The 72089-nt window shown below is 43.4% G+C and overlaps 1 protein-coding gene and 1 long non-coding RNA gene across 4 annotated transcripts; one reads left to right on the top strand and one right to left on the bottom strand.

Moving 5' to 3' along the window:
• Positions 1–12054: 12054 nt before the first annotated feature.
• On the bottom strand, positions 12055–66935 carry LOC131466600 (axin-2-like). 3 transcript variants are annotated; one of them, XM_058639958.1, is made up of 12 exons: positions 66875–66935; positions 45045–45082; positions 27921–28869; positions 25356–25496; positions 22566–22668; positions 20624–20764; positions 19330–19748; positions 19089–19238; positions 18745–18978; positions 18459–18563; positions 17794–17919; positions 12055–14423 (listed from the first exon to the last, which is right to left on the bottom strand). In XM_058639958.1, the coding sequence occupies exons 3-12, from the start codon at positions 28754–28756 to the stop codon at positions 14297–14299; spliced, it is 2382 nt and encodes a 793-aa protein (XP_058495941.1). In that variant the 5' UTR covers positions 28757–28869; positions 45045–45082; positions 66875–66935; the 3' UTR covers positions 12055–14296. The 3 variants fall into 3 exon arrangements, with proteins under 3 accessions (XP_058495941.1, XP_058495940.1, XP_058495939.1); XM_058639957.1 differs by lacking the exons at positions 45045–45082; positions 66875–66935 and adding an exon at positions 30845–31126; XM_058639956.1 differs by lacking the exons at positions 45045–45082; positions 66875–66935 and adding an exon at positions 29690–29917.
• Positions 31277–34762, top strand: LOC131466602 (uncharacterized). The gene is made up of 2 exons (XR_009241440.1): positions 31277–31415; positions 33869–34762. It is a non-coding gene; the product is annotated as an uncharacterized LOC131466602 (long non-coding RNA).
• Positions 66936–72089: the final 5154 nt, after the last annotated feature.

Below are 72089 nucleotides of genomic sequence, written 5' to 3'. Positions count from 1 at the left end.
AGTATATTAATGTGAAGATCTGATTTCAAGGAAAAGCCTCACCACTGCCTGGAGAGGAGTCCAAATTTGAAGATGATTACAAGAACGCATTTCCCTCAGCTCGTCACAGGAAACAAACAGTCCGGCTCTGAATTTAACTCAACAAACAAGAACCATATGCATGTCTTTCTTCTCCCGTCATCCTCCTTCACCGCCCTCTTTTCCATGAGAAACATGTAAATACAAAGACCCAGAAACACATGTGGTTAGTCATAAAGCTGCTAATGTGCCCCCCCCCCCTCCATTCCCTCGTTTTTCTTCTTCCCTCTGTTCCGCCCCCAGCATCGACCTCCTCACCCGAGAAACAAACCCACAAGACACAGAGAGAGAGAGAACGAGAGAGACACAGAGAGAGAGAGCGAGAGAGAGAACCTAAGGAACAGGAAAACAACAAAAAACACAAGAACAAAGAATGTTGGAGGGGATTACACAGTATTGGGAAACTGACTTAATTGCTTGTGTGTGAAAAGCGAAGGAGAAGAGGGACAAGCTGGCGACTGGGAGTCAGTAGAAACAGAAGTGCCAGGGGCTCCTTCAGGCTGCACAGTCATTTCCTCACAATGGCCTCTTATCATGTCAGGGGGGCACGTTGGCCTTCAGTTCAGCCGTGTTTCCATTGAGTGGAATGGTTCAGTTTGGTTCAGTACGGTATGCATTTGTTAGCATTTCCATGAGGAATAGTAACAGTATAACCCGGCCCTACCGACACCACCCACTCAGCCGACTGTCATTGGTGGAGCTGGTACTCTGGTACCCCAAGGGAAGGGTGCCAAAATGACCATTCCACTCTGTGGAAACATGGCTTTAGTGAAACGATTATTCAACCGAACAGAATGACCAAGAATTTAACAAACTGTCCAGGAGAGGGTGCTGTGAGCGCTGTCTGGCTTGAACCAACGGCTTCTTTGATCATCAGAAGAAGATAATACGAAGGTTCTGTTGCTTTGCTGACAGTGGAGGACGCAAACAATCATGACAACAAAGCATTTATTCTATATTTAAATATTTATTCTACACCAGAGATGGCAAAATAAAGGAATTCAGCAGACTGACTTGTTAGCTAACAGCTAACGATGTTGGCGGAGGCCTGATAGCTAGGACTGTTGCAGGAAAGCAGGAAATCTTTTTTTTCAGTGTGTTTTATAATTTATTTATAAAGATATATAATGATGTAACTGACAATTGAATTTTGTCATAGATTACGTTGACAGCGTCCACTAATAACTGCACCCGTGGTGCAGGGGGTCCACTTTCTGCTTGTTGGAGACAAACACATTTCCTTTAGTGGCTGCCATTTTGTGCCCACAACTTTCTGTCATCTCATTCTACTTAGTCCATTTCCCATCATCATGGACGATTAGCCAAATGGTTTGTGCTACAGGAAGAGTTCTCTTCTTGGGGGTTGGATGAAAATGGCTTGCAGCTGCGTTGTGTACAGCTCAATCTCAAACAGGTGCTGAGCTCTGTGGGTAAACAATGGTGGCTAAGCCCAGAGCTTTGCCGAGCAGAGCCTCTTCGATGGGAAACACTCGTATATGTACACACACACAACCCAGACATGTGTAAACTCTTGGTGTGGTTTAACTTGTTTTGGATGGTGAACATCAGTGTTGATGGGTTGGATCATCTTAGCCACTAAATGGTTATGGAAACTGATCTGGTTTCCATTTTAATTCACAAGACAAAAGGACAGGAGAAAAAAAAAGAACTGATATAAATCACATGCATACTAAAATGTCCATTATATCATTATTTAATATTAAGTTGATGATTCCCTCATTTGTCTCATCTCTTCTCTTCCCTGTGTTCTGTTAGAGTCACATGACAGAGCCTAGTTTTTATCCCTGTGGTTCCTGGGAGGCCTCCAAACCCAGAGTGGCCTCACCACTTTCCCCGCAGCCGTCTGGGGAATGGACTGTGGACCTGAAGGTATGTGTGAGGCACAACACTGAACCAGCAGAGCTGTCTCAGGATAAAAGCGCAGAGAAATTCCCCCGTTTCTAAAAAAGAGCTCAGTTCAGTATTGTCAGCGGCAGCCACACCCAAGCAAGACATGCATTGTTGACCGTGTCTGGTTGCTGCAGCAGGTTCTTTGTGGTTTATGTCAGGATCTTGGAACACAGCTTGTATATCGTTTCGTACTGTGCCACCTATTGATGCTGAAACAAAACCACAATTTGCATTACCACTTCACGTGGGTCAGATGAAACTGAAGCAATCTCATTGTGCACTTTTGGATCAGAGTAACAGGGGAGGTGTGGTGGGACGGTTATATGAACAAACACTTTATTAGATACACAGGACACTCAGTGTGGTCTTCTGCTGATGGAGCCCATCTTCTCCATGTTTCCACATGTGTGTTCAAAGACGATCTTCTGCATATATAACCCGTGGTTATTCGGGTTACTGCTGCAAGTCACTGTTGCCTTTCTATCATTTCGATCCAGTTTGGCCATTTACCTCTGACCACAACAATATCTTTTTAGATGGTCCGACCATTGTCTGTAAATCCACAAGATGTTATGCATGAAAGTGTCAATCAGCAGTTTCTGAAATACTCAGACCAGCCCATCAGGCACCAACAACCAAGTCTTTTAACTTAACTTCCACAGGAGGAAATGCATTGGAGTTGCTGCAATGTGATTGGCTGTTCAGCTATTTATGAAGAAATGTTGACGATTGTTGTTAATATCGTGGCTCTGACTACGTATGCTCACTGAAAGGTCTAAAAATACTGTGGAACTGCAGACAATGTCAGCTAAGGGGGCGGTCTCTAATGCGTCCTGAGGACAGATTGCACCCATGCATGCTCAGGAATGTGACCACATGCGTCCTCAAACCACCTCAGAATGTGGTTTTTGTGATTGGATTCTGAGGATGCATTCGGTGCATTCAGACCTGTACTTAACTCTGTCCGCATGTGATCTGATCACTCAGGACGGATGTTAATACCAGGTCTGAACTGCTTGTCCAGAACCACCAACTCATGAGCCGACGTCCAGCGCCTCAGTGTGGAGCTGCTTCACTGGATTGATCTGTCTCAGATATAACTTCATGACAGAAATGATATCTGAGTAAAGTCCTTTCAAACCTCAAACCATATTTTCGTTTGTATACCGCGATGAAGCAAAGTAATGTGCGCCAACGCGTTAACAAGACTGTTGGTTGCAATTTCTCGAAGGGAGTTTGGTCAAAGCATTCATGTGAAATGTGAAAAAAAGAACACAACGCCATAAGAACTGTATTTTTAGAAATGCCGCTCCCAATATTCAGGATGGTACAAGAAAAGACAAGAGTCTGATGGATTGAAAATACACCACACACCCTCCGAGCTGAGGCCACAGGCGAAGCCTTTCGAGGGACTGCATTCCGATGGGTCACTGAGGAATGTGGACAAAGTTGCGTGCCACGACAAACTTGTGTTATCGAATCATTTGGCCTTTCTGAAGTTCTGAACAATGGCGGTTCGAGTAGTGGTCAGCATAGACCAACTTTGGGCCACATGGCATTACCCTATCTCTGTCTCTCCTCTTGAGATCTGAGAACGATTCGGTCCTGTGGTGTTTACTGACGAAAGAAGACTGCTAAATAGAGCTGTGGTTCACCAATCTGTAAATATGGCCCTTGCCAGCCAAATTGTTCCCCTTGTTGACAGTGGTTTGGACCTAGAAGCTCTATCTTGCCCAAAGAACACAGGCTTCCCTTGGGGGTGGTTTGAGACCCAACAGGGGGTAGTTAGACAAAATAGACAATGCCTATCCACTCTTGACACAGAGCTGGCAGAGGTAGAGAGAAAGGGTAAGAGACGCATGGATGCTCCCAAAATAAATGAACAAAAGTTGACCAAAAAGACTGCTCTTTAAATCCAGGGCCAGGAATCTACTATATCCCTTTTCTCCCTTGAACACTGGGCAGATTGTAGGCACAGAACTGCCAGTCATGAGATAATAAATCAGCGTTATCCACAGTTTCTCACACACATAAAAAAACAGTCCCTCATCCCAATCACAAAATGAGTTTGAACAAATTCTATTTCCTTACTTCAAAAAAAAAAGCCCTATGAGTTGTTGGCTCACTTATCATGAGCCAAATAATCGACTATTTATTCAAATAAATATCATGTTATTTAAAGATTTTGAAAAAAAAAGCGTGAAGTATTATTGTGTGAGGAAGAGGAGGATGATGAGTATTGTGAGCAAATCTGCCTCCTGTGAAAAGTCCGTAGCTGAATTAGCTGAACGATGGAGTTACTGAGAGAGCTCGATGTTTAACTACGTGAGAGTATAAGATTTCTTTTGGGTAAAGTCAGAAGCAGAAGGAGCAGAGATCTGCACTCATGCTCAACAGGCATTTAGGTTTTGTTGAATGTAGATATTCCCTCCAGATAACAGACACCCCCGAAACACCCACATACACACCACCCTCACACCACAACGACAGACTAACCAGATAGTTCAGGGAAGCTGAAAAGATAAGTAAACTTGACTACACAAGGGGGGGGGGGCTGGGGGCAGACAGTCAGACTGAAGGAAGGTAGGGAGGGGAGAGAGAGAGAGAGAGAGAGAGAGAGAGAGAGAGAGAGAGAGAGAGAGAGAGAGAGAGATCTCCAGCAGAGCCAGCCGAATGAAGGCTCCAGGTGGTTTTGGATGAGTTTCAGAGGTCAGCTGCAGTTAAAGCCTCGAGCTCGGACTGTTCACACGTGCACGCACACACACACACACACACACACGAGGGTGAGCGTTTGGTGACAGCAGACACGTTTGACTGCAGCATCACGGTGTATCCTCTATCATCCTCATTATTGTGTGTGTGTGTTCCATGAACGCTCGTCGTCACATCATCATGTTGCTTTGACACTAACGATGGTGACACTGAATACACTCCCCATACGTGTGTGTGTGTGTGTGTGTGTGTGTGTGTGTGTGTGTGTGTAATCGCTTTACAAAGAAAATCATTGGCCTTAAGATAAGCCTTTACTTACAGTAAGGGGTTTCCTTTGTGGAGGCTGCCATGTTTCTTCAGCAGCCTGAATAGACTTAGATTTTCCATGTTGAAACATAAGCTTGACTTTACTAATGATGGTGAACATCTTTACCCACAAATCCTGCTAATCTGCATAATACAAACACACACAGGTCATTCAAGGAATCTCTGCTCCTTCAATGTGATGGAAACTGTCAAGATGTCAGAGAGAGGCAATGTTCTTTCAACTAACTTTATTTAAAAAAAGATTTGGACAAAACCAAACGTCAGGTGTTTTCTTTTGATAGATTTACACTTTCTGAGAAATGATGCTTTCATTTAGACGGGACATTTAACTATCACTCAAGAGACAACAACAACAATAAACTATTTATATCACACTTTTCTGAACAAACGTTAGAATCCAATCAAGTCTAATCAAGTGTTTTCCTGATAAGTTAAGGAAGGAAAGAACAACAGAACAGAGAAAGACAAACACAACAACACAAAGGAAAACAGGAAAGAAAAGACACAACAAATAATAAACTGATTCAAATAGAAACACACACACACACATATACTGGATATATATATATATATATATATATTACAGAAAACAAGACAAAAGTGCTGCACTGTGTGTCTGTGTGAAGGTAGCCTGAGCCAGCATGTTTGGTTGGAAATGTCAAACTATGGAAACACTCTTGTTGTCAGCTGAGATTGAGCCTGAGAGGCTAAACTGTGGAGCTAATGGATGGTTTTCTGTGGCACGGTCGTCCTAAACTGCACCAGACTCACATTCAGTCCAGTTCACCAAACCTCTGCTCACGTCTTCATCTTTTCACCAGGTTCCAGTGTTTATGCATTTACTGAGATTGCTGTCGGGATTGTCAGAGAGAAAGGAGGGTTTATTTTTCTTTCTTTTCTCTCTTTCTTTTTTTTCCCTGTGCAATCTCTTGCCTTCAGAAACCATTAATGCCCATTCAACATCAACATCAAGGCACCGCTTTGATGTTTATTCTGGCAACAGACCTCTTTCTTTCTCCGCTGCCTGCTGCTCTCTCTCTCTCCGTCTCTCACTCTCTCTGTCTCTGTCTCTCTCTCTCTCCCTCCCTTATCCCTTCCTCTTCCCTTCGCTCACACTTTACGGTGACTGTACGATCAAATAATTAAAGGGATTGTCGTGGAAATGATTTTTACCTGGCAATTAAATATGTAAAGTCGAGCAGGCAGCGTATGAGAAGGCGATTAAAGGGCCCACTGCAAATCTACAAAGGCTCCAGCAGCACAATAGGCAGCAGCAGCAGCAGCCTCAGCCTGCCTCACACACTAGCTTAGCCTGGGGAGTGAGCGGTGCCTCTTTATACCAGACTCTCACAGCCATGTTTACAATAACCTCAACCATGCTATGCCAATTACCACCATGTGAGGAGAAATGTATGCCATTTCCTTGAGAAAAGACGGGGATGAAGGTAGCAGAGTGTGGGACATGTGGGACATGTGGGACATGTGGGCACCGGGGCGGTGGGAACACAAAGAGAACGCTGGCAGTAAAATACAAGTTCCTCCTCTAATGCAAAGACACTGAGAGAATTGTGCACTTCAGATAAAACCCACGTCCAGTCTCATACGTTCTCATTTTAAAGCTGTTTTAGGAGAGAGTTTCAGCTCCATATCAGACACAGTTCATCAGACCATTCAGCTGCACTGCAGGTGTGCTGAAGCAAAATGTGCGTTTCATTTGTAGTCGGAACACGGAACTTCCGGGTTCCACAGGAACGCCGCTGAACTCGGGTTTCCAACTGGGATACTCCACTCCTCCTACACGGCCGTGGTTTCCTTCACAGTAAAACGAGGGTCTGCATCAATCTAACGTTCTGTGCATGCACACTCCATTTGTGTGTTCTTATATTCTTTGATCTGGGATGAGTTGGACAGGTTTGGGTATGAGCGGCCCTCGTAGTATCCATGGTAACCATCTTCTTTGTTGTCTCTTTTCTCACCAAATCCTAAACGCGCCACAGCAGCTGCACTGGAGGGAGCGTGCACACTCAGCACAGGGTCAAAGGTCAAAGAACTCGCACACATCCACAAAGTGTCCACACGCACGCAGGTAGACGAGAAGAGCCATCGCAGACCTCTATGATCAGAGTGTATGATCCAGGCCTGACGAGTCAAACCCAGAGCAGGGGAAACTGAAATGAAGCGTTAATGGAGCTTTTCATTCACAGCTGGTTGTCAAGTTCAGACCTAAATCAGGGCAAAGTGGACGAGGGATGAGCAGAAACTATCAATGTCAACTTCACGGCATGTTTTCAAGCAACTAGGTTTGACCAACGTACTTTACAAGGCAACAATACAAGTCAAATACGAACATGTTAAAGTCGTAAAGAGGTCAAATCCATAAGATCTGTTCTGATCAAATGTTCTCATCTCTAGGGAAAGGCCACAGAGAAGAAATGAGACATTAAAGGTGATTTAAGATGTTTAACAGCAGATTTATTCACATGAGCACAGATACTGGTCAAAACTATCACTGGATTGAATTTTGGAAATACAAAACTGTGTCAGATTAATATTTCACTAAACACAAACTTGTAAATAAAATGTAAATAAAAAGCATGATTTCTCCTTTATGTGAGCAGATTATTGCTTTATAACGGTTGATTATGATTAAGTGATAAATGCATCAGTACAAATCTGTTGGTCGTTTAAAACAACTCACTGAGATCAGCGTCAGTGGATACTCGAGGTTGTTGAGAGAGAGTTTTTTTTAATGCAATCAAGCTTCCGTAAAAACTGGGTCTTCAGTCTACGTTAGCCTACGTGAAACCTGCGATGCTCCACAACAAAGCATCTATTCGGACTGGAATGCCACAGAAAGGCTGACACAAGACAGGAGGAGGAGGAGGAGGAGGAGGAGGAGCGGTGGTGGTGGTGGGGGCCGAGCTCCTGATGTGCAGGAGAGGGAATGCGACAGTCAATGTCCATCTATCAACACTTTGGTGGGGAAAAATGCAAGCAATTTTCCTGGATAGGTTTCCCTTCAAAGCCACAGCCCCAAGAGGCTGTAAAAATAGAGTTGGGGGGAGGCGGGGGAGACGGGGGAGGCAGGGGAGGTGGAAGGGTGGAGGGTTACACCTGCCCTGTTCTACACAGTTGAACAGAAACGAGCTGTTCAGCCTGATTAAAGCCTCGTCATTGTGGAGTTAAGACCATGAAGGGCTTGATTTGAAGGTTTAAGGGGAGAATGTAACGCATTGATTATGTGTTGGACGTTTGGCCGCTCGGCGCCTTTGATGGAAACAGTGGTGTGAGAAATATGAAATCAGAAATGTGCTTTAAAGTTCCAGTGTGTAAGAATTCCATCCCACTGGTGATGCACACAGGCTCAGTGCATCAGTGCACACTCATCCTCTGGCTGTTATTAGCTTAGCCGTCATTAATTCATCATTTTTAATGATTATATATATTAAACTTGAGACAGACTGTAACATTCAGTGTGTTTACATGCTTGTTAAAAGTCTGACTTTAGTCGGACTAAGACAATTATTTTTGGTTTTCTTTATGTCATGTAAACACTTAAGTGGAGCTAGTCTTAGTCGGACTAACATGCCTGGATAATGTGAGTCATAGTCCAATTACTCCTGCATGTATGTGCTTAGTCAGACTGGAGATAGACTTCTGCACCAAAATGTCCTCACCGTCTTTGACCTGGACGTAGAAGGACGTCTTTCTTTGGACAACACAGCAACCACAAGAGCCGTCCTCCATCTCATTTGTATCACTGTATCATCTTAGTCGGACTACGGCCTTAGCTGGATTAAACTGTGCATGTGACACTGAGCTAACCCCGATCCACTTGTTGCTTCCTTGTTTTGTTTCCAGAGCTTTTGTAATTTTGCCATTTCAAGCTACGTTGATGACAGAAACATCACAGGCCGTGAAAACAGGGTTCATGTTGTGCTTTCACTAATCCCACGTGTCGCTACAAAGATGCTTGAAAGAAGCTTTAGTGAACATTTTTAAACACTTAAAACAACAACTTCCTCCACTCGTCCATTGTCTCTGGTACATTTATTAGATTAATGTGGTCATTTTCATCGTGAGGTCATTTACATCGAGAACACAGGCAGCCCTCTGGAAAGCCAACCCTTTGCCTAAAGTACAAATATTCTATAATGCTTATTCTAAGGCTACAAAAACCAAGCAGGTTTTATTTTTAATACAGTTATACTCTTGTACACACACATTAATAAGTAGTATATTCAATGTCTGCCACTAAACTGTCCTAAATATCACATAGTGGAGCTTTAAGAAGTATCTCATAGATGAGAACTGGTGGTTTTTCTGTGTGAGGAACAACAGTCAGACGAGAGAGAGAGAGAGAGAGAATCATTTAGTGGTAAAAGAGAACGTGTCAGTAACGACTTTCGTTATCTCCTCTCTTGTGCGGCGACATCTGCTTTTTCTCTTTTTTCATGTCCACAGTTTGAATTGAGGGACTGAACGCAGACCATCGCTCTCACACAATGATTTTCACCCCCACTGCTGAAATAAAGCCAGATAATTGAGGCAAACATGGCATCGGGGATGCAGGGTGCTTCATTACCGTGTTGACTGTCAGAGAGTATAGCGCTGGTCCTTGTTGTTCTTTAAAAAGACCAATTAGCCCATGCCCCTATTTCCATGCCTAATGTCTCCCATTAAGTGCTGAATACAGAGCCCCGCATGTTTAACCACAGAGGGACTGTAATGCATGAAAAGGTTACAAGCATTTAGTAATTACTGTTTACGCTGGGAATTAACTGCTCACACTGAATCTAAACTCAACCTTTTTAACCATTAATTAGTGATGTCTTTATTTTGTTGTTTTTGTGCCAGCTGCTTTTGAAACTCCTGACATTTGTTCTTGTGTGAAGTGAAAATCCTTCTTCTGTCTGCACTGGGATGTTGTTTCTTCATTACTGAGGAGGACATTTAAGTTAACTGTGAGGAATAATTCATGGTTTTTAACAACGGGTTCCATACGTCACAGATTCATAGGATACAGACTTGCAGTGGAAGGTAAGGTGAGAGTCACTCAGCTATAACAGGCAACTTCACACACTGAACCGTGAGCACTACAGCTGGGCCTTCACCTCAGCCATCACTGCCGAGTAAATAAATCATCGCGGAAAAATGCAACAGTATGATGAATTGAAAGCGTTAAACAACTGTAATTCTGTAACTAACGACGACAAGGATGTAAACAAATAGACCATAACATCAATCACATTCTCAACATTAACTTCATAAAACTGGAGACCATTATGGCTACATAGTTGAAATTAAATAAACATACTCAGTGCAAACATAGCCAACATCTGGAAATATAAAAGGATGTCACCCCGTGACACCGAGGCTCATTTCATCACCATGGACAGCGCTGTGAAATCACGGCGCACAACAAACCAGACATAAACAAATAAATTCATGATCATCCTCAAACTACAAGACAATTTCAAATGCACAAGCTGGTAATACAAAGACTATTTTTTAAGATACAATGAAGTGCGGTGCGCCCCGCCCCCCGCGCGGCGACTCACAGCCGGCGCGTGTCGGCCGTGACTCACGTTCGCCGCGCGGCACAGTCCACCGGCGGCCGGGGAGAGGACCCGCGAGTGGATCCTTCCACACATTGTCAGTTTTTAGTATGTGTATGTGTGTTTTTTGAGCTTTTCCCTAATAGGAGTGTCAGAGCCACTCAATACACTGTAATGCAGAGCATATTGTCATGAAAAGCCAGCACTTTTCAAAGCACACTTAAGCTCTGGTTATTGTCCGTGCACTTTTCTAAACACAGTGACGCCCTTGATGCGGATTACAACATAGACCTACCTTACATGAAAACCACATCCATTCTCGGTCTTTCCTTGTGAAGTGGGCGATGGCAGCGTCGTCAAGTTTGTCCTTTGACTTGAGCTCCAAAAGAAGTCCTTTCTCTATGGACATCAGTACCAAAGCTCCCAGGCGATCCTGTCCAGTACTGGTTCTGGCGTTCAGAGCCGAGTAAGAGCGCTCCACGGGGGAGGTGGACACGGGGCTGGTCAGCAGCAGGTGAGGGGACACAGCTGCGGCATGCTCTCAGTCAGCTCGTTAAGTGTCACAAAGTGCAGCAGGTCTGATGGCTCCTGGACTCAAAGTTGGACAAACTTTGAGTCCAGGACTGTCACTTCAATGTTGAGCCGGCGGAAGTCAAAGTGCAGCTTCCGGTACGCTGTGCGCGCGTCAACAACGAATAACAATGTTTTTCCACTTTCAGAACCTTGTCTTTTAAATCCACTTCTGGAGTTGGACTAACATTTTTTATGACTTGAAGTTTTTCTGTGAAAGGCCGCCTTGACAAAGCTATCCATGCTATCAAGCTAGCCACAACACCGCGCTCTCAACCTCGCGCAGCACTCTGGGGGGCGTGGTCTGCAGTTAGACGTGCGAAGGACGAGGAGCTTTGTTTTTGACCCGCCCACTTCAAATCAAACCGTGATTGGTCAATGTGCCCATCACTCTCCAAACTAAAACACAGGACAGTAACCCTTTCATTGCTGATGGGAACTTGACAGTAAACTTAACTTTAGAACATAGATGAGAGAAAATGTGTTAAATGTATTGTATTAAATTCAATGACAGATTTTTTAATCTTATATATATATATATATATATATGTATATATATATATAATTATGCATTAAATGCATTAAAGGTCTCTCATTAACATTTCATATTATACATACGATTCTAAAAGCCACCAGGACACTGTGAGGCTTGATATATGATCGGCTAAATAAAACTCATACTCAGCTTTGTATTTATAGATTTGTTAAACTCTATGAACCCTCATACATGTTTATATGAAACCTTTATGGTTTCCTTAAGTGGACTTAACTCTCTAATCTTCCTTTACTGAGGGTTGTTTCAGTATGAACTGGCTGTAACGTGCAATCATGTTAACACAAGACACGCATGTTTTTGTACCTTCATACAGACAATTCCACACACACACACACAGCAGTGTTCATTTGAAAAATATAAAACTTTAATAAAGGCTACATCTCTCAATAATTACAATAATTATAGGTCCATGTAAATCTTTAAATGAAACTCTTTATATAATGTATAATTTACAGTTTAGATAGAATGAAACAAAACAAAAACAAACAAAAAAAAGAGGCCATGGTGTAAAAACAAAAAAACATGATTACAGGATATTATTAAAAGCATAAAAATATCTTTTCAACATAAAACCCTTCTGAGAATCAAGGGATATATATTAAAACCCTGAAACAGGGTAGCACATGGTATGGCATCCATGTAGGCACAGGTGCTGAACTCATTAAACACCAGCGATAGTGTTTGATGTGTGTTTTGTTTCTGTGTGTGTGCATCACATGTTTCAGTATCCATACTTCAGAATGCATAATTACAATGTATACAGGAACTCTGCTTTATACGATGTTACTGTAACAACATTCATAAAGGATATCAAAGCCATAATTCTTCACTGTTCACTTTTTTTCTTCCTTTTTTTGTGTTTTTTATGTTTGTTTTTGACACACTAGCGGACTTCCGTTACTCTCAGTGACACAAACTGCTTCTTGTGAGCACGAGTTATTTTAACACGTGGGCTGTAAACACTGCCATTATGAGACTGTAGCATACAACTTGTGCTTCAGGTGTGTGTGTGTGTATATCTGTAACTACACATACACACACACAACCACAACCAAACCTCTGTGCGATGCCTGGTTCACAAACAAAGGCACAACAAAAGAAAAGATTGAGCTCCATCCCTGGACTGACAGACGGACAAAAACACGGGCCAAGGAAACGCTAGTGTGACAAACTTAACATTACAAACTATCAGCAGCATTTAAGACTGGGATTGCCCATAAGGATAAAGGAGGGAGAAAGTCTCAGGCTACATCCATGACTTACTGTGTTTTAATATTAAAAAACGGAGTTTTTCAAATAAAAAAAGATCTGTGTCCATAATAAAACGGCGTGTTCAGGTACAGAGGCCATGCACATGCCGGTGTTAATAAGAGTTTGTCCTGTGCAGTTGTTTGCTTAGTCGCAGAGAACAATATTAACAATATTAATTAAGAATCAATGGTGAAAAGTAAGTAAGTAGTTGACAAAGCTTTTCCTTCACAGCCAATACTTGAGTCGTGGCTGATAAGAAGCAGGCAGTGAATGTGTTTCCAAAGTTCTCAACTTTTGCCTGTCCAGACTGAAACGCAGCCCCCGAGTTTTCAAAAGTCTGTTTTTGAGGCTCTAAAATGGCAGTGTATCGTGAACAGTGGGTGAAACAGAGTCGTATGGATGTAGCCTCAGACGGGACCACTGCTCAGGTTGTTAGTTTGGGTCAGATGGGGCTACAAGGCTATGGGAGGTGCTAGGCTAGTGTCACATCCTTTGTGTTAAGTAAAAAAAAAAAAAAACATAAATTCACACACGAAACAATATCACCACAGTATTCTCCCAACATTCAAAGCAGCTTGCCCATTGGCTGAAATAAGGGAGGGGGAGGGACAAAGGGTTTGAGAAGTTTTAGGAAGGGGGTAAAAAAAAAAAAAAAACGGGAAAGGCGTGGGTTGTTTTTCAATAAATACTTAATAAAAACTTTCAACTCATGACAAAAAGCATCTATTATATATAATACATGTATATATACATATTTGCATGTATGTATATGCACACGTACGGACATTTCTGTGACGATGTTGGAGTGTGGAGTTAAGAGCAGGGTGGCGCCGCCGCCGCCGCGTCTTCAGTGCTCGGCCAGGAAGCCGGTGTGAGCGCACCATCAGTCTCTCGTCACATCTCAACAAAACAGTCATGTACATCTTCAGTGGTTATATTCAAGAAGAGGTGAGGGTCTCTCCCACCCCCACTGGCCTCCAAACATCATCCTCCTCCTCCTCATATTGGCCTTTAAAAGTCTGTCACGTCGTTCCCTTGTGTTTCTAAGGCTGATTGGTTGAGAAAGTCAGGGAGGTGAGGCTCCTCCTCTGGGTTCGGTATACTTCATTGGCTCATCTTCCTTCAATCGCTCCTCTTGTGCTGGATATATTAACTCTGTTTAGCTTAATATTAGGAATTAAAAAAAAAACAAACAATAAAACAAATAAAGGGAGTCCAGAGTGTTCGTGTTAATTACATAGTCAGAGTCACTTCCTCAAGTTTTTTTTTGTAGGGACAGTTTAGCTTTTGGTTGGGCAAGGAAGGGCATCGGTTGTTTGGCAACAAAGTGGCTTTAGTCCATCCTCTCCACCTTGCCCAGGACCTTGCCCTCATACATGGGCAACACGGCGGCATCCTCCCACACCTCCTCAAACACGGCACCGCACTCAAACTCATCACTCTCCCTCTTGAAATAGTACCTGAAGAAGAGAAGCAAAGAGAAACAGGCTGTGATTAGAGTGTGTTCAGTGTGGGCGTATGTTTAAAAAACAACAAAACAAAAGTCCAACTTAAAGACCTGAGCGTGTAAGCATGGAAATTTCCCATCACCATCATCCTGACCAAAATGACTGTGATTCATCATGTTATTACGATAACTGTAACATTGTCCTTAAAAATGTTGTTTTTAAGACTTGCAAATGGGCGGGGCTTCCTGACGCTAGTTTGGCTCATCAAAACGCTAAAATCATAATAAGATGTTTTTTTTGTTCTACGATTAATCAATGACTGTTCTTGACTTCACAGTTCTTACTGCAGGCTGCTCTTGTTGCACTTCAAAAACAAATCACTAGGTCTGTGTGTGTGTGTCGCTCCAATCATGGAAATTCACCTTGATTAACTTAATGTGAACTCTTTCTACCAAATGCAGCTCATATATTTTATCTTTGTGTTTCAAACCACTTTGAGGAACCTACACATCGACCTGCTTGTGCACCCTTTAGTCCAAATCCAACACACACACACACAAAAATCCAGAAATGGATCCTGCTCAAAACAACTGAGTCATAGCCTTCAAAGGCAGAGCCTGACTCTACATCACACCACTGCACAAACAGAGCTGAACCGTCCGTTTAAACACTCCCTCTAATAATTCAAGCTGCTACAAACAGCCTGTGTGTGTGTGTGTGTGTGTGTGTGTGTGTGTGTGTGTGTGTGCGCGCTTGTCTCCTCCACCAATTGCTCATCTGGAGTGCTGGCCATTCTACAGATGCCTATCTGTCCTGCAAGGTCTTATTAAAGTTGAAGGGTTAATTAGAGGCTGTCTTAAGACCCCCCCCCCCACACACACATACACACACAACCCCCCGGTGTCTCTCTGTGGCTTCTAATTGGGCCGGCTGTCAAATGAAGGGCCTTTCTGTCACACAGGTGCCTGAGAGTCTGCCTGCGACGAGGACCACACTCCACTGCTCAAACATCCACAACGGTCAGAAAACCTGTTTAAACCCGGCTTATAACGGGACTTTCACCAGTTTAAATGTCATTAGCGTAAGAGTTCTGATTTTGATTGGCATGTGAATGTGAACGCGAGAACCAGGCGGACATTCTAATTCCTTCCTCTCCTTCACTGTTAGCAACGCCGTGGTCGGCAGCTAAAAACAGTAAACTTTAGTTTTTAGAAAATTCCTCTCGTGGATCAATTTGAGGGAACCAAAGTAAGAGATGCACCGTGTCGGTGTTTGTGTTAATGGCCGGATGTGAGAGAAGCTCCCTGAGCAGCTTTCTGATCACCAGCCGAGAACAGAGGAAAGAAGAAAGTAGATGGAGAGCGGAGGCCGTCACTTGCTTGGTGACCGGGTGTGATCTGCTGGGATGTGGGCCGAGCCTGAGGGGCTTTACCCTGCGAGGGGGAGGAGGGAGGAGGAGGGGGAGGAGGGTGGCGACTGCTTAGACAGTCTCCTTGAGGTCACGGGTCACCTAGCTAGCCCACTCTTCTCCTTCTTCTCCTTCTTCTTCTCTCAAGCAGAGATAACTCCCAGGGTTAGCTTAGTCCCAGTGACTGTGAAGTCTCCTGGAGCTCCTAATGATTTCTCCTCTCTACTTTCAACCCAGCAAAAGATCAGCGGGAGGGGATTTAATGATAAGCTTTGTAATGGAGAAATGCCTCATTTTGACCATGTGTGTCTGCGTATAGAATGAAAAAAAGAGGAAAATGTTGCTTTTTATCGTTCAGACAACACATGTAAAAATGTGCATATACTGTTTTATTTACCATGTTGATTGTAATGACTCGCAAAACGAAGGAGGCGGAGGCTGTGTTACCGCAGCTGTAAGGACTTTGTACTCAAGTGTGCAGCGATGTGACGCAGGAGTGCTGGCTTTGTGTAATGATATATCATTTTAGCAAACATTTCCTGTCTTGTTGTCTGAGCTTTGTTGGGCAGGATATTTTTGCCTTTTCATCTTCATTAGCAGAAACCCAATGAAAGCACAATCCTGCTAAATTTAACTGGCTAGGTTGTTTTTTTTTTGTCTTCAAAAATCTACATTTTTACACAAATAGTTCAAAGTCATCACTTTGTTTGAGAGAGCGAGGCCGAGGGAGTCTTTCCACTGCAACATGTTTTATGTGGCAGGATTTTTCTCTCTCTCTTCACAACATCTGGCACCAATATCGTCTGGCAGAGCCCCGGCATACTGTTCTCTGCTGCACCACTGCCATGTCCAAATTAACCAACTCCACACTTTGTGCTGCCATTGAAGCCAAACCCCCTCATGCACCCTCCCTCCCTCCCTCACTCACTGAAGAGTTATGGGATAGCAGGGGTGCAGTGACCGCCTTCCTGCTCTTGCCTAACAAGCACATGTGGCTGTAGCCTAATGCTGATGTCATGGGCATTCAGACTTTTTGTCTTTTCAGCAGTATACAACCTGTGCAACACAGCACAACACTGTACAGTCAAGCCTTAAACTTTCTTTTTTATTATTATTATTTGACGTGTAAGTGTTTAGGAACGTCATCTGACATTGACAGCAGACATCTTTGCTGCGTTCACTGTTACCAGTCGCTAACAGAAGACGGTGCTCACGGTATTTGATTTTTTATGTCTGATGCAACAGTGTGGAGGCCTCGCAATGGTCTTTGTGCACAAAATAAAATGGCCCAGGCTTCAAAGCCATTTATTGAAGCTGCCTTACCATGGAAATCAGAACCATATGTGAGAAAGAAATTCAACTTCCCCCCTTCTCTCTCTGTGTGTGTGTGTGTGTGTGTGTGTGTGTAAGCTATGAATACAGAGGATCTGCCCAGTTCCTTTTCAACTGTTGGGCTCCAGTTGTTCACACTCCCACTCAATAGTCAAACATATATACAAGTGGAATAACAAATGCATTAGGGCCGTGCATTGGCAAGAATCTGGCAATATGATACACAAAGACACTACGATAAAGTGTGATGTATTAGAACACCAAAAGCAAAGCCATATATTGTGATTTCTTTACCATATAAAAAACTCTATTTTAAGAAAAACTCTCATGGTAAAAAAATAAAAATGTTTTATGCACAATCAAAATGTTGGTTTCTTTGTCTAGTGAGGAGTGGACGGAGGGACAGAGGGAGTGACATGTCCTAACTAGTGTTTGGAGGACAACCACTAACAGACAAACACACACAAGAGTATCTCCATATCAATAACCCCTTCAGCTAATCCATGTAATATTATGCCATGAAATATGGCGATATTTAAGCATAGATATGTTTAAATGTACATAGATATATAGCCATCCTATAGCATCAAGCCCATCCAAACAGCCCTGATAAACACATCTGTGGAGTGGGATCATATTTACCGGTAGCTGCCTTTCTTGCTAAGCTGCTCCTTGAAGTGTCCCAGGGTGAGGCAGTGGGTCTTCATCATGCTGCGATAAGGAATCTCCTCACCACAGAAGAAGTAGGTGACCACTAGTTCCTTAGACCTGAGGATGCCAAAATGAAAAACAGCGTCAAACTTCTGCACTTGTGAGACCAAATCGTCTTTTAATTGGCGACGCCAACAAACCGCTGGCTCACTGACGGTCATCCAATTAAAAGTAGATCAGATGTCTGTAGTTTTACATCAAACACCTTCCACCTCCTTTTCAGTAACAAACATATGAAGCGGGGTGATAACTTTGAGTTACCAGGGGCTACTTAAAAACATCTTTGTTGGGTTCCAGTGGTGAGTGTGTGTTGTGAGAGATGTTAGGATTCCCCATTAAAGCATTTTAATCTTAAATGATTAAAAGTGAGAGAAGGACTTCAAAGACATAGCTTTGCTGACTCAAAACAGCTCTCTCTCTCTCTCTCTCTCTCTCTCTTTCTGAAGGGGAGGGCAACATATTCTGCAAGGATGGTTGTGAGTAGAGTTTGTAGAGAGATGGTTGTGAAATGTAGAAAACTAGATAGCAAGGAATGAGCAGTAAAAGCATCGAGGTGACGACTTTAAATGCGAGACGTAAAAATAAAACACCCGTACTCGTCTGATTGGAGTCCAGAGGTGGCGAGAGCGTTGTCTCCTGCGGGAAAGGCAGCTGCTGGATGATTCCTGTCTCGCTGAAGGCTGCTGGCTGCTGTAGAGTGCCTGTCAAAATCAGACATCAATGACTGATCAGTGCTCACATCCATGTGAAGAGACACCACAAGATTTTTAGCTTTTTTACACTGTATGCTGCTGTGGTCAATCATCAAGTGGAATAAAGGAGAAATACACGACGGGCAGTCTCTGTTTGTGATGTTGAAATGTTTGCTGCATGTTTGTGTACCTCTGTTTCGGTGGTTTGGAGACCTCCTCCAGTCTGCGGCAGGCCTCCTCCAGCTGGGCCAGGGTGTTGGGCGGGGGCAGTGGTGGCATGGCTGGGTCCTGGATAAACGGGTGACCAGGGTGGTGACCGCGGAGATGACTCCCGCTGCCGATGCCGCCTCCGCCCCAAGAGTAGTGAGTCCGACCGGGCTGGATCTTGGAGTCAAGTGGGCTGGATTTCTTCAGGCCTTGAGTGCTGTGAGGGGAAAACCCAGGTCAATATTCATACACAGTTTCAGCCACTTACAGCTGTGGTAAATGACCTATTTAAAACTAATACATACAGTACAGAAGTGATGTAATTACCTGTGTGGCTTGTGCTTGCCCTGTCTCTCACTCTCTAGGATCCACTGCCAAACATTCTGAGAGCGATCAGTTGCATCTAAGGGAAGGCGTGGTGAGGACACGCCCTCATCCAGGGCCTTGAGCGGCCGTTTGGACAAAGTGCTGCAGCGACTGAGAGGAAAAAAAAGACGAGGCACATTAGGTCGAGAGCAGAAGCGGCTGACTGATGGCAGAGCAATCGCAGTAAAGAAGTAACACTCACGCAGGGCTGAAATCAGAATAATTGGCGCCCCCGGGAGGGCAGAGGCACTGCACACGCTGAGCTGCCTCAGCCTCAATCTGCTCCTTGGTCTTCAGCCCAGCGTGGTGATGGTGGATGTAGTGATGGTGGATGTGCTTCGTGGACTGCCTGCCCGTCATCAGAACCTTGGCCCCAGGAAAACCACTGAAAAGAGGCCCGTGACCCGCCGACACGACCGCACCCGTCCGGTCTGGGGAGCGTGAGCGCGGCGAGTGCCGCACTACACCTGGTGACTGGCAGCCGGGTGTCTTCAGGACACGGGACAGGTGCTCGTCTAAGATAGCCTGCGGGTCTTCCTCGCATTGACTGCCAGATGGGAGCAGAGGGTGATGGAGGGAGGTGTTGTTGGCCGGGTCACTGCTCTCCTCTCTTTCCTCCTCCTGGATGTGCAAAGAAAACAAAGTTGAGTGTCTCAACTTACACCAACTTATATCATACTGTGAAGTCAGCGAGAGCAAACGCTGGGGTAACTTCATTCCAGCTTCCTTTTTGCCTTACTGTTATCTTCACTAACAGGCTTTGGGTGCACTTCATCTATAATGCAGAGCTCGCCTGTGCTTCACAAAGACAGTGGCACCACACACACACACACACACACACAGCAGACTGCCGCCACTGGAGAGCAGCTAAGTGCTAACTATTCAAGTGTGTCTCCAAATTTAAGTCTGAAAGTTGCTCCATATGAAACAGAGGACAGAGAGGAAGAGGGAAGACATCGCTAAACCAAGGCAGACTTCCAAATCCTTCCAAGTCTTTTTTCTGTTCTTCCACAAGCTGCTGAAGAGCTTGTGGAGTGTAATAAGGAACCAAGCTCATCTAGGTAGAATGTTTAGGTTTAAGTGTTGAGCTGCTTTGAACCACATGTTGTACATAAAAAAGGATAGGTAGTGTTTCTTATACAAGAGGTAGGATGGAAGTAGCAGTAAGTCAAAGGTGAGGTAACTATACTAGTTGTATTAAAGACATCTATAAATATTATAATAGTTAACATTCTCCTGAGAAGTCTTTGGTCTCTTGAATGTTCTTTAACACCACACAATGTCACTTTTATCATTTATGATTCCATTGAGAGGAAAACATGAGTGTGAAGGACAGTTGGTGGTTGCAGGCGACATCTGTGAATTTACAGTTTCAAAAGCTGACATGGCAGCAGTCAAATCCTAATCTCAAGGCTTCACAACGGGGAATTTGTTTTGCAAATAAGAGACAAAGTGGTTTTTATACATGCTTAGAACAGGTGTGTGTGCCTCCATACCTCCTGGATCTGCTGCAGCCTCTCTTCCAACGAGCTCATGGTGTCCTGCTCTCTTTTCAGCTTCTCCAGCCGGGCTATGAGCTGGGCGGCAAAGGCAGAGGGCTCAACAGGAGTCATCTCCTTAGGCAGCCGGTATGTCCTCTGCAGGGTAAGCAACACAGGGGAGAGAGCACTTTAGTATGTGTGTGTGTGTGTGTGTGTGTGTGTGTGTGTGTGTGTGTGTAACTGTCTTGCGTCTTTGACAGATGCAATATGGTGCATTAATTAATCCAATACTCATGCCCTAATCCTATCATGTTCCAAAAAAGCCTAATCCAGGTGCCCTTGCCCTCGAGCTAACCTGGACCTTCTCTGCTGCCCACCCCATCCCACCCCACATCTTCTCATGCCCAGTGCCCTTGGCAGTGCCAGGCTGCCGGGCGAGGACGGGGAGAGACGGGGGTGGGGTTGGTGGGGTAGCAGTTGGTCTCGCTTGGAGGGGAGGCCCCCTGCCTGCACCCTCTGTAGCCCGACCAAGCCATCAGCTCGGCAGCCTCTGAAGTCAGCACACTTCAAAGGGCCCTTGTCAAACATCAAACGCGCACTAGGGGTGGGAGGGACACGCGGCTTTAAATCTCCGAATAAAAGCCAGATATCGATGGAGAAGAGAGTGAGGAGACGAGAAGGAAAAAAGGCAGAGGGGGACAAAATTAACAGCATGAAAAAAAGAGGAAGAGGATTGAGATGTGCATTTGTGAAGTGGCAACGGTGGCAGAAAGAGAGCACAAGGCAGAGGAGGAGGGGAGAGCGGGGGGTGGGGGGGTGAGGATAGAGGAGTCAAATACTGGGAAGATCTGAGGGGAAGTAGTAATTTATTTCCTGGCTGCATGCAGGGCAGCTCAGAGGTATTCTAGTCACATTATCCTCCTTCTTCTTTAACTGCATGAGTCGCTTTCTCTCTCCCTCCCTCTCTCCCTCTCTCTCTCTGTCTCTCCCTTTCTTACTTTTTTGTTATGTGGCACACTGGCTTTCTTGATTTTGACTCTTTTTTTTATTGTTGTTCCTCTCATCTCTTTGTAGACACGATGAAGGGAAGAAGAAGAAAGGCAAGTGGAGCTGCTGGCAAAGGAGCGCCAGCCCTGCACGGGGGCCCCTGCTGCCTGGGGCTGGTGCATCATGGGAGACAGAGCCATCTCCAAATCAGGAGGGAGACATTAAAGAAGTGCAAGTGGGAAAGGAAAGAGAGAGAGAGGGAGAGGGGGAGAGAGATAGAAAAGACAGGAAAGAAGAGAGAGTAAAGAGGAGGGGGGGGGCAGACAACACTGTCAAATACATGCACAGACACGCACACAACTCCTCCACATACACAAACCTGTGTTTGGATATGAAGACAAAAGAATTCTCTCTTTCTCTTAAACCAGCCTGTCAGTCTGTTCTAACCTGGTTAAGTTAAACAGGTCAACAAACCATTTCATTCAAGCACCTTCACTGCCAAACACTAATGGCACCAGATATGAGGGCGGGGGCACAGGAAACTGGAGCAGCAGAGTGATGTGCTCTGAGATGTAAACAGTAGTTTTGAACATTATATCTAATAATAAGTTATTTTCAATGCATAAATAATGTGAAGCTTTACCACTACACTACACTACAGTAACTGAGGGAGAAGTTAAAGTGTGTGGCCCTACAGAAGCTTCTGGGATGGAGCTTGAAACAGCTGCAGGAGTGAAGCTGTATGCAAATCCTTCCTTTCATTTACCAGACTTGTATATGAAAACAAGAAAGGGAATGGAATACAGTATTCTGTCACAACACGAGCTACGAGCGGGGGAAAGAATCAAATAAAGCACAACTCGTGACGGGAATCAGGACCCAAATGTCTGTCAGTGTGTGAAAAACTTTAGCAGATTACAGAAAAGGAAACACTGATACAGGAAGTAGAACCTGAGGAAGTACAACTTACAGGAAAGTGGGGTAGCGTAACCTGGCCATTGACCTTGACGCTGCGGTGCATCTCCCTCTGGAGCTGCTTCTTGGTGCCCAGCTTGTACGGAGGGATTCCATCTCTGTAAGAAAATGTATTACATGATTATTTATTTGTTGTTAAATGTTCTTAATAATAATTAACTGGTCTGCTTATAACCAAATATAGGTTATTTTGTGCTGATAGGCACATGATGTAGGTCCCAAAGCTTCTGCACCCACAGTTAGCACCATTAGCCAATTTCTGTGGAGGCAGAGCCCTTAGGAGGCAGTTTATCATTGAAGTGACTGACAAAGCGCCACCCAGTAACCACCCACTAGGCACATTACAGCTAAATCAAAAGGCCAGGGAGCCCTTGAAGCCAAGGGAACAAAAACACACATAACAAAACACATGAGGACAATGGGAGAGATATGCTAAACATCCCTGTGGGCTTCAAAAGAAGAGTCCCACTGATAAGATTACATCAGTCCTTGTCAACTCTGACAGCAGTTGTTTGAAAAGCAGAATAATAAAGATTGGTTGGAGAAACTACTGCAGGTTAAAGCCGTCTGACAAACGTTGCTCAAGTGCTGCTGGCTCTGCAGCTCTGATATATGCATATGAAAATAGAGATGTAGGAAGAAATAGCAGAAGTCTCCAGACAATTAAACGTTTATTCTGAGAATCCTATTCTCCATTTTTCATGCCCGTGTCTGCTAGCTTCTCCAGTCAGCTGCCACTTAGGCTTGGGCCAATTATCTTGGCCGTTTTGGCTGCTCAGAAGTGTCTGACCTAGCCCAAACGCTACTTTTTCTGTTGCCTCTTTGAAATCTCACACTCATGCACATATGCACCCGCTGCCATCTTCGTTTGGCAAGCGCTCCACTGTGAGCCTCTGATCTCGGCTACATCAAAAGCCTGGTTTGTAAGATAAGGTAATGTTTGAAGTTGGTGCAGCAGCATTCCCCAGCGTCCAAGTAAATCCATAAATAAGATATAAGCAAAAAAAGAAAAAATCCCCCCCCCCCCCCCCCATCACCACCCTTTCTTTCCTTCTCCATTCCCAAATCATCCTCTTCTTGTTCTTTATCTGGGAAATAAGATTCAAATTTGCAGTGTGACTGTTAACCACTATAAAAGGACACACTAATCAAAACTGTTCCCTCAATTGAGGGATGAAGAAACTGTGTTCTTTTTTAATGAACATCAGTTATGGGTAAAGACAGACGAGAGCTGGGGACAAGGACAGGACAGATCTCTGTGTCAAAGACCTTACTGTTCAAAGAAATTGACTCTGACACATGATGCTGCTCGACAATGAACCATTTTTGTCCTTTATTCATCTGCACAAGTTCAACAAAGTCACATTTAAAGAGTGACAATGTCAAGTAGAATCAGATAGTGCAGCCACGCGGCCAATAATCACCCAGGTTTCAAGTGGTGCTTGCATCCAAAAATCAATGTTTCACAAACTGCACCCAGGAGACTGCAAACCCGCATCCCTCACGGTACCGGAAACTCTTCAAAAGTAAAACTCCACGGCCCCCGAGGAGCTTGAGCGGCAAAGTTAGTGGCAAAAAACCAGCATTAACAAGCAAAAGCTCGACAAATTCCCCTTTCACCAACTATGTGTTATTAGTCCAAACTGTTCCCACCCAGGAAAAGCATGTGACGGCTGGGTGTTTTGTCCAGGTCGGGGAAGAGAAAACAGTCGCGGACTCTTTCATGGTTTCATGGTCCCTCCATTTTACTTTATGGGGATCTCCTATTCAGTTGTGCAAGTCATTTTCAAAGCAGCCAGCCACCCTCTTATCCCCCTAAGCTCCCCTCACCTAACAATAGGCTGAAAGCGATTCAGTTAAGCCCTTTATACTCCATTTATTTTCTCACTCCCTTGCACTTCGAGCCTCACCACTCTTACTATGGGCTGTGGAGGCTGGAGTGGAGGAGTTCTGGACGACTGGGAGGGTGGAGGTGATTTTTTTTCGGGGTGCCCTCGTCTGGCCAGGGGGAGTTCCTTATGCCTTGTCCCAAGGTCTAGAAATGAGTAACCCCTGTGAAAGCCTTGCAGACACATGATCTCAGCACGCCGCAGAGGCCAGTGGCAGGAAACCGACCCACCATGTGAGTAAGCCTCCTTTCATTTGGTGCCAACATTTTTCAATGAGTTTGTCTTGAGGCCCGAATGGCCATTTTCCTCCACCCCCCCCCCTCCAGCTCTTCAAAGGGAAAAAGCGATTAGATAATATGAAAAAACAAGTCTGTTGTGGCAGAAGGGTGGGATGGATACATTTCAACTTTGAGGAAAATGAGGCAACGCCCCCTCCCACATCAAGACAGTCTCATTTTTTTCCCTCCCTCCTCTCCAGCCTGTAACACATCAGAATATACTTCAAAAGGTCCTCAGACATAATGACTTTCCCAGAGTTATCTCCCTGGAGGCCACAGCAACAACTACACTTTAATAAAATTACCTGGAGTCAATCATAGAGGATAATTAAAACATATTATAGGCAATTATTTAGCAACAAAACTGTCCTCTGGCCACAAGAAAAGCTGAGTGTGTTGAACCGCTTGGCTAAATATTTCTCTTCTCACCCGCGGACTTTTTCCTGAAAAGGTGTTGAATGTACTCTCTCGTCCGGGCATGTTTACATACTAAGGAAATAATACAAATTCAGAGAGCTTTGGCCAAGTTCAGCAGAATGGAAATGAGCCTCCAGAAACTGCTGCATAATCTTTCAACAACCAATGTAATGCTTTCAAATAACAACCAAGCGCACTTACACACTACTGTCTGTCATGGACATGGAATCGTCTGTCGTGGCATCGCTGGAGATCTCGCTGTCGTTGGCACTGGTGGCGGGGGCAAATATGTAGCCAGAGTTGACAAAGTAGGGGCTGGCGGGGTCGCCTCGACGATGGGACCTGCAAAAGACCCAGGAGAACATACTGTTAATGTCATGTTGGTGTGACACAGTCAGGGGAAGTTTACTTGAGCTGCTTCCTTCAGAATTTGAAAGCAAATGTGGCAGCTAGGAATTTCCATTGTTGATATTATAAACATCAGTAATTAAAATTAGCTTCTATGAGACTTAGGGAGGGTTGAGGTGATACTGATACTCAATACAGATCAGATGATACTAAAACTAAATGTTGATATCAGTCCAATACTGGCCAGAATCACTGAATCACTGATGTCAGAAAATGAAAATGACATGTAACATGATATCAACACCACGGTCATGTGACCAGGTCTGCAAATGATATATTTTTTTTAATGGCTGATTAAAGCTTGGTGGTGAATTCATCAGCACAAATGCTAAGTTGTCTAAAATAATATATTGGACTGATAAAGACATTGTGATATCAACCTTGAAAACAAGTGGCACTGGGTCATCTGTCTGCTCTGTGAATAAACAGCAGCATTCCATGTCTTCTTTCTTTCTTTCTTTCTTTCTTATCAGTCTTTCTTCACTCTCACTCTCTCTCCTCTCTATCGTCCAGTCTGGGGCCCCTCCTCTACCCACGCTCCCCTGCTTTACCCTCCTTTCTAAAGTCTCTCTCTCTCCCTCTCTCTCTCAGTCTTTCTACTCTCTCCTGCTGTGTTGCATTCCTGTCTCAGTAGTGAAGGGGGTGGACAAGGAAGAGGGAGGGAAGAAAAGGGAGGGGGAACTTGAGCTTTAGAGCGGGAGGGGGAGATGGAAAGGGGGAAGGAGGGCCCCTTTCTTTATGAGAATGCCTTCTGCCGGGAGTGCTGAGAGGAGAACCCCAGCATGACTAAAGCCGTAGGCCCCAAGCACAAACCTGACCTTTGGAAGGTCCACGCAAAGAGTCAGGTATTTAGCACAGCTGGGCTCTGTGCACCCCCTGCTCTCTTTCTCCATCTCCTTTCTTTCTGTCTTTCTTTCATGCTCCCCCCCTCCCTTCCTGTATTCCCCCTTCCCTCCTCTTGTCTCTCCCTGTCTCCTTCCAAAGCATGCTTAGTCTCTGACAGATAGATTTTCTCCTTCAAAAAGGAGATAAAAGTGTTGGGCAGAAGAAAAAGAGGAAGGAAAACACTGACACACACACACACACACACACACACTGTGGCAGAGTGGTTTCAGTGGCTGACGCTGCAGAACTGAGCTGAGGATGTTTTGTTGTGTTCTTCTATCACTTTGGAGTTGAGCATGAAAGGTTCCTCCAAAAAGAGGGAAAAAAAAGAATCTGTGCAGTGGCAAAATTAGTTCCACATGTTTGAGATGGAAATTGCTTGACCTAAAGAGATGGTGAGGGGCAGGGGGAAAGGGGGAGACTGTGGGTGACAGAGGGGAGAAAGAGGGGGCTCCCTCCCTCCCTCCTGCTTTTCTTTTAGTGAAAAACAAGAATGCAGGGGATCACACCAGGAAGCCAGGAGATGCCCACATGTCAACAAACCCATGCTCAATGGTTCCTAACTCTCTGAAGCACTATCACAGCATCTGTCATCTGCTCACATGAAGGATTCAACACAGAGGAATGTTGATGTTCACTTACTAAACTGTTGCTAATCAATTAGTTTTTTTTACTGTCATTAAAAAGAAATCAATGCCGCAGACACTTTATGTTAAGTCAGTGGAATAGGGAAAGTATGGATTATCTATAAATTGCACATCTACCAAACTAAATAAAGACTTTGTCAACACAATCAGTCATGATTGTGTCCAGATGTGAGGACAAAGTGGTAGAAAGAAAAAGTTTTTAAGTGCCCTTTGATGCAGGCTCAGAAATAAAATCCAGCCTTTAAAAATGTTCCTGGCTTGAAAAGATTTCAGCTGTTGGACAATGTGTGGGACGAGCTCGAAGTCCAAATTATTTCCACAAACACTTCTGCTTTCATCTCTGACCAAAAGAACAATATCCCCCGCTTGGCATAAGACTCCACAAGTTCTTTTAACTCTGCATCGGCATTTCTCTGCGGTGTCACGGCGATAACAACGCGGCTTAATGAGCAGAAAAGGCAAAAAATACAACAGAACTTTACAATGGCATCAAAATGTTTCGTGTAACAGTCGTGAGGCTTGAGTGTCTGAATTTGTGCCTGAACCGGAGGAAGGGTTTCAAAGCACAGGAAACTTGAGCGAGCCAGCAGAGGGCTGCCTGCAAGACACCATTTACTTAAAAGGAAGGCTGAGATCCATTGATGTTTCATACCCACCCCACCTCTCCACCCCATCCCACCCCTTGGCTAACTGCAAGGCAAGAGGCACAAATGTAGAGGCATGTTCCTCTGAGACCCTTTGATCAAGTGCCTTTATCTCTTTCTGAGGCATTTGTGAAATACCCAACACACAATCACAGCAGTTTGAGAAAAGAAGAAAAACGTACCTGCAACTGTTCTCCAGGATTTCAGCTGCTGTCCGGATGGTAGCAGTGGCCCTCAGGGTTTTGGCTGACAGTCCAACCACAGACCGTAAGGTTTTTGCTTTCAGGTCAGAACAACTCCATTCCTCTTCCTCCATGAGAGGAGGCAGGTATCCGCACATCAGCTTCAGACTGCCGAGGGCGCCGTGGTTCATGTAGCCTGCGTTCTCGCAGCCAGCGCGCACGTATTCGAGGTATATGTCAGAGGTCAAAAACATCTGGTACGCGTTCTCCTCCATGTTGGACTGAATCTCCGTCTGCGCCTGGTCAAACATGGCAGAATCGATTTGCTGTTTCTTAATACTATCCCTTAGGAAGGTCTTGGTGGCGGGTTTCAGCTGCTTGGCGACAATGCTGTTGTTCTCGATGTACCGCTTGAAAATAACTTTGGCAACTCTCAGCGTTTTGGTATCCTTTAAGTCCATTTGCCTGAAGCCGTTGCAGGCGAACCAAAAGTCCAAAGTGTCCACGCAGTTCTCCCGCTCCAAGAAGGTCCTGAAGAGGTGAGCGCCGTCCTGGTCGCCCAGGAGAAAATGCAGGGACTTGGTCCACCGGACTAAGGGGGAGTCCGGGGACGCGCTGCCCTCTGGCTCCCCGAGTCCATCCTCGTTCCTCCGCGGTGTGGAACCGGGAGGCGCGGAGGCAGCGGCGGGGGTTTCTTTAACCTTGCTCTGCGCTCTCATTTTGGCAGATCTGCTGGGGTTGTAGCATGACGCCTCTCCCTCCTCCCCCGGTACCGGAGGACGAGGAGCATCTTCTCGGAAGCTACTGCTGTTGTGCTCCGTGAGCGCCCTGCTCATGGCTCCAGCTCCGGTTGCAATGTGAGTGCCGTCGTGCCTCCACCGAGCTCCACAGCCTATAATCCTCCTCACTCTCTAAAAGCAGCGGGGGAGCTTCTTAGCTCCTCTTCACTCTGAAACACAAAGTATTGATCTAATCAAAGCCAGATCCTGCTGAACTTCAAAAGAAAGACATCAAGTAAACAGTCCCTTTCAAACACACACACACTCGCCGCAGCTCACGCGCGCACACACACACACACACACACACAGAGAGAAACAGAGGGAGAGGGGATATGAAAGGCTTTCTTTCGTTTCATTTATCTATTTTTATCCAAAATGAAAGATCAAGTGCAGCCTACATTCTCAATGTGCACTGATGTTTCACATCAAACCCCATTTTCATAAGAATCGTCAGCTCACACACTCACTCTTCACCAAATTCTCTCAACTGTGGCTTACACGTGTTTTCCTAACGAGTCCATGTCACAGGCTTCAACTCCAATTAATAACGAGTCTGCTTCGGACGTGTATGAACACACACACACACACACACACACACACACACACACTTGTCCATCTGTGGAATAGACACACGGGGTGAAAACTGCACCTGATCTGCACTACAATGACCCCGAGATGGATAAAAAAAGCCCCGCGGGAAAAGTCGCCGCTCGTGCGTAAACGTGCGCGATGAGCCGCGTTAATATCTGCCCGTGACGGCGATTACAGCACATTATTGAAGTCACGGCCCCGCGAACAACGTGTCTGAACTACCAACGCAGCGCGGAGGCGAGTGCTGAGACATGTGGAGTTAAACATCCACCTCATCCACGACAGGAGCTGCGACACTGTCACGGCAATAACGCGACCGAGGCGGCACGAGACGTGTTCTTTTCTCAGCAGGTCAATTCAACAGATGACGGCGAGATAAACGTGCGCATGACAACGTACCATCGCAAGGAAGATCCACCCTGAGAGTAAGATCCGTCAAAGGAATTTAAAGAGACGGAACAAAAAGTTGAATTACTCCATTCTGAGTCAGTCCAAAAGTCTCCAAACAATAATCCAGCACGGCGGGAATCACTGTGGACACGACTGTGCTGTACCACATGTGTCCAACACAACCGCTGTAGTTTCTAATGCTCCCTGTCCCATTCAACAACTGACCTCAGAGGAGGCAGGCTCACTGCCTATGTAGATTCACTGGGGGTGTCAAGATCTGGAGGAGGTGGGAGGGAAAGGAGAAAGGGAGGCAGGGAGGGAGGGAGGACGGGAGAGGGGGATCCGACTAAAGAATACATCCCATTTTTCCCCAGCCGCTCGCCTAATGTGCGTTTTATCATATACACTCACACACTGTCTCTGCGTGTTCAGTCATTTTTCATGTCCTCTTAGACACCATTCTAGTTCAAGTACTAACCTTGTCTGGACCAGTTAGTCCTAATGAGGCAGAACCTCAATTCTGAGACTCTGGTTAACATTAGGGTTCTGGTCATAGTTAAACCAGACTATCTTAGATCTGTGGTTTTGGTTCAAAGTTGTGTTCTAACTGTTTTTAAGCTGTGAGGACAAAACCATCCTTGAAAGGACATTTTGACATGTCCTCACAACATGAAGGGACTTTCTTAGGGATTAAGAGTTTCTAGCTGGAAGTGGATTTAAGTTAGTCATGTAGTTAAGGTGGTTAATGTGCTAGGGCGCTTACGAGTGTCCTTACAAGTACGTGTAATTCACATCTAACCTTATGTTAAATCAAGCCTCTAACCCGTAACCAGAACCTCAGGAAAGAGGTTTTGTCTCATTTGGACCAGGCAGTGGTTCCCGTTAAGAGTATGCACGTACTGGTCCTGACAAGGTCAGTGTTTACACGAGAAATGCAACAAAACGAGTTCTCTCTCTCACACACACACACACACACACACACACATATACACGTACACACACACACACACACACACACACACACATAAGCTTCTTATCTATCTCACCGTGTTCCTCGCCCACAAACAAGAAACACAGCCCGCATTTCTCAACTTCAAAGCGGAGCAGCAGCACATCAAAGCGGCCGAGAGAGGGGGCCTGTGGAACAGCTTTGCTCCAACTTACCATCCGTGTAGCCCAGTGTAGCCCAGTGTAGCCTCCTCACTGATTACACAGCGCAGTGTAAAGTCAAAATAAAAGTAGTCCCATGCAACAACAGGCTGCGCTACAGCAGCAGCAGCAGCCTCCGCCGTGGTCCCGTGTTCTCTGGCCCGTCACAGCAGACCGATGTAAACGTGTTCCTCTCCGCGTCTCTGCCCAGGTTAGTGTTTCATGGAGTCACAACAGACGCGGTAGAAATCCTCCGGGCTGTTCCTCAAACCGACTTCTCTGTGTGTGCACTTCAAAGTGAGAAACCGCTGCTCTGGTCCCGGAAGAGACATACAAACCTAGCGCCTCGTCTTCGCAGCAAACAACACGATCATTCACAGTGAAACACACCACAGAGACGGGAAATGAGCAGAGGTGGCCACAAGTCACTGGGTGTGTTTTTGTGTCGCATGTCAGTGTGGGTAATACACGCGCAAACGTGCGTGTTAAAGTTCTTCAGACAGAGAAAAGATTTTACTTCTGAACCAGGACCTTATCAAAGGAAGGCAGCACAGAGCCAACTCCCCGAGGCTTTGGAGCGTCACAAGTAAGTGATCTGCCGCGCCAATAGCATTATGCTTACAGTCAGTGTGTTACTACACACACACACGCGCGCACACACACAAACACACACACACGCACACACACACACACAAAGCAAACACAAAGCCAGCGGCGGCTATTGTTGCCTCTGGCATTTCCAAATGACAGGAGTGAGTCTAGTGAGTCAGATGACTTATATACACTAATGCACTTCATTAGAATATCTCTTAATGAGCAGCTAACATTTGTGGCGTTAGAGTTCATAAAATAACTTCATTTCAGTAACAGGTCTAAAGTATTGTTTTTTTACATACTGTATAAATGAATGTGAGTTACATTGTAGCTAGTGCCAAACTAGTTCACACATAAGTCAGAACATTTCCATGCACAGCTGGAATACTGTCCTTGTCCCAGTATACAAGCACGAGCGGGGAATCCATTTATTGACTGAAGTGCGTCCACCTCCACTCGCCGACGATGTGTCCTCTTTAAACTCTACACACAAGGACGAGTTTAGGAGAATCTGCAAATGTTTTCTATTGTATTGGCTTTTTTTTATGTGCCATGCAAAGTAAAAAAAAAACTAAAACCACAACCGTAGTGTTTTTGTCACTGTTATCTTATTCTACTGAGTACTGGCTCCAGTCCTGGTCCAGTCCTGGTCCGACTGAACGTAGACATGTAACAGTAATTCAACTCCCAGTGGCATTAGCTGGGCGTTTCAGTGCGACTTTGACAGATTAGATTTTAAGCCTAAAGTGTTTTGTCAGACTATTTTTTTTCTAATGTAAAGTAAACATACTGACGGATGCTTTTTTTCTGCCCCTGTGAAACGTTTTCTGGGATATTTTCAGGGCAATTTCATGAAACCTTTGTTTCTTTCTACCTTCACTGTGTTCACACTGAACATCTATGGTGTGAAATGCACCACAAGACATTTTTGTGCACTTCACGTCGATCACATCTGTCGCACGAGGGGCAGGTTTTCATGATGTTCATGAAGTCGATAAAATTGCGACACAGAAGTGTAAATATTTCACACAACTTTGTATAATTGTTTAATTGTGCAACAGATTTCTAATTTCATTCAGTGTGATCAACTATTGACCTTCACTCTACAGTGAAAAACTGATTTTAAAAGGTGCAGCTCAAGTTTTTTGTGAGGTTCTAACTTAATACAGCAGTTACTAACTTGTATTATCTTAAACAGCTCTGATTTGATCATTCAATTGAGTCAAATTGTGAAATAATTGACATTAGTCAGGCTTTTAGCCACAAGGATGTCAGGCCAACACACTCGCCAGTTCCACATTGAGGGAAAATGGCACAGCATGACATTTTGATTGAAACTGGACGGAGAGCAAAGGAAAGCACCGTTCACATAAAGTCCCTAATGTCATTGTGACAGACTCTTAAAGAGTGGGTGAGACAGTGATCCAATCTTCATTGTACTTCAAAGACTTCTTTGTCTCTTTGATGTTTGGGGAAATCAACTTTAAAGTGGTATGTCATTATTTAATTCCAATTCACAAAACTCTCTTGATTGTGCAAGACAAGGGAACTAAAGAAAACCAACGTCTCCAAAGTCCCCAAGTGGCGATCAATTAATGTCGAGCTTTGTGATCATGGGGATTCTAAATTCACCAGGTCTCATCCAGCATGAGCAACAATATTCAGTGCCATTATTTTCATGCATTACATATTTTGCTATATCATTATTGCTTACAAATACACTCACCAGCATCTTATTAGATTCACTGGACACTAAGATAAATGGCACAAGTGGTACCTGATGTATTCTGTATTTGACTTGTGTGGGGAGGATTATTTTGAAGCGTCGACGAGAGATTTTCTCCCCAGGAACTTTTTTGACCATTCTTTACAAACTCTAGACCAGGATTGTGCCACCTACAGCTCTAGAGCTGTGCGTGTCTCCCTGGAGCTTTGAAAGAAACAACATTTAATTCAACTTTTAGTCTTTCAAAGTGCACACCTCTTATTTAGATGTTGTGTCACATCCCATGTCTATGTCAAAAAAGCAGTATTTTTAAAAACCTCCACAAACTCAACAGACCTGTGTTTGAAAAATGATGTGCACATGAAGGAAGTCCACATTCTTATGGCAGCAGGTTTTCTCAAGCATGAGCTACAATAATTATTTATTTCAAAATAGGTCGACATAGTTCTGTGTTTTATTTCAAAATAGGCTGACACATGCCGGCAGTGTTTTATTCTATTTGCAGTTCTTAAATTTCACGAATGCAACAAACCTTAGTTATTATATTTACATATAAAACTTGAATTGGTTGGTTGGGTCAAAAATGGCTCTTCTGATACTAAAGGTTTCAGATTGTTACCTAAAGACATAGATGTGTGTGAAAATTCTCATAAAACTCAGACCAGCTCACAACCATGGCATGTGCAAAGTCACTTAAACACCTTTTCCTTCTCACGCAGGTCGTCCAGACCCTGACCACATGCCTACATCCATGAAGTTGCTGCCATGTCATTGGCCGATCTTATATTTGTGTCAATGAGCAGATGAACAGGTGTACCTAATAAAGTGGCTGTGTGTGTGTGCAACAGCAAATCTTTCTTGTTTTCTTTGCACAGCAGAGGAATCCAGTTGATTACACTGACATCCTGCCAGCCACTTCCTGCACGCCATGAGCGTGTCTGAAGTTTGAGTCCAGATCGTCTCCGACACAATCTTTGAAGAAAGTTTCACTGCCAGGTGTCATAAAGCTGTATGATAGCAGATGTACTGTATGTGTGTGTGTGTGTGTGTGTGTGTGTGTGTTTGTTGTTGTGTGGGCATGTGTGAGTATGAAGAAGTCATTCATAGCCCCTGTTTACACTGCAGGGCTCTGGAAGACCAACATCGCTGCCACAAATCCAAACAATCCCGCGCCCAAAATGCACAAAAACCTCCAACACTCTGCAAAGGGAAGTGCCAGCAGCAGTCGACACGACACAATCACACACCGGGACATTCAGGGGGCACTCGGCCTCCCAAATTAAAGCCATGGAATATGCAGCCACACTGTTATCTGCACACTAATGCCTTTAAAGTTTGGGATATAAAAGGGTTTTAAAATGTCATTTTTGATGTGGAGGACTATCTAACATTCAGGATAAGATGATTTATCTTTGTTCAAATCAAATTAGGCTGCACATATCACAGCAAAAGAAAGACGTTTCGCTGACACGCAGGAATCTTCCTTCATGCTTCGCTCCGTCTGCAGCTCGGGCTTTCCACTTATACAGGATGTAGTTAATTAATCTGTTTTCTGTGAACAAAACTTCTGTGATCAACAACAATTCAGTCAAAATAAAAGATGCTATCTTTTATGTTTCATGTCATGAGATCCTGAACCCATGAGACCACACCTGTTGACCCTTGAATGGCCACTCTTGTGCTTAGCAGTGACAAAAGAGAAAGGGTGCCGTAAAGCAGCCTCCAAGGAGCCCCCTTTTTGATGTTGACCCCGTCCTGACCCCTTTGTTGGGGCCCTAACCATTTCACAGGAAGATCCAAACGGTTTTAAAAGCACAATACAGGACGAGAGTGCTGCCGCTGACTTGCTATGAAGCCCCAATAAAACAGGGTGACCTGGAGGCTAATTGAGAACTCGTGGTTGGGAAGAAATTAAAGGCATCTGGTGAGTCACCACAGAGTGGAAATGAAGCACTTCTGTGATTAGAGTTAAAGGCAGAGAGACAATTTTACTGTTGTCTGAACAGGTGTGACATCAGGAATCACAGAGGACTCGCATTATGGAGAATATGCAAAAAAATCTTTTTCTTATTCAGTTCCACACAATATATTCATTCATATATACAGAATATATTACACAGTGTATATATATACACATATATATACAAATATATGTATATATATGTGTGTATATATATATATAAACATATATATGTACTAAATAATAATAAATGGTAAGTGAAGTTGTCAAATTGTATGAAGTCAACTTGCTTACTTTAGTTTGATTACATATTACATTTAAGGTGTTACCAACTGAAGTATAAGTTTTTCTCTATTTTGTACAATAAACAGGAATGAATGAGTGAAATCACATTTGTTTTCCTGTCTTTTGAGTTATACTATCCTGAATTATTTTTTTAAATAAGGTATAAACAAAAATGTTTGTCAAAGATTTTGTTTTAAACCAAATCATCACATTTCAATATATATAAAGAATGATTTTTGTCAATAATTCCACACAGAAATAATATATGTACTATTTTATTTGATATTTCCTTGTTCAGACATGTTATTGATTTATATCTTTCTTTGTGTATCTTTAGTATAAGTGAATTAAATTTGAGTTATAGTTATTAAACGTGATTTTTGAGTGTAGTTTCATCGCTCCAACAAGCAGGGCTGCGTTCTCCGTCTCTTTGTCACATTTTCACTGGAAGTTTGGGATTTGCATCACATCACTGTATGTTTTCCACAATGCCAACAGTAAATTCCGTGCAGCCCCATTTTTATCGCTCTTTCATCCGCTCCAATCCTACACTTGTGCTGAAATAGCACAGAAAAGCCAGAGGAGAGGGTGGATAATTGCAAATAACCCAATATTTTGGAGTTCAAAGGCTGTGGTGGATTTGAGTGATAATTTCGTCTGAAGCATCACCATAAACACTAATAAAATTAAGTGCGTCGGAGGGAGGAGGGGGCGTGGCCAGGCTCCCCTTTGAACAGACCCTGTGATCAGTTCTCCCTCTCAATTAGCGTATTGTCCACTTCTCCTTTCAGCTGGGAGGGAGGGGGCAGTCTCCCCCCAGCTTCCCTTTGAAGTGATTATCCCTTTATCTCAAGCCTGAGCGAGGAATATCTGGGGGGACAATGGCAAATTAAAGCCCATATGGAGAGAAGCGTGAATGTCTGTTTGTAAGCTCGCAGAGAAATGGGGGGAAAAAGGGAGCAATAGAGAAATAAATAAATAGAGAGAGACAGAGAGACACAGAGAGACAGAGAGAGAGAGGGCGAGGAAGAGCGCGGAAAATAGCATCATTCTGTTTGCATGAGATGAAGAGTGAGCGGTGGATGTCAACACTCATCCAAAAAAGTAATTCAGGGCTCGTGCCTGAGTTGACACTTGTAGCCGAGCGACTTAAGAAGAGCTAAAGGACGGAAAAAGAGAGGGGGGGGGTAATATCTGTCATGACAGATGGAGAAAGACGAGGAGGGAGGAATGGAGAGATAGACGGATGAGCGTGGAGAAAAGAGAGGAGTGCAGTTGTCAGCAGAATCAGATGGCGGTGAGGCAGACAGGCTTGAAGAAGATACAATTAAAGTGTGGAGTTAAGACGAGCTTTGAAGTCGGACATGGTGCATAACACTCTTAAAGTTTGAGCAGGCAACCATTCATCTGCTTGTTATGGCTTATTAAGACCATTTGGAGAAAATAAACTTTCATTCTTACTTGGAGGGAGGAAAGCCCAAATGAAGCGAGCGTTTTTAACCAGGTGAAGACAAAACAGAGAGCAGAGCACCATTCAACGGTCAACTCTTGAAACTCGAGGGAGGGATTTGCTGAAGGAGGTGTGGGGGTGCGTGGGAGCACTTAAGATGAATAATTACTTTCTCTTCCCACTCTCCATCTATTTTTCCCCTGCAATCCTGTTTTTCGGTGGCTTAAAAGTTTAATAATGTATAGGAACAATGTCTGTGAAGCTTGGCCTAATCCGGTTTTGGCTCAGAGAATCTTTGTGGAAAAATGAAACCCTATCTGATGTGAGGCAGTTTTTGCCAGCGTTTTTCATCCATCTGCCTCTCTGTCTTTCTAAAAGGGGTGGAACATAAAACCAACACAGATTGGTGATTGGTTATAAAGTAGAATATACAAATACATTCATGAGCAGACCAGAGCATCCATGTAAAGCAGTGGCAGCTCATTTCAGGACCAGTTACATCAATTCTTACATCAATTCTGCAAACAACTAAAACAAGAAAACGTGATAATTATGTAAAACTGAAATGCTATAATAGTGTTTTTATTTACAGTGTATAAATCCACACAGGACTGTCAATCAAGAACTTGCTCCACCTTTCAGACACTTCCTCCAATCATTGTGCAGAAGCCCAGAGTCTGGCCCGCCCACTGTTCCATTGACTCCCAGAGAAGCCGAGCTTCCGTTGAAGTGATATTTTTGCCATATTTGTCCAATCAGTGTCAAGCTCACGGCAGAGAAACAAACCGAGTCAGTGTCGTCCCATAGAGAACAGTTTAAGTTTCAAGTGGTTTTAATACGGAGGCTGCTACGGGAATACGGAAATCACGTAAGACGATCCGTCATCTGTGATTCTGACTCTCAGGTGCTGAGATTATTCATGTGTCATAAACTATAGGATTCTTCAGTCTTTTGTAGAAAATCTATTTGAAGGTAAACAATGATAGATTTGGCTTATTCTAATTTGTATTTGACGGATTGTGTTGAATCAAAGTGACTAGTATCGTTGTCCGTGTATCGAGATACTAATCCAATTGTCCTGTAAAAGACAAATGCAGACCCTCACATTCAAAGGTATGAGAAAATGGTAGGAAATCATGATCACATGATCACACAGACCCTTAGTTTAAAACTCACAATTTTACCCCCACATTGAGTTTGTTCCAGTGAAAGAATTTCCTGTGTATTAATGATGTTTGTCAATTCCTCATGTGCATGAAATGAATGATTGTGATTGTGATTGTGAAAGAAACGTGAGCATTGTGCGTTCTCCCATTGAACTCGCTTAACCGTCCTGAATGAGAATCGGACAAATGATGCAGAAAAATGTGATTATGAAGCAACAGTGGAGCCTGTTAGAGGCTGAGTGAGACAACACAGCAGCACCGGCTGAAACTGACACCAGATAACTGTCTGAGGCTCGGCCTGACAGCTAATCCATGCACTGATACGGGGGAAACAAATTGGCCCCATTGATCAAATGTTCCAGTGTTCTACTGTTAAATTCTGAGGGAGTCGGCTCCATAAAACAAACAGTCAGACGTGACAATGGCTCTTTGTTTGAAATACAGTCTTTACAAGCGGCCCTTGTGACATTGACATAATCCACATTCTGCCATTTCAAACATGCTGCAACATGGTGGCTGCAGGTGACACACACACACACACACACACACACACACACACACTGTGTGGTTAGAATTAATCCGATAATTATCTCCTCACCTGTTGGAGATGATGAATGAACTTGCTTTCACTGTCATTTTGAAAAACAACCCACTTTCCTCCCACACGCTGCCTCACTCAGTGTGTTTACTTTACAACTTTACAAGTTAAAAGTCTGATTTTAGGAGAGTTTTCTTTCTGACATGAAAACACATTAGTCCGACTAAAATCCAGCTAATCTTAATTGAAACACACCTGGATCATGTGACTCATAGTCCAGTTACTCCTGCATCTACTGTATACTGTATGCTTAGTCAGACTGGAGCCGGACTTGGCGTTGTGACTCTACTCAGAATTCACTGAAGCAAAGGAGAAGAAATGCTCTGCTCATAAAATCCATAATTATTACAGTTGTTAAGTGGATGTTTTGGCATTTGTGAGTGGATGACCTGTCTAAACACATGATTAATATGTGTTTAGCCTGCTCTGCTAGATCCTGACTGATTAGACAAAAACTGACTGTACATGCATGTGCCAATGAATACGCATAAATGTGCAGAGTTTTGTTGTCAGTTCAGGAAATCTCATGTTTTCTTCACAGACTTACAGCAAATTCAAAAAGTAGAAACACACCAACAACAACAACATGATTGCATGAACGTAATGAGCACTTGTGCGGACTCTCATGGTTTTGGTGTGAGTCATCGTCTTTTAAGGCCGAGCCTCACACTCTGCAAAAAGTATCTCATACTAAATCAGAAACTGCAATTACAAAGCGGGGCCCTTTCAAATCTCTATTTCATTTTCAGACAGAAGCCACAATGACTCATGTGTATAAACAACGTGTAACGAGGAAAAACTTCACGGTCTTTAAGTGAAATGGAGGTTTTTTATTGTGTTGTGAGGAAAACAAACACTCAAAGGAAAGAACTGTAGCCAGTGATAGAGTTTCTCTTTCAGCGTGTGCACGTATGTCTCACGTCATCATGTCTACATGTCATGTGCTGAAGTACACGCGTGTTGTGCACACACTCTGCTCCCGTTTGCTTTCATGAAGCTTTTAAACCACACTTGTGTGTTCTTGTTCGTCGTGAGTGGAACAAAGTATTTCAAAATAGCTGCTGTATGATTAAGATCTTTGACTTTATTCTTTTTCCAAGATGAGTAGTTAAACCCACCTACTGTGAATAAAGGAAGCTCTGCATACAGTGAAAAAAAGAGCCGTCATCCAGGTCCTCGGCGCTGGCCAGCTGCATATTGTTTGTTTATTCCCGGGAGAGTTTCTAAATCCATAACTAAAACTAAGATAAAAGTGTTTTTGACCCTTTTGTGGGATGTTTCCCAGTGTCATGCAGCGACTCAGCAGGTGTGCAGAGGGAGGGAGACTTTCAAAACATACTGCACAGCAGATAGGCAAAGAGGAACATGGCAACAAAGCACTGCTGCTCTGCACTGACGAGCGATGGGGGAAACATTCCCACAGAGAGAAAGAGAGAGAAAAGATGGACAGACAGCGGACGAGGCAAAGAGACGTGAGCTGAAACACAGACGGTCAAAGGCAGAGAGCGGAGAAAAGAGGAAATGTCTTTCTGTCATTGTTTGTTTTAATGACTGAAAATTGAAGAAAACATCAGAAAAAAGGAGAGAAGAGAAAAACAACTGTGTCATCTGTTGTGGTGAAGGACACAGGATCAGTGTCAGGTGTTCACTTAGTGTAGTTTGTGTTTCCGTGGTTAAGTGTTGCCTCAAACAGAAAGTCCAGTATTCATATGTTGCAATAGTTCGATTTTAGTTTGTTTTCAAAGTTTCCCCAAATGTCTTTATGGGGGAATCACTTTGTACCGATGACTCAAATCACGATAGAAACGATGACTCATTTACAGGCACATGAGTAATTCCTCATATCATTTTGAATTTGAAATGAAGGCGATTATACAATCCTCCACTCTACTGTTAGCCAAACCTTAACCATCACAACTGATGGTGCTTTTCCACCACGCAGTTCCAGCACTGCTCCACTTGACACGTTTTCTTTTTGCTTTTCCATCAGTGATAGAACCTGATACGTGTGAATTTCTCTGTGAGATGAATAAAGTATCTATCTATCTGATACCTGGTGGTTCTTTAGTACCTGCTCTGACGAGGTTTCAAAGCGAGCTGAGCTGAGCCGATACTGAAATCAGCCACTGATCGGTCAGAGAGCGTCGTCACTGGATGAGTCATGAGCACGACGTCCGATACAAGAATCAAACCGAACAATGCCGAGATGTAGATCAGTTAAAAAGACTTCAAAATCCTGAAAACATGCACTAATCTCCAATATTTAGCAACAGCACGTCTAAAATCTCAATATTTAACAGAGGATTTCTAGGATGTTTTTGACACCAGGAAAATATCCCACTGCTCTGGCATGATGACGGTGAGGTCGTTCACTGCTGTACGTGACTCTCTTACTCTTAGGATAGTGAAGATGGTGGAGAATTGAAAGAGCACTATGTTATATGTGGGGATAATGGCTGAGATTAGAGGTAAAGGGCCACATTGGGTTAATGGTTAATGGTTAATGGTTAATGGTTAATGGTTAATGGTTAATGGTTAAGGGCTAAGGCTCGGCATCTTCTGTGCATACCTGTTACCATGCTGTGGTCCTGAAACAGAGGAGCAACTGTGGCTCACAAGATGCTCTTGTAAACAGTTGTTCTCCACAGGGTTTAGTCATTAGCCACTTTACAGACATGACCTCATGTCACACGCTGGCAAAACACGGCCTCAGGTCCGGACCTGGCACACAGACCGGCTTTGTCCTGCCCCCAAAACCCTTAAAGGAAAAAAAATCAATCCTAATGCACTAAGTGGCCCTTCTCTCACTCTATCTATGTCAGTATGGCCCTCCTGAGAAAAGGCTTGTCCATCTTTGCTTTGGTGTCAGAAACGTTCCATCACTTCATGGTTCCTCCTCATCGTGGGCGGGGTCGTCATTTATTATTGTATTATTTTTTTAATTTAATTTAATTTAATTTCATTTCATTTCATTTCATTTCATTTCATTTCATTTCATTTCATTTCATTCCATCTTATTGCCTATTTTACTGTTTATTTATATCCATTTCTTATGCCTTGTTTCCACTACTGTATTTCTATTTCACTTTGCACGGAGCATCTGAAACTAAAACCATTTCCCCCCCGGGGATTAATAAAGTATTCTGATTCTGATTCTGATTCATAGCACGGCTGCACAAAACTGCCGTGATGACGTTTTATGGAATCAGTTTGCAGAATCATTCAGCAGTGATTCGGCTCACGATCGTTTCATTTCAAAATCATTCCGATGTTAAAAAATGTCCTTGCTAAATGTTGCAGATTAACGCATGTTTTCAGGATTTGTAATCTGCTGACCTCACATCTTTTTTGTCTCAGCTCGCCTGGAACCTGACCAGACCAGGTCTTACAACAAGCACCAGGTACCAGAGCCGAGTCGTGCTAGGACTGGATAAAGAGACTAAAGACACTCGCTTGTCACAACCCCGCCCCCCAGGAAAACAAAATCAAGCCTAAAACATAAATTCCTAAACTTCACTCTTCAGCAGGTTTGAAGACACTACAACAACCTTTCAGCCAGAGACACCGAGTGCAGTCCAAACTATCGGGAAGTGCTAACAGTGCAGAGGAGAATAATAATAACGACGACGGCGGGAGTGAAAAGGTCGACACAGTCCAACAGACCTCGTAATAACAAGTGGCAACACCTCAGAGCTGAGAGGGAGGAAAGGCCGCCAATCATCGCTGCTCCTCAAACGCTGCTCATGCACATGTGTCAACAGAGCAGCGTCAAAGCAGAGCATGCTCCACTGTTTGCTCTCCCACACCTGATGCTGATGGAAGGAGGGAGTGCAGAGACACACACACACACACACACACACACCTCCTCCTCCCTCCAAGAATAAAATCTGCTGCTGTAAAATGCAGGAGGGAGCGGGGCAAACAGCTCCTCCCCAGCTTGTCGGGGAGTTTGTTTTAAAGTGGAAATGAGGCTGATGGTGCACTTGGCGATTAGCCCTGCAGCTAACATGAAAGGAGAGGAAAAGACAGCTGCTAATTTTCTCCTTTGACCTTTGGCTCCCGCTGGTATTTCATACAAACACTGATTTATGGAGGAGCCTAACAGCTCACTGCTACTGGGGGGGGGATTACCATGAGAGGAGGGGGAGTTGACTTCTAGCAACTCATAGTATCTGGATAAATGAAAGTAATATTTATTTTTGTTTCTATCTTTCCTTTTTTTTATTCCTCGTCTTCTCTTTTCAGTATCTCACTGCTGCTTTCACTGTGTTTCTGTCGGTCTGCCTGAGTGGATTTCACGCCTCTTATCTTTGAAATCCTTGTGTTTCTGTCTACATGTGTTTCTGTGTGCATGTGTTTCTGTCTGCATGTGTTTCTGTCTGCATGTGTTTCTGTCTACATGTGTTTCTGTCTGCATGTGTTTCTGTGTGTATGTGTTTCTGTGTGCATGTGTTTCTGTGTGCATGTGTTTCTGTGTGCATGTGTTTCTGTCTACATGTGTTTCTGTCTGCATGTGTTTCTGTCTACATGTGTTTCTGTCTGCATGTGTTTCTGTCTGCATGTGTTTATGTGTGTATGTGTTTCTGTCTGCATGTGTTTCTGTGTGTATGTGTTTCTGTGTGCATGTGTTTCTGTCTACATGTGTTTCTGTCTGCATGTGTTTCTGTCTACATGTGTTTCTGTCTGCATGTGTTTCTGTCTGCATGTGTTTCTGTCTACATGTGTTTCTGTCTGCATGTGTTTCTGTCTACATGTGTTTCTGTCTGCATGTGTTTCTGTCTGCATGTGTTTCTGTCTGCATGTGTTTCTGTGCAATATGTTTAAGTGTAAAATCATTATTTAGTATGTTTTCTGGTTATTATGGTGTGTTCCATTTGTTGTCGGAACTTGCATTTTGAGTCCATCTCATGTATTCGCTTCATTTCCATCGTGTTACCTGTGTGTGTTTGTCCAAATTTGACAAATTAAATTTAGTAAAATTTCAGTTGGACTAACAGAGGAGGTCCTAAACATACGGCCTGCGGGCCACATGTGGCCCCCCCGATCAACTTTATGTGACCCTGCCGCTCAATATCAAGTTATAATGAAGCATTTTTTATTTATTTACAGTTTAAATACATCGTCAGGTGTAAACTGTCAAAATAAACTGAGGATTCTGTGAAATATTGTCACAAATATTATTGATTTGAAACATATATCAGCTGGTCTGTTGTTTTTGACTCCGCCCCCCCCCCCCCCTCCCCATGTCATTAGAGGTTTACATGCATTTTAAAAGTCTGGATTCATGCAGAGTTCAAGCAGCTCATAAACACAGTAATGTGTTAGATGACATTCATTAGGAAAATTCAAGCTTGTGTTTATGTAAGTGTGTGTGTGTGTGTGTGTGTATCAATCACTCCAGTGTGGCTGATGACGAGAGGCTGTTTGTCTTTCGCATAAAAGGGAGAGGGATCAAAAGGTACGGTCCACCAGCTGGACCTTCAATCACACTGGGACAATGTGACTTTAGAGCCAGGGCAGCTGGAGCTCTGGGGACGTGTGTGTGTGTGTGTGTGTGTGTGTGTGTGTGTGTTAAACCCTTTTAATCTGTGTCGTGCACATTTTCCATTTCCAACTTTCATGTTTATCGTATATGTTAAAACAAATGTTCTGTTGTTGTTATTTTTCTGTTTACTTTGAGTCTTTTATCTTTAATAATTTTACAATCATTAATTTTATCACTTATCATAATGTTGCACTGATTGAAGCAGAGTGACGACGCGTGCTGTTTACAGAGGTTATAAATCACAATCTAATCCAGATAATATAAACCACTGTCTGTCATTCTCCCAATGAAGAGATGATTGATTTTCTAAAAACACAGAGTTACAGCTCATCACAAACAAACTCATCACTCCAAAGTGACATTTTTTCCAATTTGATTTATTTACGACTAAATCTGACGGAAACTCTTTCATATTTTAAACAGACGCGATTGTTGAGGCTGTTTTTCATTAAAAATGATTGAAATGATAAATAGTCGTCAGTTCCTTTTGTCTCAATAACCTGCGTGTTTGATTTAGTTTATGCCCACAAATGTGTTCTCATCTCACCAGTGACTATTTCCACAGTGTTATTATTATTCTTTTTTAAATAAAAGTTTTTTGAACTAAAGTCTCAAAACCTCATTGTTCTCCACGTCTTTTTACTTTCACTGCATAATAAGGGATATACTGCGTGATAGTACAGGGCATGTATTTGTACACATGTAATCTAAAGGTTTACTAATTTGGCTTTATTATGTTTTTAAGTATAAATATGCAGTAAAACTTAACAAACGTTAAATAATGTAATTTCTGAACGCTGTCATAATCTTAGTTTTCATGAAATTGCTAGAAACCCAAATATCAAACCTTACATTTGATGATTCGTTAAAGACAGAAAAACACACACTTACACATTGCTGCTCAATAAGCTCCGCCCTCATGATGTCACCTGTAAGAAACAGAAGCACAAGGTACATTTGATTAATATTTTACAAAGTTATTCAAAAGTTTACAGACAACTGAAAGTTGAGGAGACCGCGGCTGGATGTCAGATACTGTTGTGCCACGTGTAAACGTCCAAAGTCTTTTTCATGTTTTAAACGATATATCGTCAGTTATTGCTGAAATGAAATGAATTCCTGGCATTTACTTGAGTCACTTCAGTGAACCTGGGAAATTACAGTTCTTTTAGTTAAAAAGAGTGAATATAAATGGTGTTTTTTTTTTTAAACCCCCAAAACAATAATAAGTAGAAACTGATAATGTTTGGAACCGGGGTTTGCTATTTATGACAGCACACTGAATGCAACACACAGGTCATTGAATCCATCGTTGGTGTGTGTGTGTGTGTGCGTGTGTGCGTGTGGTCATGGGCGATGCAGCGATAACTTGTGCTGTAACCATAAATAAAGGTTAACAACTTTAAGCGTTAGGAAAAGCGTATGACTCGAAGTACAGGGCGTGTGTCGTGTTCAGACAGAAAACAGAGTTTTGACACGATTAAAAAGATGATTTAAGAAGACAAACCTCATATAAAACATGTTTGACCCTCGCCCTTTGACCTGCCCTGAGGGTTTTTTGGAAATGACCACGTCAAATATCACCTGTCACGGCTTTAACGGTCATAACACATGTAAAGTTTGTCATGGCACTAGAAAACAGTGTTTGTTACTGAAGTACAGTCAGCGATGTTTGAGGACAGAGGTCACAAAGGTAAAAACATGTGTCTGAACCTGTTGAACTCGCTCGCGGTGGGTGTAACTTGTGTTTGTGTATCATGGCATCATCAGGACCGCTGTCGGTGTCTTTGAGGACTGGCTAAATAAACAGGTTGTGAGACGCGGTTTTTCAGACCACACATCAAACGACGAGGCGTGAGTTGTGAGGAAGAGATAACCGGTGTTACAACTGCTCTGCTGCCAAAAACCTGTCCACGGCCCTGTTCACCTCTGCCGTTTCATATCAACACAACAAGTGCACGACAAACAAATCAATGTGTGGGAAACACTGACCCAGGAGTCTTTACTTTGAGTTCACTCAGGTGATCTCAGGTGAACTCTTACTGCTTCTTATTTTCTTTCAACATAAGAAACAGATGTGTTTCCTGACCAGTGTTTCAGCTCACGTCCGCACTCACACACCTCAAAATAACCAGACAACAGATGAATACATTAAAGAAAGGAATAAATATGGAGTTACATCTAAAAGCCACTCAGATCGCAGCAGGAAGCAGATTAAAGCTGCACCATGATGGCAGCAGCAGCATGATGGCAGCAGCAGCATGATGGCAGCAGCAGCATGATGGCAGCAGCAGCATGGCGTCGTCTCTCAGAGGACGGCACGGGTCAGCCAAACAGCTGACCTGGTGCATGCTGCAGAGGTCATGTAGACCTCGATCCAGTTCTCAGAAAACGTCCATGGATTCAACAGGAAACGCTCATTTTGATTTTGTGAACAAATATTGAACAAATATTGATTGAACGAATGATACACGGATTAAACGGGAAAAACGGTCTGTTCCTGTGTGAATGAGGTGGGTGTGTTCCCACCTGTACTGTAGAACTGGCCACTTGTGATGGGATTACATGAGACTCACGTTAATCCCAGGTCTGAAGAAGGCCTTAAAAGCTCCTTCACAGACATAGATACATATTTGCCTGCTTTGTAGTTGTTGAAACCTTGAACGTCCAGTTTTGGTGACAAATTGGAGGATTACATGATGTCGTCTATGGCTTTAGATTATTCTTTTAAAAGCACGGCTGAGTCAAAACTTCTAAACCTGTTGTGCAATTCCCAAAAAATGCACCGTCACCGTCAGTAAAAGAGTGAGACCTGCAGCAGCTAAGACATTCACATGCATTCTTTAGGCAGCTTCTTTTTTTTAGCCTCGTTGGAATCTGAATTTTATTTCAGTCTAAAGGCGAAGCAAAAGCCTGTGGTTGTGTGGGTGAAATTCGGATAGCGTCCAACGTTCAAAGCCTTGAAATACATATGCCACACAATGTTAAAGCATTCCTTTTCACAATTTACAATACATAAACATGATGGTTTACAGAGGCCGCAGTGATTATTTGCTCTGAGGTCTAGTTTCAGCTATTTCAGGTTTTCTTGAGGCTGCCCCATGATACCGCCCCACAAAGTGCTTCTTGAACGTGTTAAACCACTGGTTCCCGGGCCTCGGTCAACGCAGAGCTTCAAAAATCCAACACAGGCTGTGGGAGAGAAATAAACGTCTCTTTTAGCATTTATGTTGTTGATGTTGAAACTATAATTGTCTTCATCCTCTAATACGACAAACACTCACGAGCCACTTTATTAGGCACACCCGTTCAACGGCTTGTTAAAACAGCCAATCACGTGGCTGCAGCTCGGTGTGGGCGTGGTCAACAAAGTAATATAAAAAACACATATTATAGTCAGAAAGTAACACAAACAAAGAATAAAGATTTCTGCGACATCGACGTGAAACTATTTAGGAAGTAAATGTAAGTGGACGTCATCTTCTGGTTGGGAAGTGACCATTTATTGGACAGCCACCAGGGGGCGACACCACTGACTACAAAAGACCACGGTTTGGAATAAAAAGTCTAAGCAAAATTGATTTAGAACCTCAGTAAAGATTTTCTCAGTTGTTAGTTAAACGTCTTCTTCTATTGAACACGATGTGAGTTTTGTAAATGATTTTAATGGAAAATAGACAATAAAGAACATAAAGTGGACACTTGTTTGACTGACTCTGTGGAGCCTGCTGTGAGTTTATGGTGCTGGTTAAAAACCACAGAACACAGACTGTGACAAACTGAAGTCCTCAAGTGTTCAAATGAAAACCGAGGTTTTTATAAATCTTCTAACATGCTCGAGTAGACGTAAGGAGAATTCTGAATTTTTAAACAAAAACGGAGAAGCACTGCTCCTGCCACTTACCCAATAAAGTGGCTGATTGTATATTTATATGACATTTACATCAAATACTGCTCAAGATAATGTGAGACACGCTGCAGCTGCATCGTCCTCCTGCACGTACAGAACATGAACTTACTGTCAGACGCTCTGATAACACAAGAGAGAGAGAGAGAGAGAGTAGGCACCAATTTCTCCTTTTTCTAAAGTTGTGAAAAACCTAAGCAGAGCAGCATCTCCACAAGGGTCCCCACTGATGTGTCATGAAAGACTGACACTTCTCAGTCTGCATTTGATTCGCCGTCATGTGAGGAAGCCAGTTACGGGAAAAGTGCAAAAAAGGGAGCGACAGGACGAGCTGCTGGGCCTCAGAAGTGTCGGCAAAAGCTTTTCCTCTCTGTGCTTTGTCCCGCCCATATTCATCTTGCAAGTTGAAAAGTGGAGACAGCAAAAACTTGAGGCTTGAAAAGAACATTTCAACTTGTGAGAGGAACTCGCAACAGGACGGAGGATTCGACAAAGGGAGGAAAAATACTGAGGAAACAGGAGGAAACCAAGGGACGATGATGATGAAGAACCAGGGGCCATGTTGGAAAACGAAGGTGACTGTGTGTGTGTTCTTGTAGCTTTGTGAGGACACTTGGGCCGCTGGTCCTCACAGCTTTTTGGGGCTTCAGACCTGGTTCCAGACTCATGGGGCTTTTCCTGTACGATACAGCATGGCATGGCACAGCTCCACTCTACTCCGTTTGGTATCGTTTTCCATGACTATAGTAATATAGTTACAGTCATAGTAATAGTGCATAGTACCTCTCCTCAACGTGGGCGGAGTCATCATAGCACGACTGCATGAAACACACAAACATTTCATTGTAACTGAATCATTAGAATCATGTTCAGGAACTCACACTCTGTCTGACACGGAGCTGAAACACCACTGAACTGGTCGACACTGGAACTGTGTGTGTGTCTGTGTGTGTGTCTCTGTGTGTGTGTGTGTGTGTGTCTGTGTGTGTGTGTGTCTCCTCTCTATGTTTGTGTGTGTGTGTGTGTGTGTCTCCTCTCTATGTGTGTGTGTGTGTGAGACTGATACAGATATAATAGAACAAGTGTGTGTGTGTGTGTCTCCTCTCTATGTTTGTGTGCGTGTGTGCGTGTGGTGTGTGCGTGTGTGTGTCTCCTCTCTATGTTTGTGTGTGTGTGTGTGTGTGTCTCCTCTCTCTATGTTTGTGTGTGTGTGTCTCCTCTCTATGTTTGTGTGTGTGTGTGTGTGTGTCTCCTCTCTATGTTTGTGTGTGTGTGTGTGTCTCCTCTCTATGTTTGTGTGTGTGTGTGTGTGTGTGTGTCTCCTCTCTATGTTTGTGTGTGTGTGTGTGTGTGTGTGTGTCTCCTCTCTCTATGTTTGTGTGTGTGTGTCTCCTCTCTCTATGTTTGTGTGTGTGTGTGTGTGTCTCCTCTCTCTATGTGTGTGTGTGTGTGTGTGTGTGTGTGTGTGTCTCCTCTCTATGTTTGTGTGTGTGTGTGTGTGTGTGTGTGTGTGTGTGTCTCCTCTCTATGTTTGTGTGTGTGTGTCTCCTCTCTCTATGTTTGTGTGTGTGTGTCTCCTCTCTATGTTTGTGTGTGTGTGTGCGTGTGGTGTGTGCGTGTGTGTGTGTGTGTCTCCTCTCTCTATGTGTGTGTGTGTGCGTGTGGTGTGTGTGTGTCTCCTCTCTCTATGTGTGTGTGTGTGCGTGTGGTGTGTGTGTGTCTCCTCTCTCTATGTGTGTGTGTGTGTGTGTGTGTGTGTGTGTGTGTGTGTCTGTGTGTCTGTGTGTGTGTGTGTGTCTCCTCTCTCTATGTTTGTGTGTGTGTGTGTGTGTGTGTGTGTCTGTGTGTGTCTGTGTGTCTGTGTGTGTCTGTGTGTGTCTGTGTGTGTGTGTGTGTGTCTCCTCTCTCTATGTTTGTGTGTGTGTGTGTGTGTGTGTCTCCTCTCTCTATGTTTGTGTGTGTGTGTGTGTGTGTGTGTGTGTGTGTGTCTGTGTGTGTCTGTGTGTCTGTGTGTGTCTGTGTGTGTCTGTGTGTGTGTGTGTGTCTCCTCTCTCTATGTTTGTGTGTGTGTGTGCGTGTGGTGTGTGCGTGTGTGTGTGTGTGTGTCTCCTCTCTATGTTTGTGTGTGTGTGTGCGCGTGTGTGTTGATGACGAGCCTCGTCAGACAGAACCCCCCTCACAAGTGCTGCCCTGAAAGCTCGTTGTTAAAAGTAAAGTTGAATAAAGTTTGAACAGTGTTTATTTTATCTGCTGGATCAGTGACGCCCGTTTGAAACGTTTGCAGAGCAAAAACTTTTCTTTTTTTTTTTTTTTTTTTAACTCAACTCTGCTCTTCTCTCAGAAGAAAGCTGACTTCATCACCACACCTCGAGAGTTTGATGACGATGAACGCTAAGCCCCTGAATCCTCTCTTTCTTTTGCTCGACGGCAAAATGAATAAATGATATTCCTCCCTTTAATCGACGTACTCAGCGATAACAAAGAGACTTTGAGACACTTTGAGGACACCTAACGATCAGAAACATCAGCAGGTGCTCTTGGTTTTTCCTGCGTTGATGGACAGGCAGATAAAAAAAAAAAAACAGCCCCTTAAACGCTTCTACCCACTTCTGAATCATCTCGGCTTTTTGCTCTTTCAAGCACAAAGTGGGAAAAAAGAGTCATGGTTTCATCTTTGCTCTCTTTTCCACTTTCAAAGTTATTTTGCCCGTGATAAAGCGCTCGCTATTGACGACTTGGAAGGTGCCTTGTCTCTTGAAAGCAGTGACATTTTATCTATATATAGTGTTCGACTGAGCTTCAATTTAACTTTGTCTGGCACAGAGCGAGTGTGCTGTTGATGTGGCTGACAGCTGCTGCTTGAAAGAGACGTGAAGATTCAAATAAAGTTTTTGCCATGGCGACAAGGGCTTGATGTATGCTAATCAATCGATGGTGTAGAAAATGTGAGACAGACAGAGAGACAGACAGACAGACAGACAGACAGACAGAGAGAGAGAGACAGAGAGAGAGAAAAGGAGGAGGGGGGAAAAGTGTGAGTGACAGAAACTTGTCAGACACTCACCGAGATTTCAAAAAGTCTGAAAGTTATCGTCGCGACACAAGAGCTCAAATCACATGTGGTATGTGCTACAAAAGGTTCGACTTGAAACGAGTTGCATTTGCTATAAAGGAAAAAGAAATTGGGACGATTCTCCATATGGTGTGGCAGCAAGTCGTCTTTTTTAAAAAGAGAGGTGGTGGTGGGGGGAGCACGCTTTGTTTCCATGACACCTACGGTGGATTCCTGAGAAGATTCTCCTTCTAGGTCTGTTTCATCCTTCAAAGGACACGGGGCCATAGGATGTTGAATTTACATCACAAAAGACCCTGAACTGTCCCAGCGAGTAAAAGAGTGACACGAGATCAAACAGGCAAATACAATCAAATATACATCAGCATCTAATAAAACATATTGTGAAAGATGGATGAGACATCTGCTTTCAAAATAACGCTCAGTGGAAGCTAAAAATACTGTTTTCACTGAAGCTGATCACGCTTCTCAGGAGTGATACTGAAGCACGGCACACACACACACACAAGTTTACCACCTTCAAGGAGCCACATCTGAGCCTCTGCTGCTGCTGCTGCTGCTGCTGCTGCTGCTGTTTCTACTACTGCTGCTGCTGTTACTGCTGCTGTTACTGCTGCTGCTGCTGCTGCTGCTGCTGCTGCTGCTGTTTCTACTACTGCTGCTGCTGTTACTGCTGCTGTTACTGCTGCTGCTGCTGCTGCTGCTGCTGCTGCTAGTTTCAGCTCTCAGCTCAGCAGCCGCAGCTTTCACACGGCAGTAACGTAACCCGCTCCAGATGTGCGCCCCCGTGGAATTCCATGGAAACACAAAAGTATCTCCACTGATGTGCTCATGCACACGTATGTGTCATATGAGTCAGATGAAACACACACTCTTGTAAGAAATGAACTGTGCTCAATCATAAATGACCATGACATGTCATCACAGATGAAATACTAGAACAATGCTGCAGAAAAAAAAATGTGGGTTCATCTCCAACAATCACCAGGGAAATAATCCAGTCTAAAATCATTGAACAGAGGAGTCTGGTGTATGTGTCACACGGAGTCTGTGCTGCGCTCATGGAGTCTGAACTGAACAAATCATTTCAATGAACTGATTCTAATGATTCAGTGTCACGAGTCACGAGTCACGAGTCAGCGTGTCGCGTGTGCAACAAAGTCACGGCAGTTTCATGCAGCCGTGCTGTGGTGACTCCGCCCACGTTGAGGAGGTACCATATTGTAATGGAAACACAACCTAAACCGTGCTGTGCCGCGGTGAGGCGGCGTCAGCTGGGACCATAGGTGGAAACAGTGCACTCACTTTTTCATTTTCATATTTGTCTTTTTTTCTCAAATATTAAAAAGTAGTGTCACTTTTTTTTTAATGGATTTTACATTTGCTACTTTGGTGCAATAGATTGATTTTAACATTATAGATGAAAACATTCAGTTAGAATATTTCAACTTAATGAAACTTCTGCATCTCATATACGCTCTGTTTAAAGAGTTTAAAGCAGCTGCTCTGTCCACGTGTCCCTTTCTACTCCAGCGTCTGTCGTGAAGAACCACGAAGCAACCCATTAATAAAAGAGTCTAAAAGAGAGATAATTAACATTCATGTTCTACTGGCCTGGGATTGAAATCTCGCCTACTGCTGCTTTAACTACATGTTGCTCAGCGACTTCACGTGAAAAGTGAATCATGTGCTTTAGTTCATGTAAAGAAAGTAAGAAATGCTTCAGAGAAACTCAAAGTTAGAACAATGAATTCTCACATATCAGCAACTCTTCTCATATTTACACACACACACACACACACACACACACACACATAAGGAGCCATGTTATCCCCAAACGTGATTATCAGTGTAAAACGATTAACATCGGGCTATTTCTTCAAATGTAGACATCAAACACATTCCTCCTTGTTCTTCTTCTTTGTCTCCACAGATCACAGAAGTGACTCGTCAGAGGACAGAGGCGCCCAGCGTCCAGCGCGGTCAGCCAAACAAGGCCGGCCCTCTCAGCACAGCTCCCTCGCTCTCTTTCATCATTTACAGAGGGAGCGTGCCGTGCCAACGCCGTCCTCCGCTTGGACAAGGCCCGCCATTGTCCGGCGGACAGTGGACAGTAGGGCTGGAGGTGGCAGTGGACTCATCGTGACGGCTGATGTCAGAGTCTGACACCGGCAGACACCGAGCGGAGTCAAGTCCACGGGTCAAGAGAGAGGGCGGACGGTGACGGGAGAGAGTGTGTGAGCGTTCATGGTGCTGATGAGAGAAACACACGAGGACAAGCACAACATACACACTCATGTGTGGGCGGAGACAAAGGAGGAGCTTCTGAGCTACTGTCATGTGTCATGTGACTCAGTGAACAACATCATCTGTCACTCAGACAGACTCACAAACAGCAGGATTCTTCTTTAAAGGGTTCATTAACAGAAACTGAATATTCAGACTTTTGGTTTTCGTTGCATTGAAATAAGTCTTTTATTGTGTGTTTGACGCAGTAGGGCGCCCTCTTGTGTCTCTACAGCAGCCTGAATGGACAAAAGTGTGTGTGTCACAATGAAGTTACAATTCACGAACGTCAAAGTTAACGTTTTCTATGAGTTTATACACACAATGAGTTTAAGAGAATCCGTAAAAGTTTTTTTATTCACACATTTTAAAGTCTCTGAGTGAAGTTTTTTTGTGTTTTTTTGTGTAACATCATAGCCCCTCCTCTCTGACCCTTGACCCCACTGGACGTCATGCTTTAACTTCTCTGTTTTCTGTGTTTGTGTGTGGCAGGGTTACAGCGCCACATACAGGCCTGGCATAACTACAGCATTTAGACTCATTTTCAGGGATTTCATCTGTTCATTTGAACTAATGACGTTTACAGAAATCTTTTTAAGAACAAAAAAGCAAAAAGTCATATCGGGAAAGTTTCAATGAAAACAGGAACAAGAAGGAATCTGTGAATATTTATGTATTTCCTACAGAAAATACAAGTTACTTCTTAAATGTTTACTGTGGACTTTATTATTTTGGCAGTCTAGTCATTGGGTCACCTTTAACGTGAACTAACTAACTAACTAACTAACTAACTAACTAAACATAACACAAATGTTAGATGTAGTTTCAGTATACAATAAAACAGCATATTTATATATTTTTTTTAAAATGCTTTGTTCACTGAGGCTTGTGTTGATATTTACTGACACTAACTCTTCTAGCAGAAGTCACATCAGGGTTGTTTTTTAACCATGACCAGTTGACCACAATAACTCCCTAACCCTAATCCAAGTGTAACCACAGTGGTGTTGAATTTGGAACTACTCAGATCACAGAGGACACGTCTCAGTCACTCTCTCATACTACAGGAGAGGATGAATATGAATATGAAGATGAAGATGAACATGACGCTGACGCTGAAAACCACACATTCTCCATCTCACTGACAACATGGCTGATTTAAGCCATTTCATAAAAATTGCTCACCTCATGAAACCAAATCAATGTTTTTTAATGTATTAACCATGAGAGTGACTGAATGAAGTGGCTTCACTCACACGTCTGTGATGCAAGTCCTCACTCTTTCATCTTCTGCTGTATTAGCAAACACGACTCGTGTGTGGGAACATCAAAACACTTTTAATCCCGGCTAATCCCACACTAAGATTGTTTTGTTGTTTGTTTTCTAATTGGGAAATGTTCAGTGAAGAGGGTTTACTGTATATCTCAGTGTCAATAATCTGCCTTTAATGTCTCTGCTCGCCGATAAAAAGGAAATATGTTATATACAGTATAGTGTTCAAAAGCACACACACACACACACACACACACACACACGTTTATCTACTGTAACGCTGCGAGACAGAAACCTAGCTGGATTTGGCCTTGTGTGAATTTGAGATGTGTGTGTGTGTGTGTGTGTGTGTGGTTTTTTTTTGGAAGGGAACATGAGGCCTAGGACGCCCATGTAGGTCAAAAACAAATCCTGTGCCTCAAGCTGGGGAGCCAGAAACTTCTTTGAGCATCTGAGGGAACGAGAGCAGCAGCAGCAGCAGCAGCAGCAGCAGCAGCAGCAGCACTGCGTTTCTTCCAGGTGCTTTTTCACAGTGGTAATCCTGCCACGCCGTGACTGTGATTTCTTACAGAAAATCTCTCCAAACAGAGCGCAGATGGTGGGAGGTTTGAAGAGCGCACACACACACACACACACACACACACACGCATGCAGGGTTGTATACAGACACATACACTTGTGCTGAGAAAGTACAAAGTGTGCACGCACGCACACACACACACACTGAGACTGAGACTGAAGGTGAGTCTGGGTGGTCTCTGTGAAGAGATGAGGGCGAGCAGGAATGAAGCTGATTGGTTACACTGAGACAGTGACAGAAAAATCTGTCGCCAAAATAAAAGATTATCACGTTGGCCTGGAAATACAAACTTTATTACAAAATACGAAACTAATTTACAAAAGCAACAGTCCTTACGGAAATGGAATGCACCATGAGACACATAATATTTAACATACAAAGTGCCAAGATGAGCTTGTGGAATGACATTAAAACATTTATTTCATAGAATCAACTATTACAGTGAATGTTTCATATATAGAAAGTAGTAAAAAGCCAAAGTCAGTGGCTCTTATTTTGAAAGCCAGGTTGACAGGAAGTGTTGCTATGTAAGTGACTATCGTGTTTGATGAACACATTGGATTTGTAAAAGTGTTTCCTGTTTGTAAATTTGTCTCAAGCTTTGTGTAAAAGTCTTTCACGTTGTGTAATAATGGTTTGATCTTCCAGGCCACCATAGATTATATATATATAGATGTATAATATATACGTTTCACTGCACAGTCAAGTTGGTCTACGTTAACATTAGGCGGTTTCCGGTTTAGCTGGTGGCTAGTTGTTAGCATGTGTGCCATTCCTGACAGTTATGGTTTTACATAAACATGAAAGGTTGTATTTTGATAAGGAATTCAAGAGAAATCAGAGGAAATGAAACATAATTCTCACACAATGAAGCACCTACAGATATTGTGTTTGTCTGTTTCCTTGACAGGTTTCAAACTTGCTAGGTGACTTACTGTGGGCACAACTGTGTGCAGTGGCCACTTTGACGTTATTTGGATTAGAAATGACAGAGTTATTGTTCTATTTGTTTTATAAGGTTCAGTGAACGTGTACGTTTATGGACTTATGTGTTTGAGGTGTTAGCAACAACAACAACATATCCTGTTCATCAGGGTTAGGGTTAGCACATGTGACTCTCCAGGTTAGTTATTGAGTCATGTGACCTCATTAATTCTCATGTTGTTGAAAAGCAACAGAGATAGAGGTGGACGTGGACACACTGCTGCACCAGTAAACTCTGGTTTAAGTTAAGTTAAGTTAAGCAGTGAGTGTAAACCTCCCCCTCCTCAGCTTTAGTGCTGGTGTCGGTCAGACGTGATGATCCTGACAGTGGTTCACATGTGGAGGATGTGAAATATGGAGGACGGATGTTTGAAATGAAGAGATAAAAGAGTTAATCTTCTCGCGCCGCTAAAGCGTTTGCCTCCATCGCTTCCTATTTATGTACGAGGAAAGAATGGAGAGGGAAAAAAACAACTTCTCTCTGTTTCATGTGGTTAGTGGAACAACAACGTACAGCCTTTGATGTTTTCTACATTCACCGTCTTAAAGCGGAGAAGAAAACCACACAGGAGAGATTCTGTGGTGTGCGTCTCTCTCGCTCCCTCTATCCATCCCTCTCTCTTTGGCAAAGCATCTGACATCTCCCGGCAAAAGACAAATTCGGTTTCGCCTGTTAAGTCATCAGTCAAAGCTGTGCAAGATTTCTCTTCTTCTTTCTCGCTCTCTCTTCCTCTCTTTGCTTCATTTCTGTGGATGTGGTGTTGTGAAGGCCGCTAACACGCTTTTCAAACAATAACAGCCCCCCCCCCCACACACACACACACCCCCGCCACAACTTCCCTCTCTGCCAGAGCCCGACACATGCCAGCACATCCTTTACAGAGCCTTGAACCGACAACAAACACTAAGCGTTTTCACCACCGAGAGAAAAGAGCGACCCATCCTGAAAGTCCCTGTGTAATTAAACTCCATCTAATACTGTTACGTGTTCCTCGTTCTCACAGCAGTGAGCAGCTTCTTTTCCAGGTCAGCACAAAGACACCAACAACGCTGCTGCTGCTGCTGCTACAGGGTATAACACTTCTTCTTCTTCTTCTGCAGGACAACTTCAGCCCGTCTTCAGTCATCTCTCATCATCACGGCCCAGCTTATAATTGCTTTATCATCCACGATCAATGTGAGATTATAAACAATAATCAGAAATAATCATAATGTTTAGTACAGATTAACGGAACCCTGGAACGTTTAATCCCTGGTGTGGTTAGTTTGAGGGTTGGTGTGAGACCTCTGATGTGACCAAAGATGCCGGTCTGATCTGGTCTGAAGTGAACTGTTACTTTAACCATATACTGATCACTCTTGCATTTCTTATCCAAACAACAGTCAGTGTAGTTTCTATGCACAGTCTGATCGTAGCTCAGTTGGACTAGGAGCGAGGAGGTGTCAGTATTAGGAGGGTTCCAGTTTAACAAGAAACTGAGATAAACCAAGAAACCATGAAGCCTTCACACGTGTGTAGGCTTCATGGTTTCATACGTGAGAGAATGTGAGAAGAAGAACGACCAACGACTAAGAATGGAGAAGAAAAAGCCACAGGGAGTCACTGCAGTGAGGCCAACTGCTGCTACATATTATAGTAAGACTTTTCCACTAAGTAATCAGATTATTCCAGACCTGAATCTCTAATCAGATTTCTTCAACATCATGAAAATGAGGAACTGGCTTCTACTAATAGGTCCTTGAAAACAAACGACATGTGACGTTGTTGTGCAGTTGCTGTTCCAGCCTGAGGAGTTGGAAAAGCAACATCCTTCCATGTCTCGCTCCATCTCCTCGGCAGAAACACATCACAGCTCAGTCTCACAGTTCACTGTCGTGTACACTGACATGAGAGAGACGACGAGACGACGAGGCATCAGAGCTGACGCTGACGCCTGCAGAATCAGGACTACAGCGGGACCCGGTCCTCTGGTCTCTGTCCTTCCCACAGGCAAAGTTATCCTTTCAACTCGCTGTGGCTCTCGGTAACAACAAATAACTGTGGCGTGGTTAACTGCAGAGATGTTTTAATATTAAGACGACACGAGAGCACTGCTAATGCTCAGGCAAAATAACCACAAACAAATGCTCCTTAAATCGTATGTAACCTGCTTTAAACTGCTTTGATAACTGTTGCTCCACAAAATTTAAAGAGTTGCTCGGAGCTCACAAATGATGCTCCAGCTGCAAGTTTCAGTTGTCTCCGTGGCAACCAACTACACACTGTTCTCTCACCGGCTCTTCCGTCATAATCATCAGTACATAATAATCTGCTCTTTTATTTGATGATGAGGTCGATGATGTCACTGAGAAGGAATGCATTTGGAATTCTTCTTTAGTGAGAGGACGATGGGAACGCAAGAAACCGACAATGAAGAGGGCAACGGAGAAGATGCTGAAATGTCTGTTTTTCCACATCACATGAGCTGATCTTCACACTGCAGTCCACCTGTGGTCTCTTTGAAACGCTGCACATGTTTACATGACATCAGAAAAAGAACTACTCTTCTAGGGCAGCCTGTGGCCAAGTGGAAAGGGAACTTGTCTTGTAACCGGAAGGTCGCCGGTTCCCCTGAGCAAGGTACCCAACCCCCATTGCTCCCCGGGCGCTACTCAGTGTGGCAGCCCACTGCTCCTAATTCTAGGATGGGTCAAAATGCAGAGAATAATTTCTCTAAGGGGATTAATAAAGTATCAAAAAAAAAATAAAAAATAGTCTAGACAATCAAACTTAAATGCATGTGAATGAAAGTAGACCTCGTGCACCTTCAGTTGGAGGAACTTCTCTGTGCCTGTGCTACAGTTCCCACCCCCAGCTTAAATATGGACATTACTGAAGAAGCCAGTAACATGGTGACATGACTGAGTCACTTTTAAAGCCACTGTTATATTAAATGAATTTGATATTTAAGGTTGATGCATGACAGGAGGACTTTTAGCCGCCTATCATAACAGACGCAAACACACTTTATTATTACTGTGATTCCCCAACAACGCTTGTGAACAAGGGCAGTGCAACCACAGCTGGAGTGAACTGTGCATGGAAACATACTGAGTAAAAGAGGAGGTGTGAGGATGGGCTGAATGAATACCCACAAGCCTCAAATACCCCAGTGTCGGTGCAGATGAAAGAGCCCGACCAAAGCCAATCACTTTATCAGCCCGAGCAGCTCCTCTTATTGTGAAATGCCTTCTTAGACGTCGGGTGATGAGATGTCACACCACTAATTGCGAGTCACAACAATCCTGCTTGTTTGGCCGGCCTCTCCGGTGGTTGTTCAGCGACTGTAATCACCACAATAATTTAGCTCCCCCAAAACATCAATGGTGGCGTGGAGGCTGCAGGAATTTGCATTGCACCCTTTGATGTAGGGAATTTAAACAAAGCTTGCTCTCACTCTGTGAGCGGCGTGAAGGTTACAACACCCCGCCCCCTTTACACACACACACACACACACACACACAGCACCTTCTCTTGTCTCAATCATCTCCATTCTTTGAAATTATTTTGGCTACAAAAGCAACCGAGCGATAAAAATGAGGCACAACAGATAAATATAACCAAGCGCTGACTCGGAGACTCGTTTACTAATGACACACAAATGGAGACAGACACTGTTATGGTCAACAACAGTCTGAAAGTCACTGTGATGGTGGTTTAGTTTGAGTTTAGTTCAGTTACACAGTGAAAACAGAGATAAAGTTTAGGAGTCTTTACTGTTTACGTGCGTCGCTCTCTCCCGCCGACACACGCTGACCAAGACTGACCAAGACTGACCAAGACTGAACTGAACCAACGGGGAAACCAACGGGGAAACCTTGTGAATGATAAAACAACACATGACAATGAACGTCACCAATACATGAAGAAACTGTAAAAGACAAGGACACGAGCACTCAGAGAGCACTGACACATTCAGAAGAACTTTGACTGTATTATCATTATTAGCATCTCACAGATGTTGCTGAGATAAACCAGTGAAACCAGTGAAACCAGTGAAACATGAAACATGCCACTGACTGACACTTGTGTTTCTAATGTATATTATATTATCTGATGAATGTCATGTGAACAAAACACAGCAAATCATCCATATTGCAGTTTGTCAATGTTTCACGCCGCTCCATTCAAAGTCAATAAAACGTGCTGACATGGCCGCCTAGTACGTGGAGTTATATGAGTTTAAGTGATGCTGATAAACGGTCATTGACATGGGAGTGAATGCTGATTCTAGTCAACGAGCTTCTTAAATATGGGATTAAATGGTTTTTTTAACAGTAGGAATAATATGGTGTAAGTGGATTTTGGATGGAGATATGAGTCGGTGCTGCTGATGTTTTTAATTCTATAATTCATTCCTTGTGTGTGAGATAATGGAGCTTGTGGACAATCCTTCAGCTGCGTCTCGCTCCAGTCTTACTGTCAGACTGACGTAGGAAACATCCACGCACTGCTTCTGGCCTCCAGTTTGACACAACAGGTACTTTGCATAACAGAGCGAGCAGGCAGATCACTTGATCACAAGGATGATTCAAGTGTCAGTCAACAGGCTGGTTGGAGCCTTGAGTGCAGAAATAGCATGGGAGATAGAGGACACCCCTGCTCTACCCCCACAGCTGACCCTTCACCCCACCAAGAACAGTGTCTCCATCAAATGTCCACTCAAACACTCAAACACTAATGTTATGTATTCAAATGCCTGGAAACAATCTTTGGACAGTGACACATCAATCAGCTGCTCCCTCAGCCGGGGGTGTGTGTTTATATAAACTCTGTGCATCTTGGGGAGAGATCTCAGCAACGTTACGGCTCCTTTTCTGTGGGGAGATGGAAGAAAAAACACAAACCAGGGAAGTTCATAGAAAAACTTCAAATTCTCTTTTCTTCTGCTGCTTTTTCTTTTTTTTATTCTAATCCCAGCGTGAATGTGTCGGCGAGCTCGTGGTATGCACCAAGATGAAAAGTACAGGCCATCCCTTTGAAATCCTCCTCAAGTCAAAATTACCATTTCATTTCAACTCCAGCCAGGAAACAGAGAGCGGGGCCACTGCTAACTGCTTTGGGCATATCGTTATTTATTGTGTGTAAACTTTGGAGGAACATTGTTGCCTGGGAAAATGTGTTGTGTGGGTGGTGGAAGTGAGCAGTTGGAGCAACCACAAAGGGAGAGATCAGGCCTATTTTCTCTGTAGGAGGAACACATAAAAGTGAAAATAATGCCCATTATTACAGAAAAACAACATCAGACTTCTTGGCTCATCATTTTCTAACGGGCAAGAAGTTACAACTGCACCTACACAACCTAACAGTTCACCCTATTTAGGTAACTGCGTTATTATTATTAGTTTTTCTGTTCATTTAATTACTACCTTTTTAAGCTTTCTGTGTTAAATGGGCTCATTATCTGAGCGGGAACTGTTTCCATGGTGGTCATATTAATGTCTGTCATGTTGTTTTATTGACTTGACTTTATTTACCTCTTCACAGTCGGGTTTGCATCATCACGACAATATACGACAATATACGACAATATACGACATTATACGACAACAAACGACAATATACGGCAATAAACGACAATATACGACAATAAACGACAATAAACGACAATAAGCGACAATATACGACAATATACGACAATAAACGACAATATACGACATTATACGACATTATACGGCAATATACGACATTATACGACAATATACGACAATATACGACATTATACGACAATATACGACAATATACGACAATAAACGACAATATACGACATTATACGACATTATACGACAATATACGACAATATACGACATTATACGACAATATACGACAATATACGACATTATACGACATTATACGACAATATACGGCAATATACGACATTATACGACAATATACGACAATATACGACAATATACGGCATTATACGACAATATACGGCAATATACGACATTATACGAAAATATACGACAATATACGACAATAAACGACAATATACGGCAATATACGACATTATACGACATTATACGGCAATAAACGACAATATACGACAATATACGACATTATACGACAATATACGGCAATATACGACATTATACGACAATATACGACAATATACGACAATAAACGACAATATACGACATTATACGGCAATATACGACATTATACGACAATATAAGACAATATACGGCAATATACGACATTATACGACAATAAACGACAATATACGACAATAAACTACAATATACGACAATATACGACAATATACGACAATATACAACAATATACTTTCTATTTCTTTCTGTAGTGCTCTTTTCATCTTTTTAAAAAAAACATTTATATACTGTGTATATTAAAATTTTGTATGCTTGTTATGCACCAATGACACCAGAACAAATTCCTTGTATGTGCAAATCGTACTTGGCAATAAAGCTCTTCTGATTCTGATTCTGATACGACCTGCCCTCAGAAAAACAAGCTTTTAACTACGACACATTTTAGGAAGTCAATATTCCTCATCCTGTCATATTCTGATCACTGATCACTGGTCACTGATCACTGGTCACTGATCACTGATGACTGGTCACTGGTCACTGATGACTGATGACTGATGACTGGTCACTGGTCACTGGTGACTGGTCACTGGTGACTGGTCACTGGTCACTGATCACTGGTCACTGGTCACTGGTCAGTGATCACTGGTCACTGGTCACTGATCACTGGTGACTGGTGACTGGTGACTGGTCACTGGTCACTGATCACTGGTCACTGGTCACTGATCACTGGTCACTGGCAGGTTTTGTTGCAGTTATACAGACGAGTAATTGTTTTATCAGACTTGTTGCAGCTATTTATTCTGAGGCTTAAAGTGACATCTAATAGCAGTCGCCCTCTATCAGCCTGACAGTTGGTGGTAATGTGTTTATAAGTAGTTTTCCTGTTTGGAGCACAGAGGCTCGTCGTCACAGTCGTGTTCCCTAAAACACAGTTTAACAACTGGAAGAAATCTAGGAAGGAAGGAAAGAAAGAAAGAAAGAAAGAAAGAAAGCAGGACTGGTTCATGCTTTTTTCTGAAGTGGAAAAGAATGTACACAGAGTAATCTGTGCACCATTTACCCCCAAAACTAAAGTTAAACCTTTAACAACTGTTGGAATTCCCTGTTTATTCAAACTTCTTTTTCTGCCTAAAACTACACAAATGACAAAAGACTTTTATTGTCCTCCTCTTTCTCTCCATGAGGGTCGTCCATCGCAGAGACAAACAGCCATTTGTCCTCACATTCACACCTACGCTCATCGAGATTGTCCTTAATGAACCTGATCTGCATGTTTTTGACTGTGGGAGGAAACTGGAGAACCTGCAGAATAACACACACGCGGTGGATAAGCGGGATTTCAAACAGTGTCCACTCATTGTTCATCACTAGAACATGAACACACTGTTTGATGTCTGAGGGTTTCTGAGACTCTGGATGTGACATGTTAAGAGTGTCAGTTTGGAAATGAGTGACACTTGGTAGACACTTGGTAGAGGAGAGAGTGGATGGTTTCCGTCATGGCATGGTCCGCTTCGGTAAATCCCCGAGTCAGGCTCTGGTACTCTGGTACCCCAAGAGAAGCGTACCAAAAAGGGTTGGGGTACGGCTATTTTGGGACTATTCCGAATGGAAACACACAAATACTTGGATGATAGAAGTATGTATGTATTTATACATATATAACTAGTCGTGTTCCATCATCCCACTGCAGTCATGGAGGTCTGCATTTAAAGGCACAGTATGCAGGATTTCCTTGGCTTTACTTCAAGTGATCTAAACAAGAGAACAACACATCTGAGCCTCAGCCATGCTCTGTTCTCACCTAACTCATCCTAACAACTACATCTGCTGTGTCCTACGAGGCTTTGACCAATCACAGACCAATTCAGCGACAACTTCCAAAACTACATAGAAAACAAAAGATGCAAAGAGTCTAAGAGAGAGTTGAACATAATAATCAGTAAATGTGGGTGAGTAAATGTGGGTGAGAGTTACAGAGATGCAGAGGTTGCCTCAGGCCACGTGTCATGAAAGTTTATTATATTCCATTAAAGTGTGAACATGTTGGTGATTCTGACCATGTTTGTTATGTGGAAACTGAGAGGATGTTGCATTATTTATGTCCTTTGTCTTCGTCTATAATGGACAATGTACAGCAATACAATCTGACCTGAGTGAGGGAGTGTTTGTGTGCATACAGCGTCAGCGCGAGGTGGGCGGGGACAAGAAACTACTGCCGAACCAGGTTTTAGAGCAGTAGAATTCACTTCAGAAAGTCATGTCACTGTTGCCTCCACCTGTCCTGACATAAAACATACATACACTTCCTGTCGTGTTGGGCGGTAATGTCATGGATGGACACGTGATTTAAACAATGCCAAACACAGAGTGTCGTGTGGAGCCAATGAATTGACCATAAAGAACATTTTCTTATATTCACGTACTACAGCTTTAATTGTAACTTGACTTTGCATATTAAATGATGTAAAAGTAAGAGTATCTTTGTCTGTATATGCAGAATCAGTGTTGTCTGAAGCATCTGGCACATATCCACCGTCTGTTGCAGTTTTAGGATGGAGGATTTTCACATGTTAATGCTGTTAGAGTGATGGATATAAGCTGATATGCTGGGAAACTGTGTGTACGCTTGATTTCTAAATAGTGACAATCCACATTTCCCTCCTCTGGAGATGTTGTGGAAAATTCCTCACTTGTTTTCAAACTGGAAACTCAGCCATTCAGACGCACGTCAAGCGTGAAAAGACCATGTCTGGTTTTCAAAAGACAGATTTGTGGTGAAGCGTCACTTTAAAGCTGCACAAATTAAGAAAAATGAATCAAGCGACTATTAGTGGAAGGATTGTTCTAGTAATCATCTCACAAAGGGCTGTCAGTCAAGTCTGTAGAGTGTGACCCACATTCCAGAACTGAAGGCAGCTGTTTTCAGAAGCTCTGATTTAAACAGACTGAGGATCGGATCATTCATCACTGCAGTCATTTGTAAGTAAAAGCCATGTAAACAAACATCTCAGTGCATGTAGAGCACACGAGGATCGAAACGTGTACGTTTGCACAAATAAATCTTTCTCAGGTCGTTCATCGTGCACACACACACACACACACACGCGCACACACACACACACACACATACACACACACACACACACAGAGAGAGCAGCCTTGTCTTATACATACTCTATAAATGACATGGATCATATATTTGCTGTTATCCTGGTGAATGAAAACCATTAGAACACGAGCGCAGGGTGTGGAGAAAGCACTGGGGAACTGGCAGAACTTTGTTGACTGTGTTCTGTGTTCTGACAAAAGAGTACATCTAATCTCAAACATATGGCCGACGCCTGGGATGCATGCATGACAGCATGCAGAGTGTGGAAAAATACTGCTGCTGCTGCTGCTGCTGCTGCTGCTGTTGTCTCTCTCTCTCTCTCTCTCTGACAGTTTAGTCTTTAAACTTATCTAAGTGTTCATATGTAGAGACACAGCTCGGTTTAAGAGAGAACAAATGTTGATTTCTAAAAGGTTTGGTTTTGTGGGGACTGTAGTCTACATATCATCCACTAGAGGCACTGTTGGTGTAAAATGAGGACATAATAAACATTTTATGGTCATGTAGGTGGTTAGTTAGGTTTAGGCAAAAAGCACCTAGGGTTAAAAAGATCATGTTATTTCCCAGCGGTGGTGGTCCGCTGCATGGTGGACTCCATAAATACACAGCAGTGTTTCCTGTGTGGTGCGTCGCGTGAAGAGATCTCACGCTTTACAAAAACACATCACCATCACCATCAGGGTCCAGAACTGGTCTAGAACGGGTCTAGAACTGGTCTGAACCTCTGGGTGAACATACTTCTGAACTCTTTGTATGAAATAATAATGTGAGAGACAATATGTGATTGAACTTAAAGGTGCAGTATGTAGAAATGTCCAAATGTAAACAGTGAGGCAATGGGGAAGTGTCACTTTGTGCATTTTTAAATTGTGTTTTATATTTTTAAATATATTAAAAATGTTTTTCCTTTGCACTGATATAATGTTTCTTTTACCTAAACACACTCAGAATAAATACATGTATATAAATATTGGAATAATGACGAGTATTATCTTGTTTTTAAATGAAAGTAGTGGCTGTAATTAGTTAATTAAGAAGTTACCACTAATGGAAGTGCATGGCCACCATGGTGTGTAGCATGTATTCACAGAGAGGCTCTGACAGAGAGACGATGCACAGGAGCGACGATGGTCCTCACCATCACTCACAGTCATGAGCAGCTCTGTTCTGTGTTCTCACTCAAACGTGTCAGTGGAAGGAGGTGAAAAGCAAGCTGGGTGTTGCATATATGTTTGGATTCAGGGGCTTGTTCATTTGTTTTATCTGTGTCCTCCACCTCGGTTTATTTGTTTTGGCCTCCGCCGCGTCGGACTTGGCTGCCGCAGCACTTATATATTTGAACAAGGGCTGTTGAGAGTCAGGTCTCACTCACACGTTTAAACACGACTCTGTCTGCGGGGGCAACATGTTTACCTCAGCTGGTTCTGATCCCACTGCTGCACAGGCCGCCGGTCCCGTCGTCTCACGTCTGCACTGTGGAACAACAGAGGACAAGGACAGTCACAGGAGGAAGAGAGGAAGAGAGGAAGAGAGGAGAGAGGAAGAGAGGAGAGGAGAGAGGAGGGGAAGAGAGGAGAGGAAGAGAGGAGAGAGGAGAGAGAAGAGAGGAGAGAGGAGAGAGGGGAAGAGAGGAGAGGAAGAGAGGAGAGAGGAGAGAGGAGAGAGGGGAGAGGAGAGGAAGAGAGGAGAGGAAGAGAGGAAGAGAGGAGAGAGGAGAGAGGAGAGAGGGGAGAGGAGAGAGGAGAGGAAGAGAGGAGAGGAAGAGAGGAAGAGAGGAGAGGAAGAGAGGAGAGGAGAGAGGAGAGAGGAGAGAGGAGAGGAGAGAGGAGAGGAAGAGAGGAGAGAGGAGAGAGGAGAGGAAGAGAGGAGAGCAACAGCTGTACAAAAAACGTTTTAAAAAAAGTACATTTTTAAAGCAACTATTGTCAAGTTTCCATCGTGTTGGTACAGGATGTTAAATCCCTGCGTCAGGCCTGTGTTTCCCCTGAGAACAGAACCTTCACAGTTATTTTATTATTTGTTATTAAGCAGGAACGGCTCGATGTGTCCAGTATGACACTGATATCACAACTATCCTCCGACACCAACATCAGTCAGATACAGATTGATTTAAGGTTCACATGTTTACCACATGGCCGTGGACATAATGCACCAACTGTAAAACAAGTATTCTGCTGAGTCATGCCCAATATGAGTCCAATAAAATGCTTATTTACCATGTTAACGTGTATGCAAAGCATGAATGTGATATTTAGGGTTTGAGTATTGTGTTGCTCATCCTTATCATTAAGTATGGACACTGATCGGATCATGATTATTCTGTGTCGACACTGTCACTTTTAGTATTTCTTCCTAAAGCCGGACCAAAGGCTTTACCGTTCCAAACCGTACCGTACTGCACCAAGCTGAACTGCACCATGATGGAAACACAGCATACAGGTTCCTGACTATCCCTAACCCCAGAGCAGGAACATGTTTGTGGCCAAAAGAATCCACCTGGTACTTCCCTAAACTTCCTGTGGAGGAAACACGTAGGTAGTGCAGGTAGCTGCTGGAGTGGAAATGAGCTTAAAAGAAACAAAGACTGTGCTGCTGCTGCAGGAAGTAAACAAACACACAGAGAGAAGGAAAAAGACAGATGGAAAGAGAGTGTGCAGATCATCTTACAGGAAGCACACGCTCTGATACTTAAGCCACTGACCTCTCATATACAGGAGTGTGTGTGTGTGTGTGGGGGGGGTTGAGGGGACAAAGGCTCTGCGGGCCCCATCTGTGCGGCCGTGTGCAGCACCTGGCCCCGCGCCAGCGTCCGACACCCTTTATGTCGGCCAGAGTGGCCGGTCGGGGTCCGCCTTTGATCCCAGGCCAACTATTCATCTCTAAAAGGAAGAGGAAGAGCAAAAAAGGAAAAAAAAAGAGAGAGAGAGATAAACGGCAGAAAACAGGGGAGGGGGGGGGAGGAGAGGAGAGAAGAAAGTCAACCTCTGCTGCCAATTATTGGAAAAACATCAAGGTCTTTCTGTCTGTGTAAAGAGAGAGACGAGAAAAGAGGGAAGGTAGAAGAAGAGATAGTGGTTTGATGGCTGGTCCAGTGTTAGTTGGAGGATTGTGGAGAGTTGAGGCAGACGCTGACCCACAGGAGGTGATTACAGGTGCACACAGGCGCGTTTGTCCCTCGTCTTCATCTTTTTCTTCCTCTTTTTTTAAATCGTCGCCTCTTGCACTATCTCTCTCAGACTCCTTTTCTTTACTCTTCTTGTTGTTGTTGTTGTTGTTGTTGTTGCCGTCCTTATCTGCGCCTTTGTCACCGTGTGCTGTTAAACACGTTCACCGGGACAAATAAAGGCTGTTTCTTTGTTTCTGTCTCTGTCCCTCAGTCTGGCGTAGTCTCACTCTAGTTCTGAACCCCTATCGCACACACACACACACACACACACGCACACGCACACACGCACGCACACACACACACACACACACACACACACACACACACACGCACACAAACACGCGCACGCACACACACACGCACACATGTATTTGTGTAGGTAATCATCTGAGGACACTGCATTAACGTCCCTGAACAATGAGGTTATCCCTAACCTCTCCCATAACCAGTTACTGCCTAACCTTAACCTAACCACCAGAACCTGGTCTCCATGAGTACTACTGGTTCTGATCAGTTTTTATGCCAAAAAGGTCCTAAATAAGTAGCAAATTCCAGAACACACACACACACACACACACACACACACACACACACACACATTAACTGTGTCGCCAAAGCAAGAAGCAAGCGTGAATGACAGGCTGAATACAGAGGCAGCATGTCGCACAGATGATGAGGATGTCATGACAACAAACACAGGAGAGGATTACTGTGTTGTCAGTAAGCAAGACACATTTTAAAGCCCATGAAGAGCAGAAATAATCACATAAATGATGCAGGTTACACTTCCTCACAAACTCTAACTCTGCCGAACACGCTTTAGGCTTCGAGTTTTTATTCCTCTTTCACTCAGGCAGGAATTTGGCTGTGTATGAACATGCTCTGTTTTACATCACAACCCAAAGCACATCATTAGTTTGTTCTTCTCGTGTTTTATCTCCACCTCTGAACCTCTGTGTCGTGATGTTCTTCCGTGACAAAGCCTAAACTCTACGTTGTAAATAATATTCATTTCTTTTATAGTTTCTGGACGTATGTGTTGAGCTCTGTTAGTCAGAGTCGCTCCACACTGTGTAAAGAATAACTGATGTGTTTGAAAAATCAACATTGTTTTTGTATAAGTGAGTAAACGTCTGAATCAGATATATGTTAAAGTCTAAAGTTTAAACAAAGGTTTACTTAAATCTAGGAAGCTGGTTCCTCTGCAAAAGTAAATAGACATGTTATTTACTTTATATCTAACTGTACTGATGTACTTCATTTGGTGAAAATGTTACAGAATTAAATTCAATCAGTCACAAATGCATATGGAAAATGAAAAACCTTATTTTTATGACTTCTCCTCACTCACATGCAGTACCTTCCTAGACCACCAGTGGGTCCTGGCGCACACTTTAAGAGCTGATACTGATATTATATCAACATTCAGTTTTAAACATTAATGAATAATATTGGATATATTTATTTGCCTCAAAGAGACTCATGTCTATAGTTAACCACACCCACAACTGATTCTGGGTGTGGCTACAGATGAACACTTTTTACTGTTGCCTGTTTAATTACTGTAATGTCAGTGTAATGTAGATCTATACATTACACTGCTACTTAGACGACCTAATTATCTAAGCCCATGGTTCTCAAACTGTGGTACGTGTCCTCTGGTGGTACTTGGCGGAAAATCAGAAAGACTGTTCTACGTGAGGAAGAGGAGGATGATGAGAGAGCAAAGGAAATTATTGTGAATAAATCTGCCTCCTGTGAAAAGTCTGTATTATTATTGTTATTTACACCACTGTAATGATGATGATGATGATGGTGATGAAGATGATGACGATGATGATGATGGTGTTAGTGAGAAAGCTCCATGTTTGGTGACATGTGAAATAAAAGGTTTGAGAACCTCTGATCTAAAATCCCTAAACTGAAACATTAGCCGTAATCCTGAAATACAACTGAACATCTGAACGTAAAGATGAACAATAACACGGCTCCCAGAAGTGAAACCACGACATATTCATCGCCCCCTGGTGGCTGGCTGCAGAAAAGGCCAGAAAACTCCCCCCTCTCCATATGCGGGTAACTGGACTGGCCCTTGGCCGTTTCTCAATACTCAAGTAAGCAAGTATGTACTTGCTTACTTGGGAAGTATATACTTGAGAAGTACGCTGGGAGTACATACTTGCCAAGTACGGGAGTACGCAAGTACGCTCAAGTACGCACAAGTATGGATATTGAGAAACGGCCCTTGTGTTTGCTAAACACCTGTCAAATAGTTCATGCCCCGCCCACTTCCTTGTTACACACAGTATTTGTTCCGTGACATGCGAGCAGCTTGTGGTCAGGTGTTTTTGTTTAAAGGCCATAAACAATGTTCATATACATCACTCGCCTCCTTCCCTTCGTCCTTGGTCTTTGTGGAAACAGACAATAGCACACACACACACACACACACACCAATCACCAAGGACACGTCTCTAACACTGTCTGTCTGTCTGTCTGTCCGTCTCTATCATTTTCCTTTCATGGCTGTTTTTCTCTCCGTCTCTCGGGACCATCTCAGCCGACAAGAGAAAACACAAAGTGAACATTAAAACGCCTCGCAGCCTTTTAAACATTTGTCATTTGTCCTTTGTACAAATCATGGCGAGAGTTGCTATAGAGACCGCTCTGCCTTTGTTCTTTTTAGTTTTTGCTTTGTAAAGTTTGCTGCTGGGATGGATAGAAGAAGGAGGAAGAGACAGCGAGAGAGAGAGAGACAGAGAGAGAGACAGCGAGAGAGAGAGAGAGAGAGAGAGAGAGAGAGAGAGAGAGAGGGAGGAAACCACAGTCAGTAATGAGTGTGGGGGAACGATCAAAAACAAGGCATTTATAAATCATCTTTGCCTCAGGGATTTCAGATGAGAGAAGGACAACTAGTGCATTATTATTTATTATTATTATTATTATTATTATTGTTATTATTGTCATTATTATTATTATGACGTAATTAGACTGTCAGTGTTGTCTGTACTCTCACGTGAGCAGGTCATGCGTGTGCATCACTGCATCATTGTTTCATGTGTGGACACACTGTGTGGGCGTGTTCATTACCTGTGCAGCAGCATTAGCACACACACACACAACCAAACACCGACACTTTGATGTCACTGTTGCAGTTTTGGGAGGCGAGAGCGTCCATCACGTACACATGGTAATGAACTGTCAATCACTGGACAGGGAGGGAGAAGACGGAGAGGACAGAGGACAGAGGACACAGGTAGGTGACGTATATATATATCGATATCCACAGATCTGTTGAACCTTTATTTAACAGATAAACCAAGTGGTAACAGGTGAGGGTTATGAACGTAGCATCCATCAAAGGCTGAGTCATCATTTGGTAACACTCTTAGTGTAAGACTGCACATTATCTACATCTGCCATCATCTATAGTTCATTATATTATGAAAGGAGTCAGGAGAA

This window comes from Solea solea, chromosome 10 (assembly GCF_958295425.1).
Source record: "Solea solea chromosome 10, fSolSol10.1, whole genome shotgun sequence".
Classification (NCBI taxonomy): Eukaryota; Metazoa; Chordata; class Actinopteri; order Pleuronectiformes; family Soleidae; genus Solea; species Solea solea.
Note: the sequence above shows the minus strand (reverse complement) of the source record. Positions and strands in the feature narration are given on the sequence as shown.

Bases quoted from the DNA above. Each gene is read 5' to 3' on its own strand.
- LOC131466600 (XM_058639958.1), bottom strand. From the start codon at position 28,756: ATGAGCAGGGCGCTCACGGAGCACAACAGCAGTAGCTTCCGAGAAGAT. The intron at 25,497-27,920 runs GTACGTTTTTCT...GGTCTTTTGCAG, and splicing joins ATCCTGGAGAACAGTTGCAG to GTCCCATCGTCGAGGCGACC. The intron at 18,979-19,088 runs GTAATTACATCA...TTCCCCTCACAG, and splicing joins GGCAAGCACAAGCCACACAG to CACTCAAGGCCTGAAGAAAT.